At 38.8% G+C, this 72,089-nt stretch overlaps 3 protein-coding genes across 5 annotated transcripts; 1 reads left to right on the plus strand and 2 right to left on the minus strand.

Moving 5' to 3' along the window:
• Positions 1-20,873: 20,873 nt before the first annotated feature.
• Positions 20,874-30,773, minus strand: LOC107780947 (serine/threonine-protein kinase BLUS1). Its single transcript, XM_016601571.2, has 21 exons — positions 30,523-30,773; positions 30,151-30,429; positions 29,443-29,697; positions 28,089-28,213; positions 27,810-27,854; positions 27,634-27,715; positions 27,478-27,546; positions 27,235-27,405; positions 27,051-27,116; positions 25,781-25,849; positions 25,364-25,507; positions 25,228-25,286; positions 24,911-25,090; positions 22,682-22,788; positions 22,441-22,535; positions 22,140-22,181; positions 21,770-21,892; positions 21,638-21,686; positions 21,504-21,553; positions 21,329-21,390; positions 20,874-21,242 (listed from the first exon to the last, which is right to left on the minus strand). Exons 2-21 carry the CDS (start codon positions 30,307-30,309, stop codon positions 21,179-21,181), a joined length of 2,016 nt encoding a protein of 671 aa, XP_016457057.2. The 5' UTR covers positions 30,310-30,429; positions 30,523-30,773; the 3' UTR covers positions 20,874-21,178.
• A 7,983-nt stretch (positions 30,774-38,756) lies between these two features.
• LOC107780948 (ubiquitin receptor RAD23b) lies at positions 38,757-42,160 on the plus strand. 2 transcript variants are annotated; one of them, XM_016601573.2, is made up of 12 exons: positions 38,757-39,006; positions 39,635-39,796; positions 39,940-39,978; positions 40,164-40,219; positions 40,294-40,338; positions 40,477-40,654; positions 40,750-40,884; positions 40,961-41,026; positions 41,208-41,255; positions 41,338-41,447; positions 41,706-41,784; positions 41,879-42,160. In XM_016601573.2, exons 1-12 carry the CDS (start codon positions 38,941-38,943, stop codon positions 41,993-41,995), a joined length of 1,101 nt encoding a protein of 366 aa, XP_016457059.1. In that variant the 5' UTR covers positions 38,757-38,940; the 3' UTR covers positions 41,996-42,160. The 2 variants fall into 2 exon arrangements, with proteins under 2 accessions (XP_016457059.1, XP_016457058.1); XM_016601572.2 differs by having other exon boundaries at positions 38,762-39,006; positions 40,161-40,219.
• Positions 42,161-42,734: 574 nt separating this feature from the next.
• Positions 42,735-50,669, minus strand: LOC107796094 (uncharacterized). Of its 2 annotated transcripts, none has more exons than XM_075251466.1 (7): positions 50,364-50,669; positions 49,871-50,109; positions 48,381-48,620; positions 46,894-47,005; positions 46,612-46,786; positions 43,752-43,992; positions 42,735-43,304 (listed from the first exon to the last, which is right to left on the minus strand). In XM_075251466.1, exons 2-7 carry the CDS (start codon positions 50,052-50,054, stop codon positions 43,021-43,023), a joined length of 1,236 nt encoding a protein of 411 aa, XP_075107567.1. In that variant the 5' UTR covers positions 50,055-50,109; positions 50,364-50,669; the 3' UTR covers positions 42,735-43,020. The 2 variants fall into 2 exon arrangements, with proteins under 2 accessions (XP_075107567.1, XP_075107566.1); XM_075251465.1 differs by having other exon boundaries at positions 42,735-43,310; positions 50,364-50,581.
• Between the last annotated feature and the right edge of the window lie 21,420 nt (positions 50,670-72,089).

Raw genomic sequence — 72,089 nt, forward strand, 5'->3', positions numbered from 1 at the left:
GAGAGAATGTAACGACCTGACCGGTAGTTTTGAGCTCTAGCGCGTCATTCAGCGGTTTGAGACCTTGAGCAGTTTCACTTCAGGTATTATGACTTGTACGCGTGGTCGGAATTTAATTTCGGGAAGTTCGGAGTTGATTTGGAAAGAAAATTCTAATTTCGGAAGCTTCAAGTTGGAGGAATTGACTAAAGGGTTATTTTTTATTAAACGGCCTCGGAATCGAGATTTGAAAGTTCCAACAGATTCGTATGATGATTTTGGACTTGGGCGTATGTCCGGATCGAGTTTTGGATGACCCGGGAATATTTCGGCTCCTATTGTGGAAGTTGACATTTTGGAAGGATTTCATAAATTTGGGTTGGAGTGCATTTCAATGCTATCGATGTCCGTTTGGGATTCTGAGTCTGGGAATTAGCTCCGTATGGTGATTCTGGTATTGGGAGCGCGTCCGAATGTGGATTTGGAAGTCCGTAGGTCATTTCGAGTCATTTGGCGAAAGTTGGAAATTTGAAGGTTTTTGAGAAGTTTGGCCGGGAGCAGACTTTTTGATATCGGGGTCGGGCTCCGATTCTGAAAGTTAGAGTAGGTCTGTAATGTCGATCATGACTTGTGTGCAAAATTTGAGGTCAATCGGACGTGATTTGATAGGTTTCGGCATCGATTGTAGAAGTTTAAAGTTTCAAAGTTCATTAAGCTTGAACTGGGGTGCGATTCATGTATTCGATATTGTTTGATGTGATTTGAGGCCTCTAGCAGGTCCGTGTTAAGTTATTGGACGGGGGGCCGGGTGAGTTTCGAATGCTTAATGGATCGATTTTTGGACTAACAAAAATGCTAAGGCAGTTGGTACCTGGTATAACCGCACCTGCGAGGTTTTGGTCACAGGTGTGGAGCCATAGAAGCGTCCAAGAGGGTCACAAAAGCAATTCTGGCTAGGGAAGGCAGGGACTACAGCTGCGGTCAAGTTCCGCAAAAGCGGGACCGCACCTGCGCACAAAGAGTCGCAGAAGCGTTGCAGTGCCGCAGATGCGGAATATGTTGGGCTGAGCTTGAACCGCACCTGCGATGGAATTTTCGTAGGTGCGGAGCCGAAGAAGCGGCTATTGCACCGTAGGTGCGAGGATCGCTGGGCAGTGAGGTTTTATAAAACGGAATTTTGGCTCATTTTCACTTCATTTCGTCCATGGGAGTCGATGTTGGAGCACTTTTGGAGTGCCATCTTCATCAACTATAATGGAGTAAGTGATTTCTTCACATTGTGAGTTAAATACATGGTTTTTACATGGATTCAAGTATGAAAATTAGTAGAAATTTAGAATTTTGAAGAAAAACCTAGAAATTGGTATTTTTGAATTTTGATCACAAATTTGGGCATGAAATTGAGAATAAATTATATATTTGAGCTCGTAGTGCTATGGGTAGTGTTTGTCTTCGAAAATTTTTGGAATTCGGGCACGTGGGCCCGAGGGTTGCTTTATCGATTTTTTGACCAGAGTTGGAAATTGTTATAAACTAATTAATTATGAGTATTAGAGTATATTTCGATTGGGTTGCATCTTATTTGACTAGTTTTGGATCGGCGGTCACCGGTTTGAGATGTTAGGGCGATGTTGGAGCCGATTTTGGAACGTCGGAGTGAGGTAAGTCTCCTGTCTAACTCTGTGAGGGAGAAATTACCCCTAGGTGTAATATATTGATGTGTACTACTTGTTGTGGGGGCTACGTAGGCGCAAGGTGACGAGAGCCCAAACGTAACTACATTCATGTTATTGTACGGGTAGGCTTAGGTTCACATCTTGTTATAGCTGTATTATTTGAGCAGTCTCTCGCCTATTAAATTCCTTTATTTTATATTACTACTTGAGGCTAGACTCGTTATTGTAGAGACTTCACGAGTTCATGATTAGTCACCGAATAATTCTACTCCTCTTACGGCATGTTTCCGTGATATATATATATATATATATATATATACTTCATTGAAAGATTTTTGTTAAAGAAATTATAACTCACACGTTTATTCGTGTGGGGGGGTCAAGGACCCGTCAAAGCTTCTTATTCTAATGGGATCGGGTCGTTCGCCTCGGCAAGAATTTGTATTTCACTCTCATGGGATCGAGTCATTCGCCTCGGCGGGAATTTGTATTTCACTCTTATGGGATCGGTCGTTCGCCTCGGTAGGATTTATGTACCACACTCTTATGGGATCGGGCCATTCGCCTTGGCAGGATTTATGTACCACACTCTCATGGGAGTGGGTCGTTCGCCTCGGCAGGTTAATTGATTTATCATATAGTTCGGGCCGTTCGACCCTCAGCAGTGCACAGTTTTATTATTATGTTGGATCGGATCGTACGCCTCGGCATTTCCTATATCACATTCCCATGAAATCGTGCGTAAAAACTTGGCAAGAAGCCAGTGTATCTGTAAATTCTGAATTTGAATTATGGTAGCCACTTGATGAGTTTCACTATACCTATATATATGCTCCGATTAAGGAGGGAATTTCTAATGAAGAGCTTGAGTTCCTCGTAAAGAGAGGAGATTTGTATCACGTGATCTATATTTGTCTATTTCACTTACATATTTTGCCTCATATTTGCTACCTCTTTAATGTACCTTATGTTGTTGAACCATTAGTGAGTGTCGATGTTGACCCCTCGTCACTACTTCTTTGAGGTTAGGCTAGATACTTACTGGGTACACGTTGCTTACGTACTCATACTACACTTGCTGTACATTTTTGTGCAGGTACATATATGTCTAGAGGCCATGTGAGAGCATTGGCGTGTGTACATACGGGGACCTAGGTGAACTGCATATTCATTTGTCGACCCGCAGCCAGCAGAGTCTCCTTTAGAGTGTTTACATTTTTCCTGTCCAATTTGTATTTCGGACAGCTGTTGTATTTTATTTTATACTCCTAGTTAATACTCATGCACTTGTGACACCGGGTTTTGGGATGATTATGGGTTGTTCTGTATTGAATTTGTTAAAAGTATTATTATTTACTCTGTAAATCCCCATTCTTCACTATTTAAATTGAAGGAAAATATGATTTCAAAAATAATAAAATGAGAATCTCAATTAAGTAATTATTGTTGGCTTGCCTGACAGTGGTGTCCGGCGCCATCACGACCCTTATGGATTTTGGGTCGGACTCTCCCCATATTTCTTCTCCAATTTTCTTCTTCAATCTTTTCTTTTTATCTTCTTTTTCAATCTAGCAAATTTTCTTCTTCAATCTGGATTTGGAAGGGCATGTGTTCTTTGATAATGTTTGGGAAGTTGTAATGGTTGAATGCATTTTTCTCACAAGTTTAGATCTTCTCATCACGATGGCAATTCTGTAAAAAAAATTTGTTTTTTATCTAGTTTTCGTCTCGTCTTCATCCAATTGTTGCTTTGTTCGATTTGATTTGTATCTCTTTGTCAGACTCTAATTTTCTTCTTCTTCTTCCCTATTCTTTTTAAATTGTTAAAAAAATATATATGTGTGTTTGAGATGGTGTATGTATATCATCATATGTACCCACGTGTATGTCATGTTGTATATCGTGATATACATTGTTAGATAAGGCAATAAAAGGTTAAATCGGAATCAAATCGTCCTAACTAATTTTCAGAGGCTGAAATTAATTTTGAATAAACTTACTTCAACTTTTTTTATTGATCAAAGAAGGAAAATAATGTTTTGATATAATAAGTTTAGAGCAGGTTTTAAAATATAAAAATAATAAATATAATTATAGGAGTAAATAAAATTTTGATGTACAAAGAAAGAATAAAAATTGATATAAATTTTTTATATACATTCGATGTGTTATACACCGCGATATATGAATAATATAATTAATTTTGTTGTGATATATATTGATAAAAAAGCAACAATAAATGTTAAATAACTATATTTCATATTTTATATATACAGTCAAACCTCTCTATAACAGTCTCGTTTGTTCCAGATATTTTTGGATGTTATAGCGAATTGCTGTTATAGAAAACATATATTATAACAAAACATAAAATTTGATTTCGAAAAAAATTGACTTTTATAGTGAAGTGCTTTTATATAAGGATGCAGTTACAAAGAAGGAAAATAAAATTTTAATATACATGTTGATATACACAAAGAAGAAAAAAAAGTTGTGATATACATATTATTGTTGTGATATACATTTATTGGCTATTTGATGTCAACATCTATAATTAGGGCTATTTTTTGCTAATTATGTGGATACGTTGTCACACCATGCCAAAATCCCTTCTTTTTTCGTAGTTCACATACTCAGTGACCCGGATGTTGACCATTTATCATCTCTAGATTTTCTATCTTCCCAAATCACATACTCCCTCCAATAGTCAAACGTAATTTCTTCATATGGCTTTTAATTATTTTGAATTATTAATTATTGTGAATTATAGTATTTTTACATAGTTTTCAAATAAATAAATTTTATTTCAAAAGTCTGATTTTTTTTAATCCAAATGCATGGTTAAATTAAGAAGTATGAAGCTCAAGCGAAAAGTGACACATAATTGAAACAAAGAGAGTATGATATACGTTCTAACTAATCATTTAACTTCAACTAAGAAACTTCTGACCAGAGTTATTTCAAGAATCCAGCTGAGCAGAGTTTCAGGTCACAGCCATAATATAAGCCTTTTTAGCCTTTATCAGCCATAATACCATTGACAAACATGATTATACGATAGCCATCGAATATTAATTGCCTATATGCTTGGCCAAAGTTTCGAGCTTTATAGCCATACCAAACTTGCTCTTTCAACATATGTGAGGGTCATTCATTTCATTAAATATCAAAAAATTGTGTTCTAGTACTGAAAGGGCTTAAAGATTGCCAGAAAGTAAGGATAAAACATCAGATATAGGGATTGGTTGAAATTTTCAAATTAGAATGAAAATATTTTCCAAACAACTTAACAAGAGGTCTGGAGTTCAACTCCAACGAGATAGAGAAAATGTGATTTCTTCTCTCTACCTAAGATTTGGTAGGTAGAGTTCTTCGATATATGGAAGATAACAGATACCCAGTAGAATAGTAGTCAATATGCATGCACACCACCATTATAAAAAAGACATTTCCCCCGTAACTACAATTTACAATGAAGTTAAAGTGCATAGAGAAGGACGCAGGGGCAGATGGAGAATTGTTTTCATATGAACCAATAGTATTTTTTATGTGGAGATAATTTCATGTGTAAAAATATACTAAAATTGCAATAAATAATAGGTATGAATCCATAATTATAAAACACAATGAGTTTAATACTAAAAATCTTGAAATTCAAATCGTAGATCCGCCGCCGAAAACACAAGGAGAAAAAAGGAGTAGGAGGGGTTAAGTAGTAGCCTAGGGGTGGGCGAAGAAGTAGCCATGGCCATTTCATGTTTGAACTACTTGTTCCTCCATTTAACAAAATATCTGCTCATTTTAAGAATGTAATGAAAACATCTTCGCAAACTCGAAACCAACCACAATACTTAAGATTCCAAGAGAATCACGAATACACCGAAAATGAGATCGAATAACTCCGGTTCTAAAAATAAAATCTTGGTGAAGTCGAAATGTATGGGCCAAAATCTGTCTTCATAATATTTAGCATAATATGGCATTAAAAAAAGTCATCGGTCGAGCTCTCTCAAGACGCAACGAAGTCAATGGCCGAGGTGCCGACATGAGCCGTGGTCAAGATATCGACAGAGATCGCAGTCAAGAAATCAACAATGGTCGAGTTCAAGATTGGCTATCGATGATAAGGCTTGTAACGGCTAATTTGTCAGGATAGGGTACTGAAAGGAAATATTCTAGTGAATATTTCCTGTATTTGTACTATTAGGGTTTCCTAGGAAAAAGGCCCCAGATATATAGAAAGAAGAGACAATGATAGATGCATGTAATATTGATTGTGATAAGAACACTTTTGAGAAGATGACTCTCTCTCGGGCAAAAAATACAAAGATTACCTTTTTACAAAGATTCTTGTTCATATATTATTCCCCACCTTTCCATCAGATCCGATGATTGTTCATACGAATCTTGGATCTGTCTGCCATTCATTATTGTCAGGCAAAATATTCGTCCTATACATCCATTATTGGATGAATCATCCTCCTTATTTACTCAAATTTCATTTATTGACATTTATTGTTAGTTATATTACCCTTAATGTACTTGCTTTAAGAGTATTTTATATTTATTGTCAACAACCATACACTTAATCTGTACCATCTACTATACGTTTTTGTGCTTAATATCTAGAGTTATTACCCTTAGTTAGATTTAACCTTGTACTACATGAATTTAACAGTTTAACCGAAAATTATATTATTTTTTTTGTCAAACAATTTGGCGCCGTCTGTGGGGATTTTCTAACTAAGTCTTTTAGTTTCTTCTAGATCTACTACCGGCACTGGTTGCTGACGTAAAAAAATGGAAAGAAGAACTTTTTTTTTCTCTTTGCATGCACGTATCTAACATGGCAGGTAACAGAGAATAAAGAACGAGAATAATGAGTGACCTCCCAACCAACCTCATGGATATCATCCACGAAAGCTCTGAAGCAATGGACAAGGACACAACGCCCAATGCCTCCCCTAGGCGAGGTGGATCACCCCTTCCCCACTGCAGTATCACAAAATTCCTTGGCAAGACAGCCTCCACACCATGGGAGAGGAGACACCACCAGTGATAAAGAAACTCCTTGAGGCCTGACTGCGGCCGTATCAAATGCGAGAACCTGTGTTGTACCACCAGTGAACGAGCAACATGATCAACCTCCCCCTCTCCCCTCCCCCCGCGACGACATGTGTCACTCACAATGTTGTTAACAATGCACACGATGACGCTCTCACAACCATTCTGAAAAGGATGGAGAAAATGGAAAATGAGAACAAGGCACTTCGGGATCAAATGAGAGAGCACCAAGAAAGGGTCGATAAAATACCGGGCGTTCCTAAGTTATTGCCGAAGACTCGAAGAGAGATGCCGGTCGGTTCGTCGAGCAGCCGTACTGTGATAGTGATGCCCCACATACCATGCCGAAGACTTTCAAAATGCCACCTTACCTAAAAATATATGATGGCACGACTGATCCAGAGGATCATGTGACCCACTACGTCACCGCTGTGAAAGGCAATGACCTCGCCAAAGAATAAGTATCCTCCATTCTGCTGAAGAAATTCGGCGAAACCCTCACGGGAGGGGCATTAACCTGGTACTCGCAACTGCCAGCTCGTTCTATCGAAACCTTCAAGGAAATGGACGATAAGTTCGTGACAGCCCATGTCGGGGCCAAGAAGGCCGAGGCAAGAGTGAATGATATTTTTGCTATCAAACAATCCTCGGGAGAAGGACTGAGGGACTTCCTCACCAGTTTCAACCGAGTGAGGATGACTTTGCCCAATGTATCAGAAGGAATGGCGGTAGTCGCTTTTCAAAACGGTCTGAAAAGAAATGGTTCAAGAGCGGCAAGAAAATTATTAAGTCGTCTTATGAAATACCCCCCAACAACTTGGGACGAAATACATAATGCATATTGTGCCGAAGTTCGAGCAGACAAAGATAACCTCAATGGGCTGACTCATTAACTGACCTCGGTACAAGCAGAATCCAAAAAAGATTGGATAAGTGATGTCAGAAGAGATCCAGCGGCCTCACGGCCAAACCGGGAATGACATCTTCCATATGTCAGAACTACCGATGTATGCTCACCTCGCCATGAAGAAGGCACACCCCGATCAAGAACAGGGACTCACCGGAATGAAATAGGTATGCCCCATTTACTATCCGCTCACAATTTTTGCATGTCACCTACAGAGATCGTCTACGCCTTGGAGAAGCTCGGACCAAAGGTTAAGTGGCCACAAAAGATGAGGTCGGACCCGAATACCAGAAAATCAGACGCCCTCTGCGAGTTCCATCAAGAGCGAGGACACAAAACCGAAGATTGCTTCGCCCTAAGATAGGAGGTCACAAACATGCTGTGACAGGGACACCTCAAAGAGTTGCTGAGTGATCGGGGAAGGACCAACTTTGCCAGGGGACGCGAACATCATCAAGGGCCGCCAAAGCCGCCCTTGCCAGCTCGCACCATCCACATGATCATCGATGGTGGAGATGATGCTTCCATCAACAGCGTGAAGTTCACCACGACCCACAAGCTCAAACGGTCGATCACCCATGCACGGTATGACGAACTCGAAGAAAGTATCATCTTCGATAAGTCAGATACTAATGGTTTGGCACTCCCTCACTATGATGCTCTTGTTATTACTTTATGAATTCTGGATACCGACGTAAGACGAATTATGGTAGATGATGGGAGCGGCGCGTGTATTATCTATCCCCGAGTACTCGTACAAATGAAACTCGAGGACAAGATAGTACCACGCTGCATCACACTAACCGGCTTTAACAATGCAGTTGAACGAACATCTGGCGAGATCACACTCTCCTTCCTGGCAGGTGGCGTAGCTCTGGAGACTATATTCCATATCATGGATCAGGACACGGCATATAACGCCATAATAGGGCGACTATGGATACACTCCATGAGAGCCATACCCTCCAGCTTGTACCAAGTCATCTAGTTCCCAACTCCATGGGGCATATTCAGCATACGCGGGGAACAATGCACATCCCAAGAGTGCTACCGCATTGCCCTAGACTGCACGGCCACCCAACAAATGAGAGATAAAGAGAAGGAAGCATAGCAATCAACAGGGTCGGGGTCGGTAGGCGACGACATCGAGGATGTCATTAGAGATCCCGATGTGGCCGAGGCCGCAGGATCGACCATAGAGGACCTCGACCTCGTTCAGCTAGACGTCAACGACCACAACAAGAAAGCTTACATCGGCTGCAAACTCCAAGAACTGGGTAAGTTTCACAAATTTCTAATTACTAACGCGAACTTATTTGCTTTTAGCCATGCAGATATGCCAGGTATCCCAAAGGAGATCGCCACACACAGATTGAACGTCGATCCACTCTACCCCCCGGTAAGGCACGTCCGACGTAAGTTCAATTCTGCAATCAATGACGCAGTGCGCGAAGAAGTGGAAAAATTATTTGAAAATGGCTCCGTCAGAGAGTCGAAGTACCCCTAATGGGTCGCCATCGCGGTCATGGTGAAAAATAATAATGGCAAGTGGCGGGTGTGCGTAGATTTCACCGACCTGAACAAATTTTGCCCCAAAGATTCGTTTCCACCGCCTTATATCGACCAGCTCATCGATGCGACAGCCGGGCATGCATTGCTGAGTTTCTTGGATGCCTACTCGGGCTACAACCAGATCCTTATGGAGGAAGAGGACCATGAAAATACCACCTTCATCACCCACCAGGAGATGTACTGCTACAGGGTCATGCCTTTCGGATTGAAAAATGCGAGGGCAACTTACCAAAGGCTGGTAACGAAGATGTTCAAAGAACAACTCGGAAAAATGATAGAGGTATATATCGATGACATGCTGGTCAACTCCAAAAAGAAAGAAGATCACATCGACCATTTAAGAGAAGCCTTCAGCATACTCAGGCGATACGGCATGAAACTAAACCCCGAGAAATGTGCATTCGGCATGGCCTCAGGGAAATTCTTGGGTTTCCTAGTGTCGCAGTGGGGTATCGAGGTCAATCCTGACCAAATCAAGGCCATCGAGGGTATACCAGAGCACTTGACCACTAAAAAGCAAGTCCAGAAACTAACCGACCGTATCGCCGCTCTGTCAAGGTTCATCTTGTGATCATCCGATAAGTGCCACAAGTTCTTCGGCGTCCTCAAAAAGGAGAACGACCTCCAATGGACTCCTGAGTGTGTCCAAGCACTGAAGGAGTTAAATATGTACTTGTCCTCACCATCGTTTCTCTCAAAACCGGAACCAGGACAGCCTCTCCTCGTCTATCTCGCCGTGTCCGAAGTAGCTGTGAGCGCAGTCTTAGTCCAAGAAAATAATGGTACACAATCTCCCATCTATTACATTATCAAGACACTAGTCGACGTCGAGACGAGATACCCCTATCTTGAAAAGCTGGCTCTGGCCTTAGTCGTAGCTTCACAGAAGCTTAAACCGTATTTCCAATGCCACCCCATTTTGGTCTCATGACTTTCCCCTTAAGAAGCATTTTACACAAACTCAAACTTTCGGGCAGATTGGCCAAATGGGTCATCGAACTAAGCGAGCACGATATTACATATCGACCGCTAACGACGATAAAGTCTCAGATCCTCACCGACTTTAGTGCGTACATACTGCCCGAAGTCGAAAAGGAAGTCGTTCATGCTTCTTCCCAAATACATGACCTCTGGGTCCTATACACCAACGGTGCATCTAACGTATCGGGGTCTGGGCTGGGACTCGTACTCGAAGTTCTAATAGGCGAAGTGATTCGCCAGTCCATAAAGTGCCCAGACATGACTAACAACGAGGCCGAGTATGAGGCCGTAACTACAAGACTAAGACTAGCACTCAAATACTGGGCAAAACGGCTAAGGTTGTGCTGCAATTCTCAGCCCGTGGTCAACCAGGTCAGAGGGACTTTCCAAATCAAGGAGCAAAGGTTACAAAAATACCAGACCGAAATCTGCAAACTACTACCCGAGTTCGACGAATGTCAGCTCGACCAGATTCCTCGAGCACAGAATACCGAGGCAGATGGCCTCGCCAAATTAACAGCAGCCACCAAAAACATCACAACCAGAGACCAAAATGTGGTTCACCTCCTCAACTCGTCGATAGACCAAATTGAGGTAAGAATCATAAACCTAACTTGGGACTGGCGCAACCTTATTATTACATATTTGCAGGACGGCATACTCCCCAATAATAAAAAAAAAGAGGCCAAGAAGCTGCTAATGCAAGCGGCTAGGTACAACATCATTCACAACGACCTGTACAAAAGGACATATGGCGGCCCCTGGCGAAATGCTTGGGCCCAAATTAGACGCGGCGCGTCCTTGAAGAAGTGCATGAAGGCCACTGTAGAGCTCACTCCGGCAATCGAGCTTTGGTCAGGTGCCTCATACGAGCAGGATACTACTGGCGCACAATGAAAAAGAAGGTTGTAGATCTCGTGAAAAAATGTGAGCAATGCCAGAAGTACGCCCCAATGATCCACCAAGCAGGCGAACACCTACACTCAATAACTTTCCCTTGGCCATTCATCAAAAGGGGAATGGATATCATGGGCCCCCTCCTGGCCGGATGAGGTAACGTATACTTTATCTTGGTTCTAACTGATTATTTGTCTAAATGGATGGAAGTAGGATCATTCACTCAAATGCGCAAACTGAAAGTAATTGCCTTCATATGGAAGAACATCATATGTCGTTTCGGTCTCCCCAAAGAAATCAGTTGCGACAACAAACCTCAATTTGCAGGAAAGAAAGTCACCGACTTTCTTGAAAAATGGCACATCAAAATAATATTGTCAACGCTCTACCACCCCGTGGGCAACGGGCAAGTGGAGGCCTCCAACAAGTCAATATTAAACATCATAAAGAAGAAACTCGAAGACTCCAAGGGATTGTGGCCGGAGATATTACCAGAAGTACTCTGGGCCTACCGAACAACGCCAAAAACGAGCACAGGGGAAATGTCATACTCGGTAATCTATAGGGTTGATGCAGTAATACCAGTCGAGGTCGGGGATCCCAGTCTAAGATACTTCCGCGAAAGCGGACCCCAGAACGATGATAGTAGAAGGCAGAAACTTGACGAAGTCGAAGAACGAAGAGATATGGCCTACATAAGAATGGTCGTCCAAAAGCAACAAGCAAAAAGTCACTATAACAAGAAGGCAAAGATCATGCCACTTAAAGTCAGGGACTACGTGCTTAAAGCTAAAACACAAGCAAGAAAAGACCCACGGGAAGGCAAAATAGGAACAAACTGTGATGGCCCCTACAAAATCGCGGCAACAACAAGCAAAGGGTCATTCACACTAGAAACAATAGAAGGAAAGCGACTACCAAACAACTGGAATATTACACACCTCAAGTACTTCAACTTTTAAAGGACGAGGTCCCCAAAGTCGCACTCTTTTTCCCTCACTCGAGTTTTGTCCCGATTGGGTTTTCTCGAGGAGGTTTTTAATGATGCGATGACGGGGATACTTCAGGATTGAAGTACGCACAAATAAAGACATTGGCCGACCAGTTCATTCCTTGATCCACGGCCTCAATTAATTAAAGGTTATATTCGATCTCGTTCGAATTAACACATAGTCAGCTCAGGGCCTCAATTAATTAAAGGTTACATTCGACCTCGTTCGAATTAACACCTATTCAGCCCATGAACTCAATTAATTAAAGGTTACATTCAACCTCGTTTGAATTAACACCTATTTGGCCTACGGCCTCAATTAATTAAAGGTTACATTCGACCTCATTAGAATTAGCACTTACCCGGCACATGGCCTCAATTAATTAAAGGTTACATTCGACCTCATTCGAATTAGAACCTATTAGGCCCACGTCCTCAATTAATCAAAGGTTACATTCGACCTCGTTCGAATTAACACCTACTCGGCCCACGGCCTCAATTAATTAAAAGTTACATTCGACCTCGTTCGAATTAAGACCTACTCGGCCCACGACCTTAATTAATTAAAGGTTACATTCTACCTCGTTCTAATTAGCACCTATTCAGACCACAGGCTCAATTAATTAAAGGTTACATTCGACCTCGTTCGAATTAACACCTACTCGGCCCACGGCCTCAATTAATTAAAAGTTACATTCGACCTCGTTCGAATTAAGACCTACTCGGCCCGAACAAACCTGAACAAAGAAAAAGAATCAGGTACGAATAACAACACTAACACTTCATACTTAGAATATTTTTTACAAAGGCTGCACGCCTACAAAAAGTACACACAAGTCTACGGCTAAACAAAAAAGAACAACTAATCACCGCCTACAGCTTGATCGCCTAGACCGTCTCCACCTATCTCCTCTCCATCACCAACGGGATATTCATCCTCATACCAGGAAACCCGTTCGATTTGATCCATGCTAGCATCCTCCCCGTCGTCGTCGGCTTCCGGTGTAGCGGGATCATAGCCACAAGCAAATTGAGATTTACATGACTTAGCATGAGCGTCCTTGAAGGCGGCTTCTGAAACAGCCATTGTCTTCATCAGATCCCTGAATATATCCAGCTGGGCCTCGGCGTGAATCCATTTCTTGTACAAATCCCACGGAATATCAGAAAAGGCAGAAGTGCGGGATGAGGATGGATGAGCCAACAATTGCGCCTTCTCGGCCTCGAGAACTGCAACTCAATCACTAAGGCTCGAAGCTTCTTTCTCCAGCTCCCCTATCCGCTCATCAAGTCGCTCCTCCCTGAGCCGGGCTGTCTCCAAAGCATTCTCCCGCTCAAAACGAAGAACGTGGATCGCGATCGTGAAAGCCTCCGCCTTTCTCGCAGCCGACAACTAATCCAACTTTGCCTTCTCTAAGCCCGCCTCCTTATCAGCAACCTCGCCACTCAGAGCGTCCACTTTGAGTTGACACTCCTCGAGCTCGGCGCGCAATGAAACCACCTGGGCTTGAAGATCGGCGCATTGAGCCTCAGCCCCCTTGCTCACCTCGAGTTATTCTTCTTTGTCCCTTAACGCCCCCTCGAGTTTGATGCATTTTCTGATGACCCTCACCAACTCGTCATCCTTCTCCTTCAGTTCGTCGTGGAGAACCTGGAAATTGCTGCTCCCACCAAGACGTCTACAAAGCTCACAGTGTTTATCACGGTACTCGCGATACTTCCGCTCCATCTTTTGAAAAATGGCCTTATGCCTCTCCTCCCGCCGGGCACTCACGGTCTCCAAAATCACGGTCTAAAAGAAATACAGAAAACGAGGAATAAGAACGAAACTGAGCTCAACAAGAAAAAAGAACAAAAAAAATCAAAAGGCTTACCCTAAGAGCGAGGTCGGCTATACTCCTCGACAAAGTAGCATCCTTCAGTTTCTCAAGGGTTTTACCCTCCACATCGGAACAGATGGGACCAAGAGAAGGGACCACGTCCTCGGTATTCACCAGCAAATCCCGGTCCAAGGGGATCGCAATGGTCCGCGTGGTCCCCTCCAATCTCACCTCAAGCCGGGTAAGCCCTTCCCTCATCATCCTCACCTCCTCAGCATCCATATCGGAGCCCGTCTTGTAACCTTCTTCGGCTATTCTTTTCCCCTTTGTGTCAACCCAGGAAGAAGGATCCTCGGCTAGTAGTGAGGCCGATGGCTCATCCTACCGCAAGGTGTTAGGGACTCTCGCCTACGGCCCCTCAAAATCCATCACGACCTCAGGGAGAGACGTACCCTCATCGGCCCCCAATGATGGCGGAATCATGGGCGGTGACTCGGCGTCGTCTCCAAGATCTATGGTCGCCGTTTCTCGGATGACAAAATCCTCCATCACCGAGCTCCCCGCACGGACAACTCTTTCGCCGACATCTACAGATCGCCTCTTATAGGGAAGCAAATTATCACCATTTGGCGACGATTCCTCTTCATCGTCATCGTCTATTAGATGATGCAGAGGAGAAGTTGAGAGTTCTGTGGCAGGCTTAGTCGATGACCGAGTAGACCTCACAGTGGCAGAAGGAACAGAAGTCGTTTTCCTTTTGCGGAACGCTAGAGTAGGAGCCTTCGGCCTTTTTGAAGCCTCGGGCTGCAAAAGAAAAGTTAGAAGACTGTCACTTCCTGCACAAAATCATAACGAGCAGGCGACCATGAGGTCAAAACGGCATAGACAAAAGATAACAAATGTATAGATAAATACAGATAGACAAACTCACCGGTCGCTGAAGGTGATGGCCCAAATGTTTTGATAAACGTTGCCCATTCATGAATCCCCATTGTGAGAGGAAAGACCTGGCTGACCCAGTCGTAAATGTACGCAACCAAAGGAGGGGACAAAGTCTCGACTGCAAGGAAAAGATGGAATGTTAGACTACGATTAAAACGGGCAAAACAAACGCTTGGCAAGAGATACTTACGGGCATAATTCCAAGCCTCAGGGAATCCGCTCGCATTGGCCACCACGTCCTTGGTCTTGACGAAGAAGTAGCTGAGCCAGAACTGATGATTTATTTTGTCGTCCATCTTCACTACCAAACTTTTACTTCCTCGGTAACGAAGATGCAGCATCATCCCCCTATAGAAACTAGGGGCGAAGAGGTGCATCAGGTGGTGAAGAGAGATCCCACGGCCAGCCAACTACGCATATTTCGTCAACATGCGGATAAGTTTGTAGATGTAAGGGGAGAGTTGGGCCGAGCAGACGCCGTAGTAGAGACACAATTCCTCCGCCAATGGGAGAAGAGGAAAAAAATAGCCTACATAGAATGGATACGCATAGAACGCGCAATACCCTGGGCGGTGTATCTGTACCACGTAGCATCCCACCGAAACCAAATCGATGTGAGTCATAATTTGAACTTTGCCCTAAATTCAGCGAGATCGACCTCATTCATCACCGATTCCAAGGCCTCAAAGTCGTCTTCAGGTAACTTTGAAAAGTAAAATCTAGTCTTTTCACTACGAGGAATTATTTCCTCCACCGTAGGAAATCTATCATCCTCAAGGGCAACAGAAACACCCTCGCTGTGAGGGGGGCATACGTACCGCCAAGGGGATAAGGTTAGTCTCCATACCGGAGCCAGAGGGTGCGTTAACCATATTCTTGAAGGAGGATGTTTTAAGAATAGGAGTTGGAAGCAACGAAGATCGCTGGAATCAGGAGAGTGGACACACAACGACGAAGCAAAAAGAAAACTAGGGTTCAATATGGATAATGAAGGAAAGAAACACAGGGGATTCGATATTAGGAGAATGCAAAACAAATACAAATGTCCTCAGATCCCTATTTATAAGAGTTCAAGCACCAAGACCGAGAACTCAGGCCATCATTATCTAGCGCAGGTATCGAAACGGCAGAGGCGCAAGAAACAACGCAAAGCGTTGGAAAAATGCGTCATAATGACGCATGATGTCATGATGTCATTCTGAAACAGTGGATCCCCAAAGTTTGCAACTCACGAAAAGTCATGTTGCCACCTCGTCTAAAGCGTTATTACCCAACTTGCTCGCCCAATTTCGTTAACTACGACAAACAGAGTCCGCTCATCAAGGTCATCCGAGCTCGGCCTTAATAAGCGGAGGGACTAACTGTATGGGCCAAAATATGTCTTCATAATATTTAGCATAATATGGCATTAAAAAAAAGTTATCGGTCGAGCTCTCTCAAAACGCAACGAAGTCAATGGCCGAGGTGCCGACATGAGCCGTGGTCAAGATATCGACAGAGATCGCAGTCAAGAAGTCAACAATGGTCGAGGTCAAGATTGGCTATCGATGATAAGGCTTGTAACGGCTAATTTGTCAGGATAGGGTACTGAAAGAAAATATTCTAGTGAATATTTCCTGTATTTGTACTATTAGGATTTCCTAGGAAAAAGGCCCCAGATATATAGAAAGAAGAGACAATGATAGATGCATGTAATATTGATTGTGATAAGAACACTTTTGAGAAGATGACTCTCTCTCGGGCAAAAAACACAAAGATTACCTTTTTACAAAGATTCTTATTCATATATTATTCCCCATCTTTTCATCAGATCTGAGGATTGTTCATGCGAATCTTGGATCTGTCTGTCATTCATCATTGTTAGGCAAAATATTCGTCTCATACATCCATTATTGGATGAATCATCCTCCTTATTTAATCAAATGCCATTTATTGACATTTATTGTTAGTTATATCATCCTTAATATTCTTGCTTTAAGAGTATTTTACATTTGTTGTCACCAATCATACACGGAATTTGTACTATCTACTATACGTTTTTGTACTTAATATCTAGAGTTATTACCCTTAGTTAAATTTAACCCCGTACTATGTGAATTTAATAGTTTAACCAGAGATTTTTTTTTTTTTGGTCAAGCACGAACCAACCAGAACAAGGATTAACTTCCAATACAATCATGATTCTAGTTTAAAATTAGATACATCTCGAAGTTGAAAAATAGTTAGAGGATTTTACTACTTCCTCCGTCTAATATTATCAGTCGTGGTTACTAAAAATAGCTGTCTCAAATTATTTATCATTTTAGAAGTTCAATACAAAATTAATTATCTTTTTTCTTGTTTACCCTTAGTAATAATTATCCTTGAAGACTACAAACACATCAATTATGACTATCTTTGTTTAAATACCAATGAAAAAAGATTAAATATTAAGATATGAATAAGGGTAAAGTAGTAACAATCTCATTCTAATTAATTTTTTCTTAAGGTCGTGTACAAGAGAATATATTCTACGGCAAAGGTCCAAATATACCCATGTACTTTCGAAAATGGTCTAAGAATACCCCTCGTTATACTATTGGGTTATCTATACCCCTGAAGTCATACTTTGGGTTCAAAACTTCAAATATACCTCTCATTTAAACGGAGGGACGCGTGTCATCATCCTGTTGGTCAATTCTAAATATCTCCTAATTAATTAAAAAGACTCATTACCCATACCCGAAAAGCAATTTTCTAAAACATTTTTTTTTTGTAAAAACTGAAAGAAAAAAAAAGCTGAATTTCTTTTACTAAAAATTGAAATAAACGAAAATAATTTTTTTCCAGTTTTTACAAAAAAACTGCTTTAAAAAAAATAAAAAATATTTTCTAAAATAATATTTTTGTAAAAACTAAAAAAAAACTGAAAAGTAATTTTCTAAAGCGTGTAAAAACTAGGAAAAAAACTAAAATAAACTGAAAAAAAACTGATTTTTTAAAGTAAAAACTGAAAAAAAACAAATATTTATTTTTTTCAGTTTTTACAAAAATATTACTTTAGAAAATTGCTTTTAACTTTTGTTTTTAGCTTTTACAAAAAAATTGCTTTAGAATTATTTTTCAGTTTTTTTTAAAAAAGCAATATTTTTCTAAAAACTGAAAAAAACTATTTTCGATTTTTTTAGTTTTTAGTAAAAAAAAACATTAAGTTTTTTCCAGTTTATACAAAAATATTGTTTTAGAAAATTGCTTTTCAGTTTTTTTTCAGTTTTTACAAAAACATTGTTTTAGAAAATATTTTTTAGTTTTTTTTAAAGCAGTATTTTTGTAAAAACTGGAAAAAAAATATTTTCGTTTTTTTCAGTTTTTAGTAAAAAAAAAAATCAGTTTTTTTCCAGTTTCTACAAAAAAATTACTTTAAAAAATTATTTTTTGGGTATGGGTAATGGGTCTTTTTAATTAATTAGGAGATATTTAGAATTGGCCAACGTGACGATGACACGTGTCCCTCCATTTAAATGAGGGGTATATTTAAACTCAAAGTATGACTGCAGGGGTATAGATAACCCAATAGTATAAGGGGGTATTTTTAGGCCATTTTTGAAAGTAAAAGATATATTTGGACCTTTGACGTTTATTCTATCAATTATGACTATCTTCTATATCACGCAAACGTTTTGCTACCAAGTACTAACTTTTATCTTTACTAGTTACTAGGCTGCTTTTTAATGTGTCATAAACTCAAGATTGGAAAAGCAAAGCTATCTTGTTGTACCTACGGTTAGGAAGATAGAAGCCAAGTTTGTTAGGCAATACTGCCAAATATTCTTTATGTTCTAAATCATTTGACAATTTTTCTTATTTTAAGCGTTTAAAATATGTGGCACCGGCATTCATTCAATAACAAGTAATTGGGTGAAATTCAAAAATAGTCAGATTTATAAGTGATAATTTAAAAATAGCCATAATTTTAAAAGTAATCGAAATTTAGCCACTGTTTTTGTAAAGATAAATCTGAACAAAAACAGTGTTCAAAATCCGAAAAATATTCCAGCATAATATACTGGAGTTTCAGTATAATATACTGGACTTCCGGCATAATATACTGGAGTTCCAGCATAATATAATGGTCCAGCATAATATGTTGAAAGTTCATACACAAGTGCTCCAATCTCCATTATATTATGCTGGAACTTTCTGTGTGTTGGAATTCCAGCATAATATGCTGGAAGTTTATACAAGTTCATACACAGGTGCACCAATCTTCAGTATATTATGCTGGAACTTTCCGTGCTGCAACAAAATAGTGGCTATTTTTCAGCGACTATACAAACGCTGACTATTTTTTAATTATCAGTCCAAAAATTGGCTAGGTCATGCTATTTTTACTATTATCGGGAGAAATTCAAAAATAGCCAGGTTTACAAGTGGTCATTCAAAAATAGCCACAGTTTCAAAAGTCATCGAAATTTAGCCACTTTTCATGTAAAGATAAATCTGAACTAAAATACTGTTCAAAATCCGAAAAATACTCCAGCGTAATATACTAGAATTCCAGTATACTTTACTGGAACTCTAGTATATTATACTGGAGCCAGCAAAGTTTAACGGTCCAGCATAATATGCTAGAAGTTTATACACATGTGCACCGAACTCCAGTATATTATGCTGGACCGATCTCTGTTGCAGCAAAATAGTCTATTTTTTAATAACCAGTCCGAAAACTGACTAGCCCGTGCTATTTTAACCTATTATCTATTAAACTGCTTAATGGGCCAGAAAAAGTGTCCAAAGTGACATCAAACTTTACAAGCATAACCAGGCTGCAAGTAAATAATAGAAAATTTTACCTGTCTCAGCTAAATCTATAGTTATTAATGAATAATAACTATCTTTTAATTAAATTATTTTTCATAGTTACAATGAATTTTCAATTTACCCATCATAGTTATACTAAATACACGAAATTATTTCACTGTATAATCTTTTCTCTCAACCCTCTTTCTCTCTTCTCCCTCAACCCTCTTCCCTCTCTCTTCTCCCTCGGCAGCAGAGAAGTCACCGTCGGCCGTCTTCTCCGGCGGAGTTCTACGAAGCCCATCTAAATAGCCGCCTCTTTCTCTCTTTCCACGCATCACCACTCTCAGTTGTATACCCCATTCACCCTGAATCACCCTTAAATACCGTCGCCACCCACCATCATATCCAGATCTGAAATCACGAAGTTGCGATCAATCCATTACCCGCGGCGAAAACTATGGAGTAGGAAGTTCGGAGGTGTCACCGGATCTAGATTTAACGGAGATACCGGAATCCATGGCTTCTTCTCCTTCTTTGTATCTCACATATGAGTGTATTCATCTGACCTAAGACTTATTCCTCCACCACTACTTTTCACGCCGGAAAAAGAAGTCGCTTTTTCTTCTCCACTGCCTTTCACGTCGGAAAATCATTGTATAAATACATTGTATTTTGTATTTTCGTCAGAGATCTAAAGTGTATTTTGGATTTTCGTCGGAGATCCGACAAGGTTTGATTGTATTCTCCATTTTTAAATACAATGTATTTTGTATTCTCGTCAGAGATTTGACTATATACGTTATTTTTTAGTTAAATACTGTTTATTTTTAAAAGGATTTGAATGTATTCTTCATTTTTTTAGTGTAAATACAGTGGTATTTTGTATTTCGCCAGAGATCCGACTGGGTTTGATTGCATTATCCCTTTATAAATATAGTGTATTTGGTATTTTTGCCGGAGATTTGATCAGATTTGACTGTATTCTTCATTTCGTCATTTTTTAGTATAAATACATTCAAATACAGTCGAATATGTTCACCCTTGCCACATTAAATAAGGTCGGATACAACTGAACAGTATATTCAAATACACGCGAAAAAAAAATAAAAAATAAAAAATAAAAAATAAAAAAACACAGCTGAAGAGTATATTCAGATACAGAGAATTGTCCAAAACTAGCTAAAAAACGTAAATACATAAAATATAGCTACGAATTGTTAAAAGCTCCTTAAAAATAGTCATTTCTAAAGTTCCCCTAAATAATATGAAGGACCAATTTCTGCATGTATTCAATCAAATAGGAAAGTTGATAATATCAAGGACTACGTTTTCAAAAAATTTAGGCTAATATACAAGAATCAGTCTAGTAAATGCAGGCATAAGCAGAGACAATAATAAAACCAGCATATCACCGCTGACTGGAAACAAACTGTACAAATCAAAACTAAAAACCTGCTACTAATCATTTCTCCGTTACAGTTTCAGCTACTCCATGTCTAAATATTCCTTTTTTAACTTTAATGTACGCCACTATAAAGATTACAATGTCCCCTATGCAATCCCTATTTCAAGAGTTATTTTGAGCGTTTTCTGCTTTGTATTTTTGAAGCTCTTCCTGAGCACGGATCAGCCTACATATCAAGGAAATACAAGTTTCAATGCCAGCAGATATAATCTTCAATATAAGACACATGGCATTATTGGGTAATGATGATACCTCCCCTGCAAGTCAGTGATTTCACTAATCAATTCCTTTTCTTTGTCATGAGCAACCTCCAGCTACAAGAAACAGAGGAAGGGCATATACTTTATAGTGATACAGAAAAAAGATGCATAAGTCGCTTAAATGGTTCCGATTGCAAAATGTTGGAAAGACGAATGCGAACTCATACCAGCGATTTCTCCACTCCAGACGAATTTGATAGCATGCATCCAGCATCCACTGCAAGGTTGGCAGAAAAGATAAAGTGAAACCAACACAAAGGGATGCGATGTATAAAATTCAATATGAATTGATTGTTCATACCTGTAGAGTCTCCAAGGGCCACTTGCCTCATCAGTCTAAGAATACTCTCCTATTGAGGAAGAAAAAACGAAAAGAACCATTGGATAAACAAAACTGAAATATAATGCGTCATATTTGTAGATCCGTTCTTACCCTTTGAATAATATTTGCCTCTAAAATACTCTGCAACGTTGGAAAATGGGCTGGGGTAAGTAGATTTGATGGAGTAGCATCAGGTGGTAATGGTAGAGTAGCAGCCAGATTTTGTGGAATCACCTACATGATCCATCGCATTTTGTTTAAGAAGTTGTAATAGAAATTATTATTAAAAAGGAGACAAAGATGAAGAGATACAACTGTTACATAGCCACAGCAATATCTATTTAGTCGATGTTAGGTATAAATATAAGCTACATATTATCTGAAGAAAATAAAGAATTAGCTTACAAGCTAAGCATTTAATGAGCAAAAGAATATGTTCAGCCATTAGAAAAGGTATTTTAAAAAAATGAGGGAAACTAACCAGCATGCTCTGACTCTTTTGTAGCATTGGAGATGCACCTACCTGTAGGAAGAAATTAATTCTTGTGAGGCAGGTATATCAATATGTGTGTATGATATATATATATATTGCAATTCAAAAAGCTAGTTGTGGTTGGTTATATGAATCCTCTGAATCTATTAGACTACTTTTATGTTGGCCATCAACTTACCATAACTGACCTCCTTTATCTGGGCCTAGGAATGGCTGTGCTTTGCAAAGCTACCATAGGTGGAGTATCTTAATGATATTGCAAGATGAAAACTAAACGGTATACATTCACCTTTTCCAAGTCGATATTCTCTGAGGTAACTTTGAAACGTCCTCTCTGCTGAACAACATGACCCTTAGTCTTCTCATCAAAATCTTCACTGCTAGCTGCTAAATACAGTCTTGATTTAGCAAGAAAATATTAAACCAAAAGAAAACAGAATATGCTAAAAAAAACTATTTCTTGAAGAAAACAAATCTACTGAAAATTATTTGTTAAGATCAAAAGGCCATGTAATATCACAATAACTTGCCTGGAGTTCTAGAATGTTTACTGATTACTTCAGCTGGCACATCATCTGCTGTTTGAAGAACAGAAGCCCCATTGCAACTGGATGCATTTTGGAGTTGACTTCTATCACTAATCACAAAGAGAAAGCAATTTTAGGGACTTGGAAAAAAAACATGGCACTACGTAAAATAGTGGATTCTACAAGCTAGCTAAGCATGTTGACTAATTAAAAGTAAAAGGAAATCAAAAGTCAATTTAAGCAACTTAGATACCGATACACATTTAGATATCGATACCCTCCCCAGACCCCACTATGTAGAATTATACTGGGTATGTTGTATACACATTTCACAATGCACAAGCAAAACAAGATTAAGAAACAAAAATTGAAAACTTAAAGTAAATGGTGAGGGTTTCACTAGAATTCCATTCTTTTATATAGTTGATTCCCTTAACGAGAGGCTGGAGGTTTGGAGACAGGCCCTTGAGTCTAAGGGTTTCAAGTTGAGCAGGACTAAGACGGAATACTTGGAGCGCAAGTTTAGCGCGGAGTTGAAGGAAGCAGGCATGGAAGTGAGGCTTGAATCACAGGTCATCCCCAAGAGAGGTAGTTTCAAGTACCTTGGGTCGGTTATCCAGGGGAAGGGGAGATCAACGAGGATGTCACACACCGTATAGGGGTAGGGTGGATGAAATAGAGATTAGCATCTGGAGTCTTGTGTGACAGGAAAGTGCCACCGATACTCAAAGGTAAGTTTTATAGAGCGGTGGTTAGATCGGCCATATCGTATGGGGCTGAGTGTTGGCCAGTTAAGAACTCACATATCCAGAAGATGAAAGTAACATAAATGAGGATGTTGAGGTGGATGTGCTGGCACACTAGGATGGATAAGATTCGGAATGAGGATATTCGGGAGAAGGTGGGCATGGCTCTTATGGATGCCAAAATGCGGGAAGCGAGGCTCAGAAGGTTCGGGCACGTACGGAGGAGAAGTCTGGATGCCCTAGTAAGTAGGTGTGAGCGGTTGGTTTTGACAGGTACGAGAAGAGGTAGATGGCGGCCTAAGAAGTATTGGGGAGAGTTGATCAGACAGGACATGACGTGGCTTCATATTTCCGAGGACATGGCCCTTGATAGGAAGGTATGGAGGTCGCGCATTAGGGTTGTAGGTTAGAAGGTAGTTGAGCATTTTTTCTACTTCGTATCGGTGTGAGGCTAGTCTGATAGGGTTTTGTCTTCGACTACTAGTGGTTAATGTTGTGTTCACACTATTCTCCTGTTTTCATTGTGTCGGGCCTTATTTCTTGGTTATTGTTATTGTTTTTCATCTATTTTCTGGTTCTTATGATGCGGTCATTATTTCTTGGTTTTCTGTTGATGGTACTGATATAGTGTTTCTTTTTGTCGTCTTGAGCCGAGGGTCTTTCAGAAACAGCCTCTCTACCCCTCGGGTAGGGGTAAGTTTTGCGTACACACTACCCTCCCCGGACCCCACTTGTAGGATTTTACTGGGTTGTTGGTGTTGTATATAGTTGATTCCCTAAAATTCTATGAATTAATAAAGAACAAGCTTTAATCCAATGAATCAAACCAGAAGGCAGACCATGCTCCAGTTTAACAAGAAAGAGCAAATTTCAATGTAAAAAAATCTTTGATTAGGTTCCTCTTTCCTCGTGCAGTTTACCTAGCTGGGCTCACCTTTTGCTTTTTAGAAATTCTTGGCAGAATCTTCTGCTTCGTTATTCAACTAATATTATTCATAGTTGTTTCACTCCTCAACAAATAATTCCACATACTAAAATCTTCCTAATACAAGCTTGATGATGTCAATGGTCCATGGACGCCCAAAAGTAACAGCAAAAGAGTTGGGATTAATAAGGGTCCAAATGGAATATCAAATGTTCCAAAATGTAGACAGCTTCCAAATGAGGGAGGAAGCATTTTGAAAACTCACATTTCATTTCCTTTTAATCAAAGGATGAAGTTAATTATCACTTCCATCCACCAGAATAAAATCAAGCAGAGTACTATCTCCGTAACAAAACTAATTGATTAGCTAACAGCATAAATCGTCAAAGTATTTGCTTGGAGCAAGAAAGGCTAAATTTAACAAGTCAAAGAAAATGCTAAAACATATTGTGCACTAATGTTTCATGAGGGTAAAAGTCAAATGTAATTCAAACAGCAGCCCTATAAGTATATAGAAATACCTCAAAAAATGTCTAAAAGATTGAGCAAGTTATGTCATACCTCTGGCGAAAATTTATGGGCATGCCCTCAAACAATTTGGCATCAGCCACTTGTTCACCTTTTCCCACCAAATTCATTTCCATGCGATTCTCATAACATGGCGAAGAATTCTGTGAAATGTGAGGTTCATGAACTGAACTAGCAATGCTTAAATCATCATCAGATTTCTCGCACTTAGTTCTGAAAAGTTAAAAATAAAAATAAAAGGAATGTTTAGCTACTGATCCTAGCAAACATACCAATGTGCTCTTATTTAGCATAGCGAAAACATGATACAAGAGTAACGGTGAAACTCTAACATAGCATGGAGGACATACATGCTATAAGCCACATTCTGGTTGGCAGGTGAAGGAGGGGCAGATAGATTGTTACTGTCCTGTTGAGAGATGTATTATATTAGGAGAAACCCCAAATTGCAACATGTCATATAGAATAAAGTAAATCACGACATACAAAATCGGTAGCATCTGAATATTGACTTGAGAAGGAGAACTGATGCTGAAACTTGTGTAGCTGTTTCCCTGGAATGTCAAGCCCAGACAGTGCATTCGAACTCCCACTTTGGTCCTTGTCACCAATAATTTCCTCATCTGGAATCTAAAAGCAAAAAGATTTTGAAAAGATAAAAACACAATGCTTGGGAGTTGATTTTGTTTCACTTATTAAGAAATTTCCAATCTGGACAATCTAGACTGACTTCATCCTCTAACAAGTTTCACAAGGCGGAAATTTTTATCATTTGAAGAGGTCAAAAAAATCGAGCTTGAGAAACTACCCATTAACCAAGAACCTCTATTTGTATACATTGAGAAACTAGTACATGAATGAAAATACTGGGGTATGTGTGCATCAGAAAATTGATCTACGTACCAAAGAAGCCTGTGCCTTCAAATCTTCAAGGTTAAAGTTCCAGCTGCTAATTCCCCGTTTGTATTCATTCTGCACATAGTATTGAGTCACAGTAAGATCCAATTTGCAAAGATGAAAAGGGTTTTTAAAATGATGCACCAAAATGAAGGTCTGAAAATAGAAAATGAAGCAAAAAAAAAAAATGAGAGGAAAAAAGTAAGAGAAACATGGCATGGAACAAGTTCTAAAACTTGTATCACTGCTTTAAGCATAATTCTCTTGTATGTTGCTTTCCTGCGAGATGAAGAATAATTTATTTTTATTTTTATTTTTTAAATGATAACAGGTTTCATTGATATATAGATAAATCTCAGCTCCAAGATAGTGCTGAGAGAAAAGGTCCCTAGTTACAAGACTTCCAAAAACTAAGAGATTGATGAACAAAAACAAGTGGTGAAAAACAAGTCTTGTGGCATTTACAAGGACCAGATGAGATCAACTAGGGAATCTGCATCTTGTACTAAAGCTTCTTTACACCAAAAGTGAAATAAAGATATACAATTCATTTTAATCTTCTATTCAGGATTTGCTGAGTCTTCAAAATATTTGGAGTTCCTTTCCAACAAAATAAATTATTTATTTTCTCTTTTAAACTTGGAATAGGTATTCCAAAAAAATAAAAAATAAAACGAAATTTGCCTCGGGGTTTCCTGATCGAAGTTATCAAACAATTACCTCGGAGTTCAGAAATTTCCTGTAAGTTGACAATCCTAATAAATAAAGGAAGTTTACTTTCGCAATCGCACAAATGGAAGATTTGTTAGGATCTAAAAAGTCAATATTTTGTGACTGTTGAAAAGGCACTACCTTAATAAAAAAGCACAAGATATTTTCTGGTTAACTAAATAAATTCCCTCCAAAAGTACTGCTTTCTCTGGAACCTGCTAGTAACCTGTTTGTGCCTAAGCTCTTGAAATGACTTTCCTGTGTCCATCTTGTATATCAAACTTAAAAATAAACAGTGGATATATGACATATCAATTGGCATGAACTGGTGAGCCTAGTCGTATGAATTACTTGCCTCTGTTAAATCCTGTCTCCTTCTTGTTTGTCATATTTATTTTCCATAACTAAGCAATTTCAATAGAAAAACCATTATATTGCTTAATGCACGCTTAACGTAAACATGCAAGGTATTCATTATGTTATATAAAGCAATAAATTAAAAATAATATGTTATACAGATATCAAATCTCAGTTTTCTCATGAAATTGGTTATGACACAGCAAACCTGTGATATTTCTTCTTTCTGCCCATCTGGTATCTTCTTCTGTGCTAGCATGTCTTCTTCTTTCCTCTACAATTAGGTTAGAAAAAAAGTCTTTTTAGCATAGAAATGCTGAAGCAATATTATCATCTAGATTATCATGTGGTTCCAAAGAAGGAAAGCGTCAGATTGTGGCACGACAAATCACCTTCAATGCCTTCATGCGATCTCCAAGTGCTGGCAAACCCTCCAACAATGTTCTTGCTATATAATCATTGGACCTTGCTTGCTTAAAGAAAGGATGCTTCAGCAATTTTTTGGCAGAAGGTCGTTTTGAAGGATCTTTCACCAAGCAACTAGCAATCATTTGCTTAAAAGACTACAAAGGCAACAGAAGTGTAAACAGCGTGCCAATAACATTATCAGTTAATAATCAATGCTATCCGATTACCTTCGAGAACTTCTTATCCCTCTCATAGTCAAGGCCAGGGGGTGCATTTTGCAATGTCATTAGCAAGACCTAATAAGCACAAAATATGTAATGCATTAATATTTCATAATAAGGACTTCAAGAGAAGAAATATATCATGTCACTAACAATATTCACCTTCATCGGAGGATATTTTGAGAAAGGAGCATGTCCGTGAGCAAGCTCCAAAGCGGTTATGCCAAAGGACCAAATATCAGCTCTGTCGGTGAGAAATGAGAATGGATAAGAAGAAGAAAAAATGAAAAAGGGCACTTCCATCAGATAAAAGTACACATTCTGCACAGAAACATTACTTGAAATCATAACCATGCAATTGCTCCATGACCTCAGGTGCCATCCTGTAAAAGAAATCTAAATTATGGAAAAACATTACATGCAATATGAGCGAATCTTCATCAGTATTTTTAACATCTTAGTTTCTAGATGCACACTGTATGCATGCACTTATTGTCACATGTCCACAGTAGTTAGGACCACAATAGATCAAAAGTTCAAAGCTTATCAACCATCAAATAAATCATGAAAGCTAAGTAGATAAAACTCTACAAGCATTCTCTTTGGTTAGAGCATACCAACAAGGAGTTCCGACAAATGTGTTCCGCATACGTTGCCTATCACCTGAATCAAATAAATAAGCAGAGACACCAAAATCTCCCAACTTTATTCCACCTCGTGAATCAATGAGAATATTTCCAGCCTGCAATAACCACAGAAGTACGTCATAAACCTAGGCATGGTAATGGAAAAGTTAATGTTACTTAGCAACATTTGGGTGTTCATGCAGCTGATGCCTAATGTGAATAAGATTTGTCCTTTGTTATACTTACATGGGATCTTAAGTGGAACAGGAATGCTATAGTTTCTTGAAAGGAATCCATGTTCAAACCAGTGTTGTGAAAAGCGAGCGCTTCCTCGCTTAAAGCGAGAAGCGAAGCGAGGCGAGCCATCGAACGCTTCTGTTAGCTGAAGCGTAGCAGGTTTAAAAAAGCGCTCGCTTCCCATTAAAAAGCGAGAAGCGCAGATGCGAAGCGATGCGTAAGAAGCGATCGTTTCTCTGTATTACAGGGCTGCCAACCTATTTAATTAAAAAAACTGTTCTTTTTTTAAAACATCATCAACGAGCAGCAACAGAGAAAGAAAGAGGCGACCTAGGGTTCAAGTTCTCTACACTTTTCAACTTCAAGATCATCAAGTTTGGTCCAAGTATGTGATTTCTTCTTCCTCCTCCTCCTTCTTCTTCTTCTTCTTCTTCTTCTTCTTCTTCTTCTTCTTTTTCTTTCACTGTTTCAGCGTCCAAATAGCAGCGAAATGCTGGCGAATTTTTTTTCCCTTCAGTTTTTCTTTCTCATTCTTCTCCTCCTCTTCTTCTTCATTTTCTTGCACTGTTTTTTCATTTGAAATGCTGCCCAATTTTTTCGTGTCAGTTATACTTATACTGCCCTTCTTCTTATTTTCATATCCTTTATTCTTAGTTCTTATTGCCTTTTTTATGTGTTATGTAGTTGTTCTTTTAATGGCCTTCTTCTTAGGTGTTCTTAGTTTTTCGTTTCAGTTCTTTCTTATTTTAATATATATTTTTTTAAAATTCCGCTTCACTTCAAAAAAGCGAGCGCTTCGCTTCTCGCTTCTCGCTTTAAGCGAAAAGGGGCATGTCGCTTTTCCTCGCTTCACGCTCTTCACAACACTGGTTCAAACTCGAAAGAACAACAAATGACATTTACTACAACATTCAAACACATGTACGTATAGATCATGTCTAGTGAAGCAAGTTTCAATGAGAGTGCCAAGACAAACATCCTATTAATATCATTAAATCAAGACTTGTAAAGCTGAAACCTCATGAATGTGTATGTACTGTCATCCAACGTAAGAAGATCAGCCAATGCACGGAAATCAGTAATGGGTTTAAGTAACAATTGAACTTACTTTAACATCACGATGGATGAAGCCATGATGATGAAGATATTCCAAACCCTTTAGAACTTCCCGCAATACTGTTGCAATAACAGTCTCTTCAAACCCATCCTGATGAGCAGCCTTCAGAATGTGTAGACAGGAACCTCCAGCCATGTAAGGCATGACAACCCACAGGTTATGATCACTAACAAAGGAGCAGTGTGATTTAAGAACATTGGGATGATCAACTAGGACCATTGTTTGTGCTTCACGCGAGATGTTATTCTGGATATAAATAAGAAGAAGAATCAGCAATTTGCTTGATCCAATAATAAGATTATCATCAACCAAATCAAACAAAATGCACACTTAATTACTCCTTTCTCATAGATATCTAGTTTTATCCTTGCTACTAATAACCTAAGCTTCTATCAGCTAAAACTAGCAAGCATTGAAGTAAAATATTAATTCACTGCTTGAAACTACTTTCATTCATGGATAATTTACCGCGAAACAATCTATTGAATTGGTTTATAAAGCAGGTATAAGCTAATTGTTATGTCTCAGCTCTTTTCACAGAATGCTAGCATGTTGTATGAAATAAATAGTTAAATCAAAGGCACATATATACGGGAAGTTGATAACCAATCAATAAACAACATAGCACATGATAAGTTTTTTGAATAGGATCTCAGAAAGCGTGATTTCAATGTAAATAGTTAAATAGAAGAAGCGTACCAAATCGGAATTATCGCGTTCGAAGTCGAGGATTTTGATGGCAACGACCTCATTGAGAGGAATACATAAAGCACGATGAACCGAGGCACTCACTCCCTGCCCTACCTCCTCGTAAAGCGTGTAATGCTCCGGCCCAATCGGATATTTCTTCTTATCCATTGTCCAAAATCAGAAGAAAAAATATCCCAGAGAACAAAATCCTTCTGACTACTGAACGTCAAATAACACACAAATGCAGCTCGCCGGCGATCTACAGATCCTAATTCTACACAAACTCCTCTATCACAATCACAAAAAATCAAAATCAGGCGAATTTCAACTTTTATCAACAAACAGAGCCTTTAGAAGAAAAAAATGAGAAAGAAAACTCACGGGTATCAAGTTCAGATCCATGGACTAGAATTAAATAAACATACGGAAAAAGGCAAAATATGGTAACCAAAGCAACCGAAATTATGATATATAAAGAAAAAAAGGGAAAATTTAAAAAAGGAAACCTTTAAGTATCATATATCTGTATAATGATAATGATAAAGCAACGAGAAAAGAGAAAAAGAAAAGAGTGAGAAGAAAGGAAAGGGGAAGGGGAAGAGAAGGATTGTCTTCTCCGTTTTCTCGTGAGTGAGAGAAAGCGCGCCTATCGGATCGCCGCTCCAACAGGAAGGAGAAGCTTTTTTGTATTGCACAAATCCCGCCACTTGTTGTGTTAACACTCGACCTTTTCCCGCATGTTGGATATTTTTCCCGTATTCATGTACCCTGAGGGTACGATTTGGCCTTCTAATGGTACAACTACCTCAAGCGATTGATACGGGATTTTTTTAGATTTATTTCGAATGGATGTCACGTGAGAAGCGCGTGCCTTCTGTTTTCAATATACAGCTCAGTGATGGCCATTACGAGGATTAAATATATAGCTCGGATTGTCTTTTAACATAATAATAATAATTGCCCACAAAGTCTTCAGATTACATTTCGATTACACAGGAGATTGAGCTGTAATACTACCATATTCATTCGACAGGAATACATCATAATCGCATTAATTTATATGCACTTCGATTATTTTATCGTTCTGTTAGATAAATTTCAAGTAATTATTCACGTCAAGATACCAAGACTTACGACTAGATTGTATTTGTTGGATTCAATCTATAGTTCTCTGCGATCTTTGTTTTTCTTTGTCTAACGATACTTTATTTTCTTATGATACGTAAATGAAACTATTTTAGAAAAATAATTTGTACGAGGAAAGATTACTAGGGAGGAATAAATAGTACTACTAGAAGATACCAGGGTGCCAACTTCATTATTCTTGTAGTTGTTTGATTGGGATCCTTAGAGATTTTTTGACTATCTTATTCAAAGTGTTTAAAAATGGTGCTAAAAAAAAAAAGGAACAACTATAAAGCAAAAGTGAACAATTTTGATCAGTCAAATGATGCACATGAACAAATCATATTTACTCCACGTGGGACAATGTGTTACTAACTATTTTATTTGAGAAAGAAATAATTTTTGCAAAAACGAAAAAATATGAAAAAATGATATTGTATAGTCGCTTTCAAAATAATAGTCGAAAAATATAATTTTTTTATATACATATACATTTATGTATTTTATATACAAAATTTATATAAATTTTGTATACTTTTGCGGCTACAAAATATAAATAGTTTCGGCCGCGGCTCAAAATGATCTTTGCCCAAAAACTTTTCTTTCTTATTCTTCAAGATTTTCCCGCAAACACCGTTATTCAAGTCTTCATTCGTTCATGGTCTATGTAGAAAGACTTAATTAAAGAAGACACAATTGAATAATTTTCAACTAACTTTCTTCGTTCACTGTGTACCTATTTATACAATTTACCAGTTGAGAGAATAAAATAATAAAAAAAGAATCCTATACAAGTGTCTAAATAGTATTGGCCAAAAGAATAACAAAATAACTAACTATGGAATCTTATACAATGGGTTGTGGTAACAATCTCACGTGACAGTAAAAGGATTCAGAATAGGATCCAATAATTTATGTCTATCTAATTCCTTAGTTGGACGGTTCTAATTAAGCCCAACATAATTTGATCCAATGTTCTCCAAGTTTCCACGTATCTTATTTAGCTGGGCTGAAGGATAAGATATACATCTTCTTGTATGAGACCCAAATGGCAGATTGCCCATTCTCAAACACATCGAACATTTACCTTCTTCATATGCTCGATTAACACCATCGTTAACACCACCACCACCCCTCGGGTTGGAGTGGAGAGAAGAGACCCTTAGCTTGCCAAGAATGGAAAAATGAGAAGGCCTGACAAGGTTTTGGTGAAAATATCGGTGAGCTGTGAAGTAGATGGAACAAAATTCAGAGAAATCAACATAGAGAGAAATTGTTGGCGCACAAAGTGACAATCGAGCTCCACATGTCTGGTGCGTTCGTGGAAGACAGGATTGCGAGCTATGTATAAAAGCCGCCTAATTATCAGAGTGAACATGAATTGGGAAAGCCGAAGGTGCAGATAGATCTTGAAGAAGACGATTCAACCAGGTCAATTCAGCTACAAGGCGCTGCATTGAATGATACTCTGCCTCCGCTGAAGACAAGAAGACGAAAAATTGCTTTTTGGATTTCCATGAAATGGGGGAACCTCTAAGGCTTATGAAGTAGGCACTGGTGGATTTTCTGGAGTCAACACATGAGGCCCATTCAGCATTACAAAAAGCAAGAATGGAAAAGGAAGGATCGCTGCTCATAAAAAGACCCTGGCCCTTCTGTGCGGAGAAAACGAACGATCCTAAGCGCAGTTGAAAAATGAGGAACATGAGGAGTTTGCATAAACTGGGATAGATGTTGAACAACAAATGAAAAGAATTGGCCTAGTATGTGTCAAATAATTGAGTTCCCAATCAAACGGAGATAACAAGTAGGATCAGACGGTAAATCACCATTGTCAGCGAAAAACTTGCAATGATGGTCTAGAGGAGAAGAAACGGGTGCAAGATGATCACAACTAAACTCAAAAAGGAGGTCAAGGGTGAATTTGCGTTGACTGATGATAACTCAAAACGGGTGCAAATCTTTGACCTTAAATTCATCATTCAAAAAATCCTTTAACTGAGCAGTCTCTGAGGGATTATTCCATGTAAGTAAGATGTCATCGACATCTACAGCCACAATAGAAATAGAATCACCCGACCTCTTAAAGAATAGGGAATAGTCATTGAGTGATGAAGAATAACCCTTAAAATTCAAAGCAGCACCAAGTCTAGCATACCACTCTCTTGAGGCCTACCGCAAACCATATAAGGATTTTTTGAGTTTACAAACAAGGTTAGGATTGGTAGAAGGCATCCCAGTAGGAAACTTCATGTAGACTTCTTCTTGTAACTCACCATGTAAAAAATCATTGTTGACGTCTAGTTGTGAGATAGGCCACCCCTTCTCTACTGTCACATCAAGTATTCATCTAATAGTGGTCATTTTGACCATTGGTGAGTAAATTTCATTGAAATATATGCCATCTCGTTGGATGTCCCCTCGAATGACCAAACGTGCTTTTAACCTCTCAAGAGTACCATTTGATTTGTGCTTCACCTTGTATACCCATTTACAAGGTAAAGCCTTCTTTCCATGTGGTAATTCAACCACCTCCCAAGTCTGGTTTTGCTCCAAAGCTTCAAGCTCAGAAGCCATGGCTTTCTGCTATCCAGGGTGCATAATAGCTTGAGAAAAACTGAGTGGTTCAGTGATATTGGAGATAGAATTGAGAAGCTGTTAATTAGAAATAAAGAGAGCTGCAAAGGGAGATAAAATAGGCTAATGGGATGAGTTAAGCAGTCTACAGTTAGGTTAGTTAGATAAATAGAATTACAAACATAATTATTCAAATATGCATGCATGTTGTGTTCCCTATGCGAACTTTTAAGAGCAGGGATAGGAGAGGGAGATGTAAGACTGAAGATAGTAGGTGTGAAAATAGGAGAATGAGAGGAAACAAGGGAAGTTGGGTCAGGAGTAGAAGAAATATAGGGATCATGGACAGTAGGAATGGAAGAAACTTTAGTGAACATAGGGGTTGAAGAAGGGAGAGAAGAAAATGGGCAATTAGTTTCATGAAAAAGAACATCTCTGAAAAAAAACACCTTTTTAGATTGTAAGTTTAAAAGCTTATACCCTTTCTTTCCTAGTGGATACCCTAGAAAAACACAAGACATAGCTCTAGGTTCAAACTTAATTCTATTGTGTGACAAAGTAGAAGCATAGCAAAGACACCCAAATCATCTAAGGAAACTATAGTTAGGAGGCCTGCAAAAAATGAGTTCATAGGGAGTTTTTCCATTTAGGATAAAAGATGGGAGTCCGTTAATGAGAAAGGTAGCAGTAGATAAGCATTCTCCCCAGTAAATGATAGGAAGTTGGGATTGATATAATAAAGCCCTAGAGGTCTCCAAAAGATATCTATACTTCCTCTCAACAATGTTGTTTTGTTGAGGGGTAGCAGTGCAAGAAGTCTGGTGGATAATTCCCTGTGAAGCAAAGAAATCAGAGATGGTAGAACCCCCTCCTAACTCTAAGGCATTGTCAGACCTGATGGCTTTGACCTTAGAATTAAATTGCTTTTCTACCATAACTAAAAAATACTTTAACATTGAAAAAATATTGCTCTTGGCACTCAAAAAATAGGTCAGAGTCCCCCCACTATAATCATCAACTATGGTAAGAAAGTACTTGTAGCCATTGTAGGTATGTGACTTGTAGGGGCCCCAGGTATCAATGTGTATCAGTTCAAAATTAGCAGTAGTCTTGTTAGAGCTAAGGGGGAAGGCAATCTGGACTGCCTTGCTAATGGGCAAATGTCACAAGTGCAATCAGAATTAGAAGTTGAGGAAATGAAACTGATATTCTTCATTGCAGAAAAAAAAATGTGGACCAATCTAGTGTGCTATAATTTTACATCAGATTTGCTGCTTACAGGAATAAAAATTAAACTATAATTTAAAGTACAACTGGTAGGTAAAACACTAGACTTAGAAGCTACTGTAGTGCTGAAAATTTTCTGAAGCTGACTAGGAGAAGAGTTGATCAAGTAAATACCATTCCTTGCTTCACCAAGAACCATAAGGGTCTTCACTAAAAGGCCTTGCATAAGACAACAGGTAGAAGAAAATATAAGATTGTATATCAGTTATTTACAGAAAATTTGTATTGATATGAGATTAACCCTAAATGAGGGAACAAAGAGCACATTATGTAGGACAAGATCAGGGCAAAGAGTGACAGTTCCCCCACGAGTGACCTTAACCCTGAAAGAATTGGGCAAGTTAATGATCAAAGGCGATGGCAAAGGGACAAGAAAGGTAAAAAAATTCTGAACATGTGTTCAGAAGCCACTGAATCTATGATCCAAACATTTAGTATTAGCATAAGTTAAATATGCTACATGATTGTGGAAAATGTTACCAGCACACTGAACCATATTTGCCTGCACATCTGAAATTGAAGATCCTGGATCATTAACCTGAATATTCCGAAGCAACTGAATCAGTTGAGAAAACTGATCCTGTGAAAGCTCCCTCCCTCATTTGATTTGCTTGAGGAGTTTGTACAATTGTTGGAGCTGCAGTGATGACTGTATTGCTTCTCACTCCACCTTGTGTCTTTCCTGTTTTAGTGAATTTGAAATCTGAAGGGAAGCCTGTGATTCAGTAGCACTTGTCAACTGAGTGACCTAGTTTCTTACAATGAGAACACACAAGGTTATTCCTTTTTCCTTTAAAATAAACTTGTTGAAACCTTTGTGTTGAAGAATACTGTTGTGAAGCTAGAAATGAAGAAAAATCCCCAGGAAAATTAGGATTGATATATGCTTCTTTTTTGTTTCTCATCCTGAATCAATAAAGCATATGCATTATTGACATTGGGGAGTGGAGACATCATCAGAATAGTGTTCCTAGCAGCACTATAGATGTCATTCAACCCCATGAGGAATTGGACTAGCCTCTCATCTTGGAGAGATTTTACCATCTTCACATTTCCTCCAGAAGTGCATGAGCAAGAACATGTTACTTTAGTGTAGAGAGTGCCAAGTTCATCCCGTATCATTTTCAGTTTAGTGAAGTAACCTGCAACATCATTTGATCCTTGGACTAAATCAATAAGTTCTTTTTGCAGATGAAAAAGTTTGGCACCATTTGATTATCTAAATCTAGCGGTGGGCAAAATTCCGACCAAACCGAAAAAATCGTCTGAACCGATAATTTTAGTTTTTATGGTTTGATTTATTCGGTTTATTCAGTCGGTTTGCGGTTCCTATTTTTTAAAAGTTTGGTGTTCGGTTCGGTGTTCGGTTTTGGTGCTTCGGTTTTTCGGTTAACCGAAAAATGAAGTTTTATACTATAAATTCTGATAGCCTCCCCTTCACCTGTTTGTCTCTAGCCAAATTTACTTACCCACACTCTAAATGTTGCAACCCAAAACACTATTTTTGAAAATTAAATTTTATTTTCCCATTACAAATCATAGTCAATTCAGTCCACCTTTTGATTTTTTATTCTTTTCTCTTGTTTGTATCTTATTGAATCTTGATGTTCTTTATGAAAATATAACTAAGAAAACTTATTTGTGTAACAAACTAATTTAAAGCATTCTTGAAGAGAAAATAGGCGTATTGGAGAAAAAATAATTGAGAAGGGAGAAGAATATGAAAATGAAAGCATTTTGTTCATTTGCAAGTAGTTTAAACTAAGGTTAGTTGTGCAAATTAAACACTCTATTCATTTCTAGTTGTGTAAGCTAATCTTTCCTTGCTTAGTCTTCTTTTGATATTCCTCTGTTTTGGTTGAATCAATAGGTGTTAAAGTATTATTTTAGGTTTTTTCTTAACCATTGTTTGTAAGTGATTTGGCATAAAAGGCAGAAGCATCATATCAATTGATATTCTATTGTTGATTCTATATATCATACTTTTGTTCATTACTTGGTATAAGATCGTAGTCACCCAGTTATGGAATTTTATTAAATTGCTGCTACTATTTTAATTAAATAAGTCAATTGTAGAAACACTTAAATTTTAAAACTTACTTTTAGTTTTAAAAACCCAAAGAAAAAGTCTAATATCGCAAGTTTAAAACGTCCGAATTGAATCGAAAATCGACCGAACCGAACTAGCAAAAACCATACAAACCGAACTAATTTCAGTTCGGTTATTGGTGTATCAAATAAAAAATCGAAAACCGATAAAACCGAACCGAATTTTATGAAAATCGAATCGAACCGACCGACGCCTACCCCTATCCAAATCTATCCTCAAGATCAGTCCACAAATCTACTTGGAGTAGATGACACTCCCAGCAATCTCCTTGGACGGAGAATTCAACAACTAGGAGGTCACCATGTCATTGTAGTGATTCCACAACTCGAAGTCTGCTGCATTAGAAGCTGGAGAAGGACAACTGCCATCAATGAATTCCAACTTATTTTTTGCTGAGAAAGCAATGGGAATTGATCTCCTCCACCCACCATAACCTTGGCCATCAAAGGAGGAAGCAACAAGAGTCATGCCCGGAGAATCAGAGGCATGAAGGAAATATGGATCTAGGATCCACGACTATCGAGGTCCCAGATCCAGTCCCAGTTGCAGCAGTAGTCACCAATTGGATTTGAGGGAAAGAAAATTTAGAAGAAAGAGCTTAGTGGTACTCTGATACCATGTAGGAAGGCTGAATTAAAGAAGACATAATCGAATAATTTTCGACTGACTTTCTTCATTCACTGTGTACATATCTATACACTTTATCAACTACGAGAATAAAATAATAAAGAAAGAATCATATACAAGTGTCTAACAAGTATTGGCCAAAAGAATAACAAAATAACTAACTATGGAATCCTATACAATAGGTTGTGATAACAATCTCACGTGACAATAGAAGGATCAAGAATATGATCCAATATTTTATGTCTATCTAATTTCTTAGTTGGACGGTCAGATTAAGCCCAACATAATTTGATCTAATGTTCTCCAAGCTTCCACGTGTCTTATTTAGCTGGGCTGAAGGAGAAGATATACATCTTCTTGTATGAGGCCCAAATGACAGATTACCCATTCTCGAACATATCGAACCTTTACCTTATTCATCTGCTCGATTAACACCATTGCTAACAGTCTATGTGGGCGTTTGGATATAAGAATTATAAAATTCCAAAAAAAGGTAAATTTTTTTTTAAAAGTGAAAATAGTATTTGAAAATTAGAGTTGTGTTTGGACACGAATATAATTTTGGGTTGTTTTTGAATTTTTGTGAGTGATGTGAGTGAAAATTTTGAAAAACAGCTTTTTGGAGTTTTTTAAATTTTCGACAAAATTCCAAAATTCATTTTCAAGTGAAAATTGAAAATTTTATGGTCGAACACTGATTTCGAAAAAAAAAATAAAAAAATTCTTATGTCCAAACGGGCTCTATGAATCGATTTGGCCCAATTTCGCCTGTTATAATGGGCTCGTTATTGGGCCGGTCCGTGGTTTGGCACACACTGCTACAGAGCAACTTTTGCTTCAGGCACGTGGAAGACACGCGCAGCATATATTTGTTGAGGAAGTGCAAACTATACAGTTGAAAATTGAAAGCCCCACCCAAGCGCTGAATTCTCAAATTCTTTATATTCCAAAAACTTGGAAAGCAGTGTCGTGTTGGAGGGGAGTGGCAGCCGATCCATAGCAGCATTTGGAGTTTCTAGGGTTTCGTTCTTTTTTGTGAAGCCCTGTTCTTTTCTCACTCCTAATTGGCAGAAATGAAGCTCACTGTAAAGACTCTCAAAGGCAGTCACTTCGAAATTAGGGTTCAGCCCTCCGATACCGTTAGTCCTTTTCCTTCTCTCTCTCCTTTTTTTTTGGCGTCCTTTTCTTTTATATTTATACCTGCATTTGTGATGCAATTCCAGTTTCAAAATTTCACCTTTCCTTTCTCATTTCTCGTTTTTTATTTTTTTGTGTGTTTATATTCATAAATGCTAAGTTGATAGTGTTGAATGAGCAAAAAAGACAACTTTAACTCTCATTTGCATTTTTTGGCAATTTTGTCCTATTTACCAGTTAATACATTTGGTTATTTGCTTGAAGTTATTTATTTATTTGCTATAAAATCCTGGTTTTTAGATGTTTATGCTTCACACCTTTTTTATATCCCTAGGTTAACATAAGCTAAATGGTTGTTATAACTTGTGCTCGCGTGCCTGTTCTACATGTTAAAGCCAATGTTTAGAAGCATCGGGTGCGCAATGCTCTCAACCTAAAATTCCTTATCAATCTTATAACGTTTAAGTGCATTTTACTAATAAAAACATTACCAGTCTAATTTCTGGAGTCTCGGATGGTATAATTATTTGATTGCTTTGAGTTTTAAAATGATGGGGCTACACTTAATTGATTAGTCATTAAAATTTATATTTTTTGTGTAATGCGAGATGTGATTTCTTGGAATTGTAGATTATGGCTGTCAAAAAACACATTGAAGATGTGCAAGGAAAAGATAATTACCCATGTGGGCAGCAGTTGCTGATTCACAATGGTAAAGTGCTGAAGGATGAAAGTACGTTAGTGGAAAACAAAGTCTCTGAGGATGGTTTCCTCGTTGTCATGCTTAGCAAGGTATACCTGTAGATCTTCAGGTTATCTTTACCTGTGCACATTTATTGCTCTTAAGTAATTGGGTTTTGATATCTCCAATGCTAACCCGAGACTTTGACTCGAAGAATTTACTGATTTTATATCTATTTATGTGTTCTCTGTAGAGCAAAACTGCTAGCTCAAGTGGGACAACATCTGCTCAGGTACTGTGTAACCATTCAGGATTTCATTCATTAGGTAGTTTTAGTGTATCTATCTTCTGATAGCAACCTTCTTATTTTTCCTTGTAACTTTGCATCTCCTTGACGCCTCTTTTCATGGAACACATTACTTCATCAAAAAAAAAAAAAGAGAGATAGAATCTTTCTTATTTCTTTTCTTTCAGCAGCCATCAGTTACTGCAGCTAATCCTACTCCAGCACCTGAAGTGACTCCGCCATCACAGTGAGTTACAACTTTCACTAATCACTATTGCTTATGTTGGATCCGCTCCTTCTCATGATGCAAATGATGTGTAGGGCCCCAAAGAATGTTGCATCAGCTTCTGATGCTGCAGCAGCTAGGTAAAAAAATTATGCTAGTATATTACAAAATACAAGCTATGTTCTTTTGGATCCCTTCTGTTCCTTTTCTCAGACCACTCATGGAGAGTGTGTTTCGATACCCTATAGAGGGAATTAACGTCTTTTACGTTGCTGCAGTCTTCCAACTGATGATTATAGTCAAGCTGCGTCAAATCTAGTTGCTGGCAATAATCTTGAGCAGACAATACAACAAATTATGGATATGGGTGGCGGCAGCTGGGACAAAGAGACAGTTACACGTGCACTTCGAGCAGCTTATAACAATCCTGAAAGAGCTGTTGATTACTTATATTCAGTATGTTCCTGGTCCTCTGTCACTTTAAGAAGGTAGAAAGAATGCACAAGTTTGTTTGTCTTTTGTTTTTGATAAAAGGTTTCTTTGGTCTGTAGGGAATTCCTGAAACAGCCGAAGTCGCTGCACCGGTTGCTCATGGTGGAGTTAATTCTGCAGCTGGGACTACTGCAGCGCCTACTGCACCTTCCTCTGGCGGACCTAATTCTGCTCCTTTAAATTTGTTTCCTCAGGTCTTTCAGAGCATTCCATTAATATTCAAGTCTTGTCCCTGTATTCACTATGTGATCTAAACTGGAGCTGTTACAGGAGAATGTTGCTGGTGCTAACGGTGCTGGTCTTGGATCCCTTGATTTTCTCAGGAACAACCAACAGGTATGGTTCTATTCATTATGAATTCATTTTCACTTTTCCAATGTGGTCCTCCCTTTTGATCTCGAGATCACCTCTCTCTTCTTGCATTCTTCCAATTCATAAATCCCACTCTGGATATATGGTGTGTCTAAGTTGCTCTAACCTCCTTAATCCTCTTGCAACTTATATTTTTTTTTTTCAGTTCCAAGCTTTACGTTCTATGGTTCAAGCTAACCCACAAATTTTACAAGTAAGTAGTGTTCTCTAATATTTTCGTTATTCAGTTTATTGTTGTTGTCATCTGAGTGTACACGTTGGATGCTGTTTTGCAGCCTATGCTTCAGGAACTAGGAAAGCAAAATCCTCAACTTTTAAGATCTATACAGGAGCATCATCAAGAGTTTCTTCAATTAATTAATGAACCTGTAGATGGTTCCGACGGGTTAGTGGCTTTCAGTGTGCTCTTAACCAAGCTAGAGAAGAAGCATTCTACATATTTATTGCCATGATGTCCTAGCATTTCTCCTTTCCAGTTCAAAAGATTTTAGCTTTGTCAAATCTGTTGTGGTCAAGTATAAAAAGATGTTATCATTTTGCAATCCTAATACATGGCAGTACTTAAAATTTTGGGAAAAAGGAAGAGGTCAAAGCTTTGTTCTTGGCTGTGAGATTTTAATACTTTTGGATGGCTATTTTTCAGGGACATCTTTGATCAGGCTGAACAAGAGATACCCCACACAGTTAGTGTCACACCAGAAGAGCAGGCGGTGATTGAGCGAGTATGTGACATCATTTTAACCCTAGCTGCTCTTGGACATTCAGTTGTGCATCGGTTTTGTAATATCTCTTAACTAATTTATTTCTCACTTGCAGCTGGAGGCAATGGGTTTTGATAGAGCTCTTGTCATTGAGGCTTTTTTGGCTTGTGATCGCAATGAGGAACTAGCCGCAAATTATCTGTTGGAGCATGCAGGAGATTACGAAGATTAAGTGGCAACGTATTTTAGCAGTATTTTTTTGCATTCACCAACAGGTTTTGGGTAGTTTTATAGTACTCGAGATGGATTGTAAAGGAGGTTTTACTTTAATGATTAATCGTTGGATCCAAAAATTCTCCCCAATTGGGGAAGCTTAACTTGTTAGCTTTTCTTTTTATTCACACTTTGTCCGCAAGAAGGAGATCCTCATTGTTTTCCCAAAAGAAACCGAAAAGAAAGTTACTTTTGGATTTCGTTCCAAGATGTAAAAACCAGCCAGAGACAAATTCGCTGCATGTATTATCATGTTAGCAATAGATAATAAATCATTTCTAGTACTGCATAAATGCAGTGGTCGCATTTTTATGCATGCTGAAAATATATATTCTAGTGTTTTATCATTCTATTAAACACATACATTATCATGTTATATAACTAAATCAATCTTGTAGACTTGTGTTTTTGAATCATATAAATGTTATGTATTGCTATAAATTGTCATGTTATATATTTTTTGAATTTTTATTTTGTCTCAAAAATGTTATTTTAAAAAGAAATTCATTGAACTCACGCTAGGTGTTTTTTTTTTAAATCTTACACCGGGTTCGATGATAGAAATAATGTTCTGCCATGCACTTTCGATTAAGTTCTTAAAATGCCAAGTACAACAATATACATGTTATTGTCAGCTACTGATTAGCAACTGATTTTTAAATCTGAAATGTACAATTTATAGTTAGATCCCCACAATATTAGCACCTGAAACATACTCCATTTAAATAAAAGCAAGCCCACAGTTATATCCACACAATTTTCGTCTGAATTGTACAGTTACATGAAATCAGACAACTTGCACCAAGTGCGTTATTCGTAAATGAAAAGGTACTCGGGATTTATCGACACAGTGACATCATAAACATTGTCCACACGACAGAACGGAGCATTGAAATCCTTGCATTATGGAAGTGCCGGTCCTCCAAAAGCATAGTTCAAACTTGCTTACATTTTAGAAATTATAATATTCATTACTTGGGTTGCTCAGAACTCTCTCTCTGGAAACAGAATTGGAGCAACTTGAGACCAGATAAACAAAGCAGCAGTTGCCCACCCGGTCACGATCCTGACCCAGACAGATGGCCACCCGACGTCCACCAATTTTCCACTCTCCCCCACGGAGGTTGACCAACCTGTAAGAAGCATGGCCGAGTACATACTAGCAAGAGAAAAGATAAGGTGGAAGAAAGAATAGGAGTATGTGACTGGCTTGGCCCTCTCCTTTTCTTCCTCCTCATCAACCTTGTCCAACGGCAGCAAAGGCTTCCCTGCACCTTCAACAGAAAAACTAGTTCTTTAGGAAATGATCCAAATATTAGGAGATCATACTCCGCCCATATTTATGGAAATGACACCAACTGCTTCCATCAGCTAAACTTAGTGCAGGAAATACGAATGCAGCCAATATGCAAAAAGTAATAAAAATACACCAGCAACTTGAGTTGGAATATAAAACTGCTCCGCCAATTCAAGTACAATGTTCAAGTGATTTGCAAAGAGACTCCACATGTAAACTACATCTATCGGGTCAATTAACTACTAAACTAGCAGAATAGGTTAGAGCACTTCCAAAAAATAATATAAGAAATTTACTAACACAACCAAGCCTTAGAACAAGTAAAATAAGCCAAAACATAACAGTAAACTGATACAGTGCAACCAGTGAGAATGAAAACATCTCAACAAAATAGCTCTGTGAAATGGTGGAAACTAACCTGCGCGTGGTGAGCTTGGAGGAGAAAGCAGAGTTGTTGAAGAGCCAGCACGAACAGCAGAGTAAACGACAGATAGGACAGTTGTTAGCAGCCCTAATGCAAGACTACCACTGGAAACAGCCTTAGAGTGCTTATGTAGACCATTGCACTCATAATCCCTAGGTTCACTTGCAAGTGCACTGTAACAAAGGTATGTACAGTACAAAGATAAAACTGATGCAGGTAAAATGCTTCCTCCTACCTACATTTAGAAAATTTGATCTCAGAGAAAAGGAGAAAATTCCACAATATGGAACTCATATTCTGACAACAATAACAGCAGTAATAGAAAAATTATTTCGCCGTCAACAGTTGGTCATTCAGCAGCAAGCTTAAATACCTAAAGATAAAGAGATCATGATCACAGACCAGCAAAACCTAGTCTCTCTTTCAGTGGAAACACTGACATAGTGTGTTTGGATGAATTAAGAGGCGAACATCAATTAATTTTTTTCCATGCATAGATATTGTCAAAAGCTTGCACCTCATGAAGGAACCTTTTAACATCTTATCCACTTATTGACCTTAGGAGGGTTTTATTTTCTTAATTGGGGTTGGGGAGTTGCGGGGAAGAAGAAGACTTAATGACAGATGATTTCTGACGGGGCTGCCTGGAAAGGCTGCATCATCTCAACAGAGATATATAGAAATATAATCCAGCTATGAGTCATTCAAGAGAGAAGTATTAGCAAGAGTTAGCTCTCCACTCTGCTCCTCTTCCTCCCCGCTCTCCAAAAGAAGTGTGTTTCATCTTTTTACTTGCTCCTGTTGCTACTTAGATCTTGACTAGTGAAATAAGTTATATTTTCATTAGTGATCTTTTCTTAGAGCTTGCAATATAGAAGAGTTGTTGTAAAGATTACGGAGGACCAATGTTATGAACACTCTACACTACCTACTCTACTACCCTAATTCTCGACCTCCAAACCTTCTTATCAAGGGTCATGTCCTCGGTCAGCTGAAGCTACGTCATGTCTTGCCTAATTACCTTTCCCCATCTCTTCTTTAGCCTACCTCTACCTCTCCGTAGGCCCTACAATGTCAACCTTTCACTCCTCACCGGGGCGTCTGTACTCCTCCTCCTCACATGACCAAACCACCTAAGCCGCTCTTCCCGCATCTTGTCCTCAATAGAGGCCACACCCACCTAATCGCGAATAACCTCATTTCTGATCCTATCTAACTTGGTGTGCCCGCACATCCATCTCAACATCCTCATCTCTGCTACCTTCATCTTCTGGACATGAGCAATCTTGACTGGCCAACACTCAACCCCATACAACATCGTTGGTCTGACCACCACTCTGTAGAACTTACCCTACTAAAAAATTTAGCAGATTTAAAGAGTGTAAATTTTTTTTATGACAAGGCTCTGTTATAAAGTTATATAGTTAATATGTAATTAGTCCGAGTCCCACATTGAATAGAAGTAGGACATGTATTATGTACCTCATTATATTATAATTTAATACATTAATATTATATTTTTTCCCGAACTTTCTCACATGGTATCAGAGCAATCGTGAGAGATTTATCGCTGTGCACAAATTCCAGCTCCGAGAAGAGAAATCAGTCAAACGGAAGTATGCCTTAGACATTCTTGCGGAAATAGGAATGACGGGTTGTAGGCTTGTTAACACTCTATGAATCCGAATTCTAAACTGCTGGGACAGGGGGAGCCGCTTAGCGATCCCGCAAGATATAGGCGGCTGGTTGGTAAATTAAATTACCCCACAGTGACTAGACCTGACATTTCCTTTCATGTGAGTGTTGTGAGTCAGTTTATGAATTCTCCCTGTGATAGTCATTGGGATGCAGTTATCCGCATTATTCGGTATATAAAATCAGCTCCAGCCAAATGATTATTATTTGAGGATCGAGGCCATGAGCAGATCGTTGGATACTCAGATGTTGATTGGGCATGATCACCTTCTAATAGACGTTCTACGTCTGGATATTGTGTCTTAGTATGAGGTAATTTGGTGTCTTGGAAGAGCAAGAAATAAAATGTAGTTGCTCGGTCTAGTGCAGAAGCAGAATATCAAGTAATGACTATGGCAACGTGTAAGCTAATTTGGATTAAACAGTTTCTCAAGGAGTTGTTATTTGGTGAGATCAGCCAAATGGAACTTGTGTGTGATAATCAAGATGCTCTTTATATTGCATCAAATCCAGTGTTCCATGAGAGAACTAAACACATTGAGATTGATTGTCATCTTGTCAGAGAAAAGATACTCTAAGGAGATAATGCTACAAAGTTTGTGAATGATCAGCTTGCAGACATTTTCACCAAGTCCCTCACTGGTCCTCGTATTAGTTACATATGTGACAAGGTCGGTACATGTGATTTGTATGCACCAGCTTGAGGGGGAGTGTTAGATAATTATATAGTTAATATATAATTAGTCGGAGTCCCACATTGAATAGAAGTAGGATATGTATTATGTATAGTTATAAATAGGGCTCATTGTATTATAATTTAATACATCAATAATATATTTTTTCTCGTGCTTTCTCACAGACTCCTTGAAGATGCAACGAAGAAAATGCTAACATGGAGAGAGATAATGCAGCATATGCTAACATAAAACCCAAGCTTTTTAGCTTCCATGATTTGCAGTAAACTCAACTGCAAAAAGAGATCTGCCTTTTCCAGTAAGGCCACATTTAAACTATGGTACAACTAGTGGTATCAGATGAGAAAAACAGATGAACATCTATAAAAGAGCTTGTTAGCCTGCAAAATTTAGAACTCGTGGAAAAGTTCACAAGTAAAGGAAGTATTCTGCAGCAATAAAGGAATTAAAGATATAAAACTTACCGATGGATGCAGTGTAACAACAGCAAAGACGAAGATGACTATAAGGGTCATCACTATAAAGAAAGTGTTAAGCCCACAGTCATGTCCAGATGGAGTGAAAAAGTGGAAGAGCAGTCCATTGAAGGCAAAGGCAGCCACGTAACATACAAGTGAAACAACAAGCAACGCCACATACCTGAAAACACACAATAACAAAGTCCAAGCAAGAACAGGGAGAGAGATTAGAATGAAGAGAATGGCGAGAACAGCTAACATTGATATGCAGTACATGATGCAACTAACCAGAATTGCTCATCGTATCCAACCCATTTGTCATTCCAACTATGCACAAAATCCAACAAGAGCACAACTTGCACAAGGAGAAATAGTCCAGAACCAAACTTGGAAATTGTCTCTGTATATACAATTTTTTTTTTTAATAAGGATCTGTGTATAATCAAATAAATAACTCATGTGCTTCTCAAGAAAAGAAAAAACACTCAGGTGCAAATCCACGTGTATGGGAAATAGAGTTTGAAATTTTGCACAATAATTCGCAGGAATTTCAAAAGGACAGCTCATCTTATCTACACCTTACCACTCACTATATGTAGTGCAGCAAATTAGCTAACCAAGAAAAAAAGAGAATACCTCATTCTTCTAATTATTTTGTCTTAGATGATACTCTAGATACTCGCCTTAACGCCTTGAATAAAATTGGCGCAACAATGTGGAAGTCTTAATCACTCTGACAGAGAAAGACAATATATTATAGTTGTCTTTCTCACTACAGCAGCAGTGAAACATTAGGATCTCCAGTATTTTGAAAAGTATTTCTTTTAGTATGGTCCTATGGGAATATATTTCTTGCCTTAACGTGATACTCAAATTATTCGGAGAATCCAATGAGCAGAATCCTGAATCATAATTCCTTATACTAAAAGACACAATGTTCATTACCTAGAACTGCCCAAGACAGCTCGAAAGACTAAAATGTGCATGCTCAAGACCCATACCTCAATGACACAATTTACTAACCCAGGTGAACCACTGGAAACGACTAATGATTACACAAAATAAATTAGCACGTCTTGACAAATTCGAGTTCACTTCTTGCAATTTTCATGCGAAGCAAAATAGAAGTGATATCAAAATTCACACCAGTCGTGCTATGACAAAAGTCAACTAAGTCAAGGGAGGCTGCTACTTCCGAAAAAGTTAAGCCGCCAATGGAATCCGATTCCCTGGAGGAATCATCATTCATCACTACACTGATGGAGAGATTGGCCTATGCCTCCACATGAAACTCATTGAGGTAATTTAACTTGACAAAAGATACAACTAGGTGCTGTAACAATGACATCACTGAGCAGAAAAAGGAGTAGTGAACAAAAGGGGGGGGGGGGGCACAACAAAATAATATTACAAGCACATTATGCTCCAGAAAAGGGTATAAGGTAGTTAAACGGATTTTTAAACTTTTTATAATTATACATAGAGGGGAAGGAGAGTGGGTAATGAGGGAGCAGAGTACATACGGGAATCAAACCCTCACTAACAAGGCGGAGGTATGGATAGCCCACCCAGTGAGCTACCCTGAATCCCAAGTTAAACAGATATGAAAAATCCATATAATAATGATTTACTTTATTATTTAAGCAAACTTGTGTCTTTCTCTCTCTACCTCTCTCTCTCTCTCTCTCTTTTTTTTTTTGTGTGTGTGTGGGGTGGGGGGGTTGAACAATAAGATTAAAAACTAAGGTGTATTCCTTAGGGATGATATTGCTTACCATAGAAGCTGATGATTCCATTTGGAAGGAAAAACATAAATATTACCATGAGGCACCAGCAAATGATTTTCATCATCCAACCTCCATGGTGCATACTGTCACGCGGGTCTTTCTGGTTCTTCACACCAATCATTAAGATTGCTAAGATAGTGAAAAATAGGAAGTTCCCCAGACTAACCCGAAGCACAGCATCTGTCTCAAACCACTCTCTGTTCGGTGTCGAATGAAAGCTATTAATCCCTGCAATGTAATAAACATTAAAGATGTCTTGGAATATCAGAAAAGCCCTAGGAGTAAAAACGATAATGTCAGTCAAACTATTTCAAAATAAAGGTTGTAGATTTAAGGCGCTACTGATAAGCTCACAATATAACCTCAAAGCATTAACTGGGCTGAAAGGGACAGTAGAGAGTGAGAAAGACACACGCACACACACACATAAGTATTTCATCCTATGACTCAATGATCAGACATTTGCACACAAAGACGGCTTGCCAAAGCTTCACTATTGCTAATCACATAATTAAAGACTCGGAAGCTTGATACCAGAAATTCAGAGAAGCAAAGCCAGCAAGCCAAAAGTGTTTCTGGCCATTTTCGTCCATTAAGTATATTTGACCTTCATTTATTATCAAAAAGAGTTTCACCACAAGTAACAAAGGACAGCAACTGGTTTGCGTTTTTGTTCTTAACTCTTCACTTCTAAATTTTTTAGCAGTATGGAGCACTACCTGACCATTATAACCTTTTGAGGAAAATTTTCCTCAAAAAGTTCTCTAGTTTATATCACCTTGCTTTCGTTAAACCTCAAGGAAGACAACACTGAGAGATAGTAAATTAATTATTCAATACAACAGCTCTTCTGCTTCAAATGCTACCTAAGCTCGCAGATGCACATAACTATGTGGGTCTTCCATCCTTCACCATCTTAAAACATTCCTAATAACCAAAGATGCAATTGGCAATTCGCGTTGCACTCATCATTATTGCATAGGCAAGTTTTCCAGGTCGAATTGACATGGCTGAGAATCAAATCACGGGCAGACGTGTTCTACAAATTCAAGATGTAATCTTTCTCGAGATTAATAAAATTTTGATCAGTAGAAGGGGTTACAAATTCCTTAAATATCAGTTTAAAACATAAGTCCTTAATTGGCCCATGAGAAGCATCAAATTACTAACAAATCCTTGTCAAGGATACAAATTTGATTTGGTATTTCGTAGTTTTAGCTGAGAATGACTTATATTTTGGTAAAGCACCAAGCTTTTCCAAATAAATGTGATAGCATAGTATCGAACATTTAGAGAGACTGAGTTGGATGAAGATGCTTAAAGCCAATAACACAAGAGGCGGACCATAGATATAGCAATTAGCCATCTGTACATCAGGGTGCCAACGTTAGAATTGAAGTTAATAATACCGGACAACAGGAGAAAGCTCTGACAAGTTAAAAGCTCATGCATCATGATTGTAGGGAAAAAAACCTTACATGGTATTTTCTCCAGTAAAGGAGCAGCAACCTCTCTAAGAATCCACGAGACAATGAGTGACAAAGCAAAAAGACCACAATAGGCAATCCTGGCGGAACGACGGCTGATCCCTGACACTACCGTACGGCAAGCGTCACAAGCGCACGCCGCGCAGCATGACGCAAGGCAAGAAGCTGCCCACATCTTCACAAAAGCCTCTTAATCTAGCTCCTCCTCAAAGATTGTCCAATAGCAAACCCTGAAATCCCAAAATTGAACCTTTTATTGCACAGGAGAACAATTCCGTCGATCAATAAATAAATCGAACCATAATTCAAGCAATAATTAGGAGAAGTAATCGGTAAATTTGTTAAGGAGATCGTCTTTCCAATAAACCCTAAGTACAGGAATTAAGAAAACGACAAACGAGCCACGAATCAATAATCATAAAGAGTTAGCATTATAGAAGAGAAAGTCCACCGGAGGGTTTAACTAGAACGATAGAAACCACACCTTGTAGCGATGGAGAAAGAAAGACGACGGATGATCGTGATTTGAACAAGAACTGAAGATGAACCTTCTTTTACGACTTCTGTAATCAACAACCAGAAAAAAAAGCAAAAGTGGGCTCCTTCAAGTTGTCAACTGGACGAATGTTATAAGTTTCGGACGGTGAATAGATTTAGGCGAAATAAATAAATAACTCGTTTAAGTTGTCCCAATGATCATTTGATCACCTCCTCTATGGCCTTTTTCATTTAAACGTTTAACGTGACTAAAAAGTAAACTCAATAAACATCCGACCTCACCAATCCCATCGTGTGTGTTACACCTCCAATGTCTATTATAAGAACGAATAAGAAGCTGACACGGGGATAAACAATAAGAAAAAGGCATCTAATTAAAAACATAAATCATAAAGGTTAATTTCATCGTTTCTTCCGTCTAACTCTCTCTCTCTCACACCGAATTTCACCCATCTTCATGTCTTCGATTAAGCTTGGTTCAATTGGGATTTTTGTTGCAAAATTCAATATTTCTTTCACTTACTAAGTAGGATTAGTTGTGGTTTGTTCGAATTGATTATTGGTTCAAGATTTATCACTTGAAGGAAGGTCGTCCTAGGGTTTTGACAGTGAAGTTTTTGTGAAAATGGGAGTCAACTGTAAAGTGGCTTCGATTATTGCATAAAGGTATATTTAGATTATATATTTTTTGTATTTTATTGCTATATGTCTGTTATGGTGCTATTAGATTAGGGTTTTTTTTCTTCTAGAAAATTAAAAAGGTCAGGGAATATTGGCTGGTTTTCTTTTGTCATTTTCAGTACCGAGTCACATGGACGAATATATTGGTGTTATTTTTCATCATGGGGGTCACTTTATTGATGTAACGTATGTGGGGGAGGGTGAAAAAATAGGGCATGTGGTGGACAAAGACCATTTCTATTTGCTCGAGCTTCTATCGTACACAAAAGAAACCCCTTAAATATGCTACAACTCAGTTGGTGGGTTCTTTATTCAATGTCCTAAAATTCAGAAGTTCTTTCCAATTGAAAATGACTATCAACTACTAAATTTAATTAAAGACCTGAAGGATGGGAATCTCTTTGATGTCTATGTGAGTCATGTAATAGATAATTTAGAGGTTGTGGAGTAGGATGTACCTGTGTGATATTTACCTTCCTCACAGGTTGGTGATAGTGACCAAGCTACAACTAATACAGAAATTAGGGGTGGTCGAGGGATTAGTGTACATGTTTGTGAGGGCATTGGTGTAAATGTCGATGAGGGCATAGGTATAAATGGTCATGAGAGTACTCAAGTAAATACTGATGGGGGTATTAATGTAACTGTTGATGAGGGTATTGGAGTAAATATTGATGAGGGTATTGGTATAAGTGTGGTTGAGGATATAAAAGTAAATACTGCTGAGGGTAGTGCTATAAATGCATAACAAACTATGGCTACATTTTCAGACGAGGATATAAATGTTGAAGAAGTTTCTTGTATTTTGTTGGTCATGTGTATGAACCATATTTTGTGAAGTATTTTGAACCTACTTATGTTGGTCATTTGGTCATATATATGAACCTTACTTTCGTATGGGATGTATATGAACCTGCTTTTGTTAGTTCAGTTTTTCAGATTAATCAACCTTTGCTATTATGATATTGGCAGTATAGTTTTTTGCTATTATGAGATCGGATTATTCCACCTTTGCTTCAGCAGTCTAATTTTTTTGCAGAAACTAAAACACATTTGATCATTGAAAACTTTATCATACACATTGTAAATTTCAACTACATTGAATAGGCAACATTGGCCTGGCCATAAATAAAAAATAATATAAATGGGGTTACATACCAATATACATATACCATACACCTAAATAATAGAAGATTCCCTCAAAAACTAAGTCAGAGTTACAATTACAAGCAACCACACCAAAATCCTCTGTTTCTTCATCAACTTCGACTTTTCTTCTTCATGATTTTTTACCCTCTTTAATAATCCATACATGACCTTGGTATAGTGTTCGGACAATTCAACATCATACCAACGGAAAAATCGCATCCACCATCGACAACTTTCCCAAATCTACAGCCATAGAATCTTCTACCCGGATTAAATGGTGACCACGAAAGTTTTAAAGGAGTAATTTGGCCACATTTGCAATTAACAACATGTTCCATTGAAATAGAAGAAGTAGATAGAGAGAGAGAGAGAGAGAGAGAGAGAGAGAGAGAGAGAGAGAGAGAGAGAGAGAGAGAGAGAGAGAGAAGAAAAGAATTTTTGCTGCTTTGCTAGGGAGGGAGAAGATATACACGGCTGGAGAGGTGATAGAAGTGAAATAAATTTTTAGGGTTGGGTTTGGGAATTTAAATTAGGGACTTCATTAAGGGTTTTTTTTTAAATTTCACAAAAAAACCGCTACATTACCGTTGGGATTACTTACACACGCGCGAATCCAGAGGTGTAACACACGCGACGAGGGCTGGTGAGGCCAGGTATTTATTGAGTTCACCTTTTAGTCATGTGAAACGTTTAAATGAAAAAGGCCTTAGTTGAGGTGTTCAAATGATTGTTGGGGACAACTTAAAGGGGCGCTTTATGTATTTCGTCATAGATTTATAAGTCGCCAATCCGTATTAGTGTCAATTGTGAAATGCATTCCTAATTCGCAATCTCTCTCTCTCTCTCTCTCTCTCATATATATATATATATATATATATATATATATATATATATATATATATATATATATATATATATATATATATATATATATATAAGTATGAATAAAATGTTGGTTTACAAAAATAACATTTTAATATTAAACATAATAACTCACAATAAAAGGACATAATCGGAATTCTAGACATTAGCCTTGTAATCCTATTAGTTTTAGGACATAATACTACACGTTAGGAATCCTACATGATTATCTTTAGGAATCCTATTAGTATAATTATTTTCGATAGATATTAGCCTTACTTGTAGGATATGCTTCTTAAAAAATTTATATTACTAATTTAATTTGAAAACATATTATATTGTCCAAATCCATTTAGAAACAGGAGAGCCCATATTATTATAAAAGCGCGAATATAATATTGATAGACCAAAATAGCCCTAAAATATTAAACAGAAGAACTCATAGAAAAAGGACATAGATGTAATAACTTATTTTTTTGGACTAGAATAACTTCTATGTCAATTTTTTTAATGTTTAAGATTTTTAAAATTAATACAATCTTGTCTATTGAATTTTTATTAAAAATATGTAGGAAGGTTTAATAAAATCAAATTTATAATAGTCTTCCATATTGGTAATACATTACCACTTTATAATATTCAATACCAAAAAAATAGAAGTAATGTAAAACGGACTGCATAAAGTGTTGAAATTGAGAAAAAAATTCCCACGATAATATATTATTATATTATATTTGAATTGCTTTCCTATTCAAATAATATTTTTTAATTAATTTTTTGTGTAATATAGAAAATTATACCCAATTATTAAAGAACAACTAAGAAAAGTTTTAAGAATATAAATGTGTGAGAAAAGAAAGAAAAATACTGGTAAGGGCCAACACCATTAATGATTTTGCAAACATAAATATCTAAAAGTCGAATGTCATCGATCTTTTTACTCTTTGAAAATAAAATTTATGGTGAATAAAATTATAATCACGGTTAAATATTCAAACATGAGATGAACTAATATTAAGAATCTAAATCAATAGAAAGTAAATTATATTTTATGTTAAAACCAAATAATTAAATCTTTCAATTAATTATTTAGCAAGAGAATCTAATTAAATTAGTTTTTAAATTTATCATATGAGTAAAATTATTTTTTAAGTTGAAAAAAATATAATATTAAGAAGTCCATACAAGTGTATGAGAAAACACAATCAAAACTAAATTTTGAACAAGAATGAGCTTTCAAGACTATATTATAAAAAATCGATCCTGGTATAGCGAGATTATCCTTTGTAGATGCCTCCTGCGAAATCGAAATAATATTCCTATGCCATGCATTACTTGCAAATATGGATCAAGAGGCATGATATTGTTAGCAATAAGAACAAGTAGTGTGCCAGCAACGATTTATTATGAGGTCGTACAACTCACTTTAGATTTGATATACCTCTTCAAATAACTGAAACAACCATCACAAATATATCAAATCAGATAAATAGTACTAAATTTATAAGGAAAGCAAAAGTGATAATATGGGATGATGTCACGACCCAATTTCACTTAAAGGTCGTGATGACGCCCAACACTATAGCCAGGCAAGCCAAACTAATAAATTAAACATATATGAATCATTCTTTAATAATTTTCTAGATAATTTTATTCTTTTTCCTAGCAATATTAATGAAAGTAGAAAATGTACTGATTAATTTAAATCCAAGAAAAATAATACAAATCCAAATTCTACCAGTGTTTGTGCCAAGACCTGGTGTCACAAGTGTATGAGCATATAGTAAGTTATACAAAACTCCAAATACTGTCTAAAATAAAATAGACAGAGTGCAAATACAAGAAGAGTCATTGGTAGCTGCAGAACGGCTCAGAAAGACAGCTCACCACTATGCCTCCGGATAACGTAGGTGTGCGATAATAGGTCCTCCACAAGTGCATGTCTCAGATCCTGCACAAAAAGTGCAGCAAGTGTAGCATGAGTACGTAAGCAACGTGTACCCAGTAAGTATCAAGCCTAATTTCGAAGAGGCAGAGACGGGAGGTAGACTTTGACACTTACTAAGGGGTCAATAATAATAATTGAAATAAAATAGAATATTTAAATCAACATGATTCATATAATTTACGATAATTCTCATTTAACCAACAGAAATAATTAAATTCCTTCAAATGCAAAAAATTCCAATCTATTAATTAAATTCACAAGCTGCCATTAAAACATCAAGGTATCGTGTAATTATTATTATTATTAGGCACGATTTCTGTCGAGGCCGTACGGCCCGTTCCAGAGTGTCGTGTACACTGCCGAGGGACGTGCGGCGCGATCCATAGATGCATCTATACTGCCGAGGCATTCGGCCCGCTCCACAAGAAAGGAGGACTTTTTCTTATGTACCTCCGGAATGAGAGTGTATTTATTATAAGATTAATTCGAGAGGATGAATAATTTTTTTAACAATTAATTAATTTAAACAGAAAATTAAGTATATGAGATTCCCATCTTTTACTATCTTTCCCTAACAATTCAAAAATATTATTCAAATAATTTAATTAAATAAAGAATATAATTTACACACATAATTCATGCTTTGAGTCCTAAACTACCTGGACTTAGCATAGATAGTAGCTACGTACGAACTCTCATCACCTCGTGTGTACGTAGCCGCCACAATTAGCAACAATTATTAATTTAATCACTTATGGGGTAATTTTCCCCTCACAAGATTAGACAAGAGACTTACCTCGTCTTGTTCTAATTTAATCTACTAGTAGACCCTTTCCTCGATTATCCAACTTTGAATGGCTCGAATCTAACCAAAAATAATTCGATACATTCACCAAAAAATTATAGAATCAATTTCATAAGAAAATACTACATTTTCAATAAAAATCCAAAAATAATTAAAAATTCGTCCGTGGGGCCCACATCTCGGAATCCAGAAAAGTTACGAAATCCGACAACCCATTCAATTAGGAGTCCAACCATACCAGTTTCACTCAAATCCGACTCCGAATCGATACCGAAATCTCAAACATTCGTTTCTATGAGATTTCTAAAATTTTCCAAAATTTCAAACTCAAAAGACTAATTAAATGGTATAAATAATGATATATTCGTGTACATTAACCTAATCCGAGTTAGAATCACTTACCCCAATGTCTTTCCTTGAAAATCTATCAAAAATCGCCTCTGCTCAAGCTCCAATTTATCAAAAATGGAGAATGGGACGAAGTCCCCTCCTTTATAGTTCTGCCCAGGCAGCCCTCGGTCCTGCCTCGGTCATGGCCTCGATCCTCGGCCTCGATCGTGGCTTCGATCATGGCCCTCGAGCCTGGGCCTTTGATCACGGCCCTCAAGCCTGGACCTTCGATCATGACCCTCGAGCCCTACCTTCGATCATGACCCTCGATCATGGGTCTTCGGTCATGACCCTCGATCATGGCCTCGATCTTGGGTCTCGATCCTGGACTCGACCATGACTTCGATTTCAGCCCAAAATTTCCAGCAGAAAAGAAAAATTGCAGCAGCTGTTTTAAGTCCAACTTTTGATCTGTTAACCATCCGAAACTCACCCGAGGCCCTCACGACCTCAACCAAATATACCAGCAAGTCCTAAAACATCATACGAACTTATTTGAAACCATAAATCACATAAAATGACGCTAAAATCACGAATCATGCTACAATTCAAGCTTAATGAAACTTAAATTTTCCAACTTTTATATTCGATATCGAAACCTATCAAATTAAGTATGATTGACCTCAAATTTTGCACACAAGTCATAAATGACATAACAGAGCTATGAAAATTTTTAGAACTGGATTCCGACTCCGATATCGAAAAGTCAACTCCCCGGTTAAACTTCCAAACTTAAATTCCTATTTTAGCCATTTCAAGCCTAATTTAACTACGGACTTTCAAATAAAATTTCGAACACGCTCCTAAGTCCAATATCACCATACGGTGCTGTTGGAATCATCAAAATTATTTTTTCGGGGTCTTTTTTAAAAATATTGACCGAAGTCAAACTTAGCATTTTAAGGCCAACTTAAGGAACCAAGTGTTCTGATATCAACCCGAACACTTCCAAATCTCGAACCCATCATCCCCGCAAGTCATAAATTAATAAAACCAAATACAAGGAGTTTTATTTAGGGGAACGAGATTCTAAAAGTCAAAATGACCGGTTGGGTCATTACATTCTCCACCTCTTAAACAAACATTCGTCCTCGAACGGGTTTAGAATTGTACCCGGAGTGCTGAATAAGTGTGGATATCTGGTCCGCATGTTTTCCTCGGCCTCCCAAGTTGCTTCCTCGACTGGTTGGCCCCTCCACTGAACTTTTACTGCAGAAATCCTCTTGGACCTTAACTGGCGAACCTGTTTATCAACAATGGCAACTAGTTCTTCTTCATAGCCCAAACTATTATCTAGTTGAACTGTGTTGAAGTCTAACACATGTGATAGTTCGGCATGATACTTCTGAAGCATAGATACATAGAAAACCGGAGGAACCCCTGATAGACTGGGAGGCAAAGCAAGCTCGTAAGCAACCTTCCCAACTCGTCTCAACACCTCAAATGTGTCTATAAACCTTGGGCTCAACTTCCGTTTTTCCCAAATCTCATGATTCCCTTCATCGACGAAACTTTCAAGAGAACTTTTTCACCCACTATAAACGATAAATCACGCGCTTTCTGATCTGCGTAACTCTTTTGTCTGGATTGTGCCGTACGAAGTTGCTCCTGAATCAACTTTACCTTTTCCAAGGCTTCTTTCACCAAATCTGTACCATATAACTTAGCCTCACCGGGCTCAAATCATCCAATGGGCGAATGACATCACCGACCATATAAAGCCTCAAACGGAGCTATCTCAATGCTGGATTGGTAACTGTTGTTATAAGCAAACTCAGCCAAAGGCAGGAAACGATCCCACTGACCTCCAAAGTCAATCACACATGCCCTGAGCATATCCTCAAAAATCTGAATTGTCCGCTCTGACTGCCCGTCGGTCTGCGGATGAAAGGCTGTACTGAGCTCTACATGGGTCCCCAATTCACTCTGTACTTCTCTCCAGAAATGTGAAGTAAACTGAGGGCCTCTATCTGATATGATAGAAATTGGCACACCATGCAATCGAACTATCTCCCGAATATAAATCCGGGCCAACCTCTCTGAAGTATATGTAGTCACAACCGGAATAAAGTGTGCCGACTTGGTCAACCTGTCAACAATCACCCAAATTGCATCAAACTTCCGCAAGGTCCGCGGTAACCCAACTACAAAGTCCATAGTAATGCGTTCCCATTTCTACTCTGGTATAATCATCTGCTGAAGTAGGCCACCTGGCTTCTGGTGCTCATATTTAACTTGCTGGCAATTTAGACACCTAGCTACATACTCAACTATGTCCTTTTTCATTTGTCGCCACCAATAATGCTGCCTCAGGTCACGATACATCTTCGTAGCACCTGGATGAATAGAATACCGAGAACTGTGTGCTTCCTCTAGGATATTTTTCCTCAGTCCATCCATATTAGGAATACATAGACGATCCTGGAGTCACAGAACACCATCCGCGCCAATAGCAACTTCCTTGGCACTATCCCGTAGTACCGTTTCTCGAAGAACCATTAAGTGTGGATCATCATACTGGTGAGCCTTGATCTACTCAAATAGTAAAGACTGGGCCACAACACATGCAAGAACTCGGCTGGGCTCTGAAATATCCAGCCGCACAAGTCTGTTAGCCAAGGACTGAATATCCAAAGCTAATGGCCTCTCCTCTGCTGAAATGAAAGCCAAACTACCCATACTTTCTGCCTTCCTACTCAAGGCGTCTGCAACCAAGTTTGCGTTGCCCTTTTGATACAGGATAGTAATATCATAATCTTTTAGTAACTCAAGCCATCTACATTGCCTCAAATTTAGGTCTCTCTGCTTGAACAAATGTTGCAAACTACGATGATTAGTGTAAACTTCACAAGATATCCCATAAAGATAATGCCTCCAAATCTTAAGAGCGTAAACAATCGCAGCTAACTCCAAATCATGCACCAGATAATTCTTCTCGTGGGGCTTCAACTGACGTGAAGCATATACAATAACTCGCCCTTCCTGCATCAATACACAACCAAGCCAATGCGTGAAGCGTCACAATTTATTGTATACATTCCCGAACCGGAAGGCAACACTAACACTGGTGCTATAGTCAATACTGTCTTGAGCTTCTGAAAGCTCACTTCACAATCATCAGACCATCGAAACGGAACACCCTTCTGGGTTAATTTGGTCAAAGGTGCTGCAATAGATGAAAATCCCTCCACGAACTGACGATAATAACCTGCTAAACCTAGGAAGCTCCCGATCTCAGTCGCCAAAGTGGGACGATGCCAATTCTGAACTACCTCAATCTTTTTGGGATCAACCTTAATACCCTCGCTCGATACAATATGCCCCAAAAATTCTATAGACTCTAGCCAGAACTCACATTTGGAGAACTTAGCATATAATTTTTGTTCCCGCAACGTCTGAAGCACCACTCTCATATGCTGCTCGTGCTCCTCTTTACTGCGCGGGTAGATCAAAATATCATCAATGAAGACAATGACAAACGAATCAATATATGGCATGAATACCCTGCTCATCAAATCCATAAATGTTGTCGGGGCATTAGTTAAATCGAAGGACATCACCAGAAACTCATAATGACCATATCTAGTCCAGAAAGCAGTCTTCGAAACATCCGAATCCCAAATCTTCAACTGATGGTACCCCGACCTCAAGTCAATCTTAGAGAACACCCTAGCACCCTGCAATTGGTCAAATAGATCATCGATACGCGGCAACGGGTACTTGTTCTTAATAGTGACTTTGTTCAATTAATGATAATCAACACACATTCGCATTGTTCCATCCTTATTCTTCACAAATAATACCGGTGCACCCCAAGGCGATACACTCGGTCTGACGAACCCTTTGGCTAGTAACTCCTCAAGCTGTTCTTTTAATTCATTCAATTCTGTTGAAGCCAAGCGATACGGTGGGATAGATATAGGATGGGTATCTGGAGCCAAGTCAATACAGAAATCAATATCACGATCAGGTGGCATACCCGAAAAATCTGAAGGAAATACATCGGAGAACTCCCAAACTACAGGCACTGAATCAATAGCCGGAGTCTCTACAGTAGTATCCCGAATATAGGCTAGATAAGCTAAACAACCCTTCTCAACCATGTGTTGAGCTTTTATAAAAGAAATAACCCGATTAAATGCACTAACAGACGAACCCTTCCACTCCAGCCTATGCAACACTGGAATAGCCAAGGTAACAGTCTTGGCATGACAATCTAGAATAGCATGATATGGAGATAACCAATCCATGCCCAGGATGATTTCAAAGTCGGTCATCTCAAACAATATGAGATCTGCTTTAGTTTCATAACCACATAATGTAATAATACATGACCGGTAGATCTGATTCACAACAACAGAATCGCCCACAAGAGTGGACACATAAACATGAGTACTCAAGGACTCACGAGAAACACCTAGGAAATGAGCAAATAGAGATGACACATATAAATACGTAGATCCTGGATCAAATAATACTAAGGCATCTTTGCCGCAAACAGAAATAATACCTGTAATCACGACATCTGAGGCCTCTGCATCTGTCCTGGCCGGAAAAGCATAGAACCGAGCTGTAGCGCCAACTTGCTAGCCTCCACCTGGCTGACCTCTACCTCTATGACGGCCTCTACCCACATGTCCTCCACCTCTTAGTGGTAGGACGACTGGTGGAGCAACTGGTGCGGTAATCATAGGCTACTAACCCTGCAGCACTGGTCTACCCCGCAACCTGGTGCAGAATCTTCGCATGTGACTGGGATCCCCGCACTCGTAATAACTTTTCGGTGTGATAAGCTGCTGACTAGAAGTCTGGCCCTGGTGACCTGAATACCCACAAGAAGAACCATGAATAGCTGGTGGGCGATAAGAACTCTCTGGCATAGCACTGAAATAAGGTCACACTAGGGAACCCCGAGGATGTGGTGGTGTTGGATATGGGGGCCTGCTGGACTCCCCTCTCACGAACTGACTTCTGCCCGCAGACGGAGCACATCTGAACTCTCCAGAATATTTAAACCACTTATCTCTCATAACCTGCTCTCGGCTACGCTGGCGCACACCCTAAATCCTCCGGGCTATCTCCACGACCAACTCATAAGAAGTCCGCATCTCAACCTATCGGGCCATAGTGGCTTGAATGACAGTATGTAAACCCGCAACAAACCTCTGCACTCTCTCCGCCTCAGTGTGGAGTATCATAAGTGCATGGCGAGATAACTCAGAAAATCTTGTCTCATAATCGGTCACTGACATCTAACCCTGTTGGAGCTGCTCAAACTGAAACTGCAACTCTTCTCTCTGGGAAGGTGGAATATACCTGTCCAAGAAAATACGAGTGAACCTGTCCCAAGTCATAGGAGGAGAATCTGCTGGTCTGCAAAGAATATAAGACTTCCACCATCTACGAGCCCTGCCCTCTAGCTGAAAAGTAGCAAAGTCAACCCCATGAGACTCCAATATCCTCATGTTGTATAGTCTATCCTTGCATCGATCGATGAAATCCAGGGGATCCTCATGTCGCTCACCCCCAAAGACAGGAGGATGTAGTCTAGTCCATCTATCCAATAGTTTCTGCGGATCAGAGGTTGCAGCTGGCCTGGGCTCAGGTGTAGCTGCTACCACTGGCTGGGCTCTACCCACGGTAGTGCACCCTAGGTCTGATATACAGCAGCTGCCTGCCCATGAGCCTGCGCGGTAGGGGTTTGTGCTCCCCCGTCCGCCTGAGATGTGGCTGGGTTTGCCGGAAATAAATCAGTCTGAGTCATAGTGTCCATGAACAGCAACATACGACCCATGATATCCTGGAATCCCGGTGTAGATGTGAAATCCACCGGAGCTGGCTCTGCCATAGGCACTTCACCCTATTTCTCAATAATGAAATTCACTACTAGACCCACTGGCGGTATAACTGGAACAGTCTTGGGACGTCCTCGTCCCCTACCATAGGCTGGAGCCCTCCCTCGGCCTCTGCCTCGGCCTCTAGCAACTGGGGGAGTAACTCTTCCCTGGTCTGGAGCCTCATTAGAGCGTGTTCTCACCATCTATGAGAGAGTAAGAGAAAGATATTTAGTTCTACATCAATTGCACGAGGGAAGATGAAGAAAGGTAATTTCCTAATACTCTATAGCCCCTTGAAGATAAGTACAGACGCCTTCGTACCGATCCGCAAGAATCTCTTAGGCCTTGTGAGACCTACGTGAACCTAGTGCTCTGATACCATGTTGTCACGACCCAATTTCACTTAAAGGTCGTGATGGCGCCCAACACTATAGCTAGGCAAGCCAAACTAATAAATTAAACATATATCAATCATTCTTTAATAATTTTTTAGATAATTTTATTCTTTTTCCTAGCAATATTAATGAAAGTATAAAAGGTACTGATTAATTTAAATCCAAAAAAAATAATACAACTCCAAATTCTACCAGTGTGTGTGCCAAGACATGGTGTCACAAGTGTATGAGTATATAGTAAGTTATACAAAACTCCAAATATTGTCTGAAATAAAATAGACAGAGTGCAAATACAAGAAAAGGCATTGGTAGCTGCAGAACAGCTCAGAAACGCCTCTGGATAACGTGGGTGTGTGATAATAGGTCCTCCACAAGTGCATGTCTCAGATCCTGCACAAAAAGTGCAGCAAGTGTAGCATGAGTACGTAAGCAACGTGTACCCAATAAGTATCAAGCCTAATTTTGAAGAGGTAGAGACGAGAGGTAGACTTTGACACTCACTAAGAGGTCAATAATAATAATTGAAATAAAAATAGAATATTTAAATCAACATGATTCATAGAATTTACGATAATTCTCATTTAACCAACAGAAATAATTAAATTCCTTCAAATGCAACAAATTCCAATCTATTAATTAAATTCACAAGCTACCATTAAAACATTAAGGTATCGTGTAATTATTATTAATATTAGGCACGATTTCTGTCGAGGCCATGCGGCCCATTTCAGAGTGTCGTGTAGACTACCGAGGGACGTGCAGTGCGATCCATAGATGCATCTATACTGCCGAGGTGTTCGGCCCGCTCCACAAGAAAGGAGAACATTTTCTTATATACCTCCGGAATGAGAGTGTATTTATTATAAGATTAATTCGAGAGGATGAACAAGCCCTCGGTCTTGCCTTGGTCATGGCCTCGATCCTCGGCCTCGATCGTGGCTTCGATCATGGCCCTTGAGCCCGTGACTTCGATCATGGCTTAGATTATGGCCCTTGAGCCTGGGTCTTCGATCATGACCCTCGAGCCCTACCTTCGATCATGACCCTCGATCATGGGCCTTCGATCATGACCCTCGATCATGAGCCTTCGATCATGGCCCTCGATCATGGGCCTTCAATCATGGCCTCGGTCTTGGGTCTCGATCCTGGACTCGACCATGACTTCGATTTTAGCCCCGAATTTCCAGCAGAAAAGAAAAATTGCAGCAACTATTTTAAGTCCAACTTTTGATCCGTTAATCATTCGAAACTCACCCGAGGCCCTCGGGACCTCAACCAAATATACCAGCAAGTCCTAAAACATCATACGAACTTATTTGAAACCTCAAATTACATAAAACGACGCTAAAATCACGAATCGTGCTCCAATTCAAGCTTAATGAAACTTAAAATTTCTAATTTCTACATTCGATGTCGAAACCTATCAAATCAAGTCCGATTGACCTCAAATTTTGCACACAAGTCATAAATGACATAACGGAGCCGTGAAAATTTTCAGAACTGGATTCCGACTCCGATATCGAAAAGTTAACTCCCCGGTCAAACTTCCAAACTTAAATTCCTATTTTAGCCATTTCAAGCCTAATTTAAACTACGGACTTCCAAATAAAATTCTGAATACGCTCCTAAGTCCAAAATCACCATACGGAGCTGTTGGAATCATCAAATTTTTTTGTTCTGGGTCACTTTCTAAAAATGTTGACCGAAGTCAAACTTATTATTTTAAGGCCAACTTAAGGAACCAAGTGTTCCGATATCAACCTGAACACTTCCAAATCTCGAACCCACCATCCCCACAAGTCATAAATTAATGAAAGCACATACATGGAGTTTTATTTAGGGGAACGAGGTTCTAAAAGTCAAAATAACTTGTTGGGTCATTACAGATGAAGTGCTTTTGGCTAAGCGTTAGACGATGGAAACAATCGCCCAAAGTTTTAGAGATATATTGGATATCGATGAATCGTTTGGTAGAAAAGTAATAGTTTGGAAGGTGATTTCTGTCAAGTACGATCAGTAGTTCCAAAATTGACCAAAGCAAAAACTGTAAAAGGTAGCTTGCCAAAATTATACTTATGACCTCAAATGAAAAATATTCAAATGATAAAAAATATAAAAGTAAGAATAGATCCAACATTCAATGACTTCTTGATTCATGTCGGAAACGAAGAAGAGCATCCAATAAAAGATGATTTGGTTCTTCTAGAACAATTGGTTATCAACCCAATGGTAATAGTTGTACATTTAATAAGGAAAATATTTTCATCATTAGATTAAAAAGCAATTTGTGCAAATTACATGATAGAAAATAAAGAGCTATCTTAGCTACCAAAAATGAATATGTTGATCAACTAAATAAAATATTGATTGCTAAGTTTTATGGTAAAAACAAAATATTTTTTAGTTTTGACTCAGGAGAAGATGATACCAACAATAACTACCAATAAGAATACTTAAATACTTTAATACCAATTGGCCTTCTACCGCAAATATTTGTTGTCAAGTTCATTATTTCTTACGTATGTTAGTGTCACCATATATATAATAGAATAAGTTAAAATTGATCTTCCATTACATATAGGTTTATGCCCGTCATGCTATTGAAAACTTAGATCCGCTGAATAGCTTATGTAATAGTACACATATGGTATATAGAAGTTTTGACAATAACGTCATACATGCATAACTTATGATACAAGTCAATATGCGTCTAAGTATGTGTTTATCCCCGAATTCAACTTTCGACTTCCGAAACTAATTAAGAATATCCTTTTAAATTTGCGTGAAAATAATTTTCAATATGTTTATCTTTTGTAGTTATAATAAATAAATCACAAGGACAAACATCCTAAATATTGAACTATATTTACCACGATATATTTTCTTACACGAATAACTATATGTTGCACTTTCAAGAGAGATATCAATATTGACAACAAGAGTTCTGGTTATGGCAAAGTAACCAAAGCATTAGAAGGAAACATATACAAAGAAATACCGTCTATTTTGAATTCACGTATTGTGCTAATGTAAAAATATTTTTCGGCATTTAAATGGTTGTTGTATTATTATATATAAAATTTCTCTCATTAATTAAATTTTATTGTTTCTTTATATAAATAAATATTTAAACCATCATGTGCCATTATTAACGTGCAACACACGTTTATAGATACTAGTATATATATAAAAGAGGGAATTGAAAGGATGGCGTGGCATATCTCATAGTGTAGGAATACTATTTATCTTTTCTCTCATTTTTTTTTTTTAATTTTTTCCCCTTTTCAAACTATTTATCTTATTTTAAAAGTTTACATCCATATCTTACATCTCTTTATTGAAGGTTGTGACTTTACAAGTGCATAACCCCCAGTTGTTTAATGTGTTATAAATTACTTCTTAGGTTGTGGTTTTAAAATCCATAACCCTCATTTGTTCAATGTGTTATAAATTGTATCTTTCATTCTTTTTTTAGTCACTAAATTGTATCTTTCCAACCTTACGAGGTTGTATGACTTAACTCTCTCGGTTTTGTCCTATTTCATTAGTTAGATCTAATTCTAGCAATAGTATTAACAAAAAACATACCCCATCTGTTGATTTAGTCATGAATCTTGGTTTTGAATCTGGCAAGTTTTGGTTCCCTGCTCAGGTTTACAACTACTAGGTATCATCAAATTTCTTCCTTCAAAACAAACTTCGTGTTAGTATCTCGGAAAGAGGACTACTCCAAAATCTATTTACATCTTGTAAAAACTTCTTCATTTTATTAGCTGGTCCCTCATTTTCATCATGTAAGTATTGAAAGTCAATTTTTTTCCTCTTATGAAAAGTTATTTGTTGAGAAAAATTGTGATGACCCGATAGGTCTTCTTATATTTTAGAACATAATTCTGTATTTTGAAGTCTCAAAAACCTCATTTTAGCCTTTTTCGATTTGTGTGTGCAATCCGGGTATTTTTCCGGAAGGCTTATATGTTAAAAACTGATAAAAATAAGAACTTTTGCCTTAAAAATTAATTTGAGTTGACTTCGGTCAACGTTTTGAATAAACGAAACCGGATCTGTGTTTTGATGGTCCCGGTGGGTCCGTATCAAAATATGGGACCTGAACGTATGCCTGGAATCGAATTCGGAGGTCCATAGCTCGAGTTATGGAATTTTGATAAAAAATTAAAAGTTTGAAAGTTTAATGATTTTAAGAATTGACTGATATTTGGTCTTATTGATACCGGATCCGTATTTTGGTTTCGGATCTCGGTACAGGTCCATTATTATATTTATGACTTGCCTGTGAAATTTGGTGAGAAACGGAGTTAGTTTAACGTGATTCGGACGTTCGGTTGTGAAAATAGAAGTTTTAAAGTTTTCTTAAAAATTTTATTTGATATGGTGTTAAATTCGTAGTTCTAGATGTTATTTTGGCAATTTGATCGCGCGAGCAAATTCGTATGATATTTTAGGACTTGTGTGCATGTTTGGTTTGGAGCCTCGAGGGATCGAGTGAGTTTCGGATAGGCTACAGAGTGTTTTGAACTTAGAAAACATAACTGTTGCTGCAATTGATCTGCAGATTTCGCATTTGCGAGGTCTAGCTCGCAAATGCGAGGTCTTGCTCGCAAATGCGAGCCTCGCATTTGCGAAGAGACAATCGCATTTGCGAGCGGTGGACTGGAGGGAAGACATTCGCAATTGTGAAGTTTTGATTGCATTTGCGATCCTGGCAGTCCGTATTTGCGAACACTGGTTCATATTTGCGAAGGCAACAGACATAGCCATTCTTCGCATTTGCGATCACTGGGTCACATTTGCGATCAAGCCTGAGTTTGCATTTGCGAACTATTCTTAGCATTTGCGAAGAATGTAGAGGTGTGATGTTTCTCGCATTTGCGGGCTTCGCAATTACGAAGCCCAGGTCGCAAATGCGACATCTGCAGCTGAACAACTATGACTTAGACGGGATTTTTAGTTCATTTCTCAAATTTTCAAAACCTAAAACATTAGAGGCAATTTTTCCAAGACTTCTTCTTCCCCAAATCGTTGGTAAGTAATTCTAACCTGTTTCCTTTGAATCTTTCACTATATTTCACAATTTTTCAACCTAAAATCTAACGTTTTTATGGTGAAAATTGGGAGTTTTTGGGTAGAAATTAGGGATTTGGTAAGTTGGGGATTTAGACCTCAAATTGAGGTCGGATTCCAAAATAAATTACATAACCGGGCTCGGGAGTGACTGGGTAATCAGGTTTTGGTCCGAATTTCAGGTTTGGACCAAGCGGGCCCGGGTGTTGACTTTTGTTGACTTTTTCAATAATGGCATAAATTGAATTCTTTACAATCGTGGGTAATTCCTAAGGCTTAATTTGAATCGTTTGGTTGGTAAATTGCTGGATTCTATTGGTTCAGAGGCTTGTTTGAAAGGAAAAGCTGTGGTTGAGCTTTGAGTTTGGTCTTCGGAGCGAGGTGAGTGTCGTGGTTAACCGTGATTTGAGGGAATAAGACTTGTTTGTCTATATGCTATATGTTTAAATGTTGGGGAACAATGTGTATGTGAGGTGACGAGTACTTATGCGTTGTAGTCGGGTTAAAGCATGCAGGCGGGGCTTGGTTTCTTGCAATTATAGCTTCCTTTGTTCATATTATCCGTGTTTAGACTAGTTTTGCTAAATTGATCGTTCTTATCATGTTTACGAATCTTCTGGTAATAAATGAGTATTGATTCCGAAGTTGAGGCTGTTATTGTGGAACCAAATGTTGAAGTAAGGCTTGTACTTGTTATTCTATCTCTCTGTTGTTATTTATTCATTGCATTATGGTAAGGAAGAGTATTAATGTACGAAGGGTGATGCTATGCTATATTGTGAGTGTTAATGCACGAAGGGTGATGCCGTGCCATATTGTGAGTGTTAATACACGAAGGGTGATTCCGTGCCATATTGTAAGTGTTAATGCATGAAGGGTGATGTCGTGCCATGTTATGAGAGTTAATGCACGAAGGGTGATGTCGTGCCATTTCTATTGATCTTATGGTGAGGTTGAGAGTAAAAGCACGAAGGGTGATGTCGTGCATTTTTCCTTTACTGTGTTTACTTGTTCTTATTGGTTCATAATATATTGGCTGTTCAATTTACTATTCTGTTGTAGTACTCTATCTCGTATTCCCCTCAACATGTTTCCCCCCTCCAATAGTACATGTTTAGCTGTTATTTGTACATATACTGTTAAATTGCATAGGTTTGTTATGTAGGTGTCTTGTCATAGCCTCGTCCCTACTTCGTCGAGGTTAGGCTTGACACTTACCAGTACATGGGGTCAGTTGTACTGATACTGCACTCTGCACTTTTTGTGTAGATTTTGGTACCAACCTTAGCTGATCGTGAGGCTTAGCAGCTTGGATTTGCTGTCAGGAGGCCCAAGGTAGATCTGTTAGCGTCCGTAGACCCTGGAGTCTCTTCCTAGTGCTATCATTTATTGTTTCCTTACTTCAAAACAATGTATTTTTCCTTTTCAGACTCTGTTTGTAGTAAATCATAGTAACTCGTGAGTTGTGACTCCAGATCCCGGTGGTAGTAATTAATGAAGTTTTTATATCATTCCGCACTCGTTGTATTTCATTTTAGCTTATTCGCTGTTATTTACTAAATTGAATAAGGATTGGCTTAATAATTCTCTAATGTCGGCTTGCCTAACAAGTGGAATGTTAGGCGTCATCACGATCCTGACGGTGAAAATTTCGGGTCATGATAAGTTGGTATCATAGCACTAGGTTGCCTAGGTCTCACAATTTATGAGCAGGCTTAGTAGAGTCTGGAGGATCGGTACGGAGACGTCTGTACTTATCTTCCAGAGGCTATGAAGTTTAGGAACCATTTCACTTCTATTCTTGTATGTCGTGGGATTTTATTCTATCATTGTTGATTGAACTCTTCTATTCTTGTCCTTCTGCATATGGCGAGAACATGTACCGCATCTTCAACTGAGCATCAGCCAGAGCCTCCAGTGGCAGCTCCTACGATGGGCAGAGGTCGAGGCCTAGGCAGGGGTAGAGCTCAGCCTAGGGCTCGAGCAGCAGCACCAGCCGTGGAGCCTCAAGTAGAGTTTGATGAGGAGGTTCCAGCCCAGGCTGTGCCTGTCGGACCAGCTCAGGTCCCGGAGGGGTTCATCGCCACCCTAGTGCTTCAGGACGCTTTGGTCCGTTTGGTGGGCCTTATGGAGAGTGTGGCCCAGATTGGTATATTTCCCATGGCACCAGCCGTCTCTCAGGCTGGAGGAGGAGCACAGACTCCTGCTACTCACACATCGGAGCCGATGGCTCCCCAGTATCAGACTCCAGCAACTCAGCCAGTCAAAGTAGTTCAACCGGTTATTGCGGCACATGCCGGTGATGGACCAGCTATGTCTTCTGAGGGCTTATTGAGATTGGACAAGTTTACTAAGCTCTTCCTAGTTCACTTCAGTGGTGCACCTTCTGACATGATTATCTTGACCACTGCCATAAGGTTCTGCGGAATATGGGGATAGTTGAGACAAATGGGGTCGATTTTGCTGTGTTTCAGATGATGGGTTCCGCCAAGAGATGGTGAAAGGATTTTGTATTGACTAGACAAGTGGAATCGCCCGCTCTTACTTGGGACCAGTTCTCTCAGCTCTTCCTAGAGAAGTTTCCGCCTATAACATTGAGAGAGAAGCATCGCCGTCAGTTCGAGCGTCTCCAGCAGGGCAGTATGACCGTTACTCAGTATGAGACCCGTTTTGTGGATTTGGCCCGTCATGCTCTTCTTCTTCTTCCCTCCGAGAGAGAGAGGGTGAGGAGGTTTATTGACGGACTTGCTCAGCCCATCAGATTGCAGATGGCTAAGGAGACTTGGAGTGAGATTTCTTTTTAGGCGGCTGCTAATGTCGCCAGGTGAGTCGTGATGGTTCTTGCACAGGGAGGTTAGGGGTTTGACAAGAGACCAAGTCATTCTGGGGGGTTCAGCGGTGCCTCATCGGGAGACAGAGGTACTTTTGGTAGAGGCCATCCTCCTAGGCCATTTCATTCAGCACTCTAGGCATCCCACGATGCTTCAGATGGACGTGGCCCTCATATGCCTTATTCCGACCAGCTACCCTACAATGCACCACCAACTCTCATTAGTGCACCTCCGCTCCAGAGTTTTCAGGGTGGTTACTCAGGTCGACAAGGTCAGTTTCAGGGTCAGCAGTCACAGCAGCCGAGGTCATGTTATACTTGTGGTGATCCGAGGCACATTGCTAGATGTTGCCCTCGGGCATCGGGCAACTCACAACATCAGGGTTCTCGTGCCAAGGTCCCGGCACCGGGTGCTTCACCGCCCGCTCAGCTAGCTAGAGGTAGGGGTCAGGAAGCTAGAGGTGGAGGTCAGGCCATTAGAGGTGGAGGTCAAGCCGCTAGAGGTGGAGAACATCTGGCTAAGGCCCGTCCTATAAATGTAGTTTATAGTGGTGGGGCCCAACCCCGATGTTATGCTTTTCTAACCAGGCCTGAGGCTGATTCATCTGACGGTGTTATTACAAGTACTATTTCAGTTTGTAGTAGAGATGCTTCAGTTCTATTTGATCCGTGATCTACTTACTCCTATGTAACTTCCTATTTTACTTCATATTTGGTTGTGGCTCATGATTCTTTGAGTGCTCTTATGTATGTGTCTAACGTATTTGAAGGGAGATTCCTGGCCATTCTACCAGCAAGGTTATCTCTTATATGAAGGCTCGACGTATGGTCGAGAAGGGATGTCTAACGTATTTGGCTTATGTCCGCGATTCCAGTGCGGAGATTCCTTCCATGGATTCAGTACCAGTTGTTCGTGAGTTTCCAGAGGTATTTCCTGCTGACCTGGCGGGGATGCCACCTGACATGGATATTGATTTCTGTATTGACTTGGCTCCGGGCACCCAGCCCATTTCCATTTCGCCATACCGTATGGCCCCGCCATAGTTGAATGAATTAAAGGAACAGTTGCAAGATTTTCTTGATAAGGGCTTCATTAGACCTAGTGTCTCGCCTTGGGGTGCGACCATGTTGTTTGTGAAGAAGAAGGATGGATCGATGAGGATGTGCATAGATTACCGGCAGTTGAACAAGGTCACCATCAAGAACAAGTATCCATTGCCGAGGATTGATGACTTATTTGATCAGCTTCAGGGTGCCAAGGTATTTTCGAAGATTGATTTGAGATCTGGCTACCATCAGTTGAGGATTAGGGCATCTGATGTCCCTAAGACAGCTTTTCGGACTCGGTACGGGCATTATGAGTTTCTGGTAATGTCTTTTGGGTTGAGAAATGCCCCAACAACATTTATGGATTTAATAAACCGAGTGTTCAAGCCTTATTTGGACTCCTTTGTGATCGTATTTATTGATGATATCTTGATCTACTCCCGTAGTCGAGAGGAGCATGAGTAGCATCTCAGGATTGTACTTCAGACTCTAAGAGCCAGCCAGTTGTATGCTAAATTTTCAAAGTGCGAGTTTTGGTTGGATTCAGTCGCTTTCTTGGGGCATGTTGTATCAGCAGAGGGCATTCAGGTGGATCCTAAGAAGATTAAGGCAGTTCAGAACTGACCTAGACCCACTTCAGCTACGGAGATCAGGAGTTTCTTAGGTTTAGTGGGCTATTACCGTCGA

The sequence above is a fragment of the Nicotiana tabacum genome, chromosome 4 (assembly GCF_000715075.1).
Source record: "Nicotiana tabacum cultivar K326 chromosome 4, ASM71507v2, whole genome shotgun sequence".
In the NCBI taxonomy this organism is placed as follows: Eukaryota; Viridiplantae; Streptophyta; class Magnoliopsida; order Solanales; family Solanaceae; genus Nicotiana; species Nicotiana tabacum.

Bases quoted from the DNA above. Each gene is read 5' to 3' on its own strand.
- LOC107780947 (XM_016601571.2), bottom strand. From the start codon at position 30,309: ATGGATAAGAAGAAATATCCGATTGGGCCGGAGCATTACACGCTTTAC. The intron at 22,182-22,440 runs GTGAATGTATAC...TTCTTCCTACAG, and splicing joins AGAATATCGACTTGGAAAAG to GTAGGTGCATCTCCAATGCT. The intron at 21,243-21,328 runs GTATCATCATTA...CTTGATATGTAG, and splicing joins ATCACTGACTTGCAGGGGAG to GCTGATCCGTGCTCAGGAAG.
- LOC107780948 (XM_016601572.2), top strand. From the start codon at position 38,941: ATGAAGCTCACTGTAAAGACTCTCAAAGGCAGTCACTTCGAAATTAGG. The intron at 39,007-39,634 runs GTTAGTCCTTTT...TTGGAATTGTAG, and splicing joins GGGTTCAGCCCTCCGATACC to ATTATGGCTGTCAAAAAACA. The intron at 40,885-40,960 runs GTCTTTCAGAGC...GAGCTGTTACAG, and splicing joins CTTTAAATTTGTTTCCTCAG to GAGAATGTTGCTGGTGCTAA.
- LOC107796094 (XM_075251465.1), bottom strand. From the start codon at position 50,054: ATGTGGGCAGCTTCTTGCCTTGCGTCATGCTGCGCGGCGTGCGCTTGT. The intron at 43,993-46,611 runs GTAAGTTTTATA...TTCTAAATGTAG, and splicing joins TTGTTACACTGCATCCATCG to GTAGGAGGAAGCATTTTACC. The intron at 43,311-43,751 runs GTTAGTTTCCAC...TTTCTGTTGAAG, and splicing joins TCCAAGCTCACCACGCGCAG to GTGCAGGGAAGCCTTTGCTG.